The sequence below is a fragment of the Pelecanus crispus genome, chromosome 14 (genome assembly GCF_030463565.1).
Source record: "Pelecanus crispus isolate bPelCri1 chromosome 14, bPelCri1.pri, whole genome shotgun sequence".
In the NCBI taxonomy this organism is placed as follows: Eukaryota; Metazoa; Chordata; class Aves; order Pelecaniformes; family Pelecanidae; genus Pelecanus; species Pelecanus crispus.
In genome coordinates, this window is record NC_134656.1 from 9,747,511 (window position 1) to 9,803,601 (window position 56,091).

Here is a 56,091-nt window from a genome sequence, read left to right on the forward strand (position 1 = left end):
ACGATGGCTTAGGTTGTACGGAACCAGCCTCGGTGGTAACGGCGGCTTAGGCTGTGCGGAACCAGCCTCGGTGGTGACGGCGGCTTAGGTTGTGCGGAACCAGCCTCGGTGGTAACGATGGCTTAGGTTGTGCGTAACCAGCCTCGGTGGTGACAGCGGCTTACTGGCGAGTGCCGCGGAGCCGTCTCGGTGCCCACAGACACGTCGCTCCATGGGGGACAGGAGCGGTGGCGTGTCCGCAGGAAGGACGCACTGCAGCCCCATCGCGTGCTCCGCCGTCTCATGGGTGAGCCCCGGGAGCTCCCCGGGGCTGAGCTCCGCCGTCTCATGGGTGAGCCCCGGGAGCTCTCCGGGGCTGAGCTCCGCCGTCTCATGGGTGAGCCCCGGGAGCTCCCCGGGGCTGAGCTCCGCCGTCTCATGGGTGAGCCCCGGGAGCTCCCCGGGGCTGAGCTCCGCCGTCTCATGGGTGAGCCCCGGGAGCTCTCCGGGGCTGAGCTTCGCCGTCTCATGGGTGAGCCCCGGGAGCTCCCCGGGGCTGAGCTCCGCCGTCTCATGGGTGAGCCCCGGGAGCTCTCCGGGGCTGAGCTCCGCCGTCTCATGGGTGAGCCCCGGGAGCTCTCCGGGGCTGAGCTCCGCCGTCTCATGGGTGAGCCCCGGGAGCTCCCCGGGGCTGAGCTCCGCCGTCTCATGGGTGAGCCCCGGGAGCTCTCCGGGGCTGAGCTCCGCCGTCTCATGGGTGAGCCCCGGGAGCTCCCCGGGGCTGAGCTCCGCCGTCTCATGGGTGAGCCCCGGGAGCTCCCCGGGGCTGAGCTCCGCCGTCTCATGGGTGAGCCCCGGGAGCTCTCCGGGGCTGAGCTTCGCCGTCTCATGGGTGAGCCCCGGGAGCTCCCCGGCGCTGAGCTCCGCCGTCTCATGGGTGAGCCCCGGGAGCTCCCCGGCGCTGAGCTCCGCCGTCTCATGGGTGAGCCCCGGGAGCTCTCCGGGGCTGAGCTTCGCCGTCTCATGGGTGAGCCCCGGGAGCTCCCCGGGGCTGAGCTCCGCCGTCTCATGGGTGAGCCCCGGGAGCTCTCCGGCGCTGAGCTCCGCCGTCTCATGGGTGAGCCCCGGGAGCTCCCCGGGGCTGAGCTCCGGCCGGCGGCCGCGTGGCGGCCCTGCCCGGGGCGGGGGCAGCCAGCTGCTGTCCCGGGCCCGGTGGCACAGCCGTGCTCGGAGCAGCCGTCGCGGTGGGGCATGCGAGGCCGTAGGGCAGCAGGGGCATCCCCTCGCTGCCTGCTTGCCTCCCCGCCTGGCACAGGGATTGCTGTCAGGCCGACCAGGCTGACTGTATTTTTAGTAGCCCCAAGAGTCGAGCAGCTCAGAGGGGACTTGCAAGGCGGATTTTGACCGGTGGGGACAGCGGGGCACGGAGCAGGCACGTGAGCTGGCAGTGGTGGCAAGGCAGAGCGGGGTTGCTGTGCTCTTGAGCAGTGGAGCGAGAGCCGGCAGAAGCCCCGGTTGCCTGGGAAGAGGCTCTGCAGGGTGTCCTGCCTCCTCTCCCACGGCATGGCGGCACCCGCGGGCATCTGCTGGGCGAGGCAGCTGGCCGGGTCCTCTCCTCCCGCTGCAGGGATCGCCGCCTCCCGGCACCGTCTGCCGGAAGGGAAAGGGGGTCTGCTCCCTGCAGCCCCCGCCGTGGACCGGCCGTGTCGCAGCCATTCCCTGGGGACCGTGCCTGGCCACGCGCTAACTGGTGGGAGGAGAGCCACTGCTGAAAGCACCTTTTGCTGGATTTCTGTGAGCAGCTCTGCTGCCTTGAGCAGGGCTGCTGAGCTGGGGAAACGCCTGCTCTGTGCCAGCACTCCAGGCAGCTGGGGACTCCCCTCGCTCCCGGGCCAACACCATGCCGTGCCTGCGTCGCCAGCACAGGAACGGGGAACTGGGGCTGGGCTCAGCCCTGCCTGGCAGCGGGACCTTCTCGTGCCATTGCGGTTCCCCACTGCAGATGATGGGTTTTGCCATCAGCAGCCAAGGCACCTTGCTGTCGGCTAACACAGGGCTGCAGGACGGGCTAGAAGAGGGAAAAGTAATTTCTGGGAGGCTCTGAGCCGCCAAGAGCTGTGCTCTGGGTTCCCCCTGCCTCTCCTTTGCACGGCTCCTTAGTCGTCAAGAGAAACAGCCACTGGGTTTGCAGCCTGGCAGAACTTCAGGACTTCTGTAATTAGTAACATCTGCATTGTACTTCCTGGTGGCTCCATATATAACAGAGCAGAAAAAAAGCCCAAGTTTCCACTTGCACAAATTTGCAGATGACACCAAGTTAGGATGGGGCTGCTAGTGCTTGTGGAAAGAGGACTAGAGTTTAATATTGGCCCGATAAAATAGGAAATGTAAGTAACTGCAAGGCAAGTCAATAAGGAGATAGCTAGTTTTTCTTTTCTAAGCATGTTACTTTAAGTGAAGAAATCCAAACTGTGAAATGACTGTCACAGGAAAGTCAGTGTATTGATAAACGAGTATGAAAATCTGTCACTGAAATAATGGTAAAAACTTCTTCTATTGGTTCCAAAATAAGGAAGTTAGTGCGTATTTTGAGGGAGAACAAAGCCGTCTTAATTCCAAGTTTTGACAAATGTAATTATTTTCTTAACTTTTAGAATGGCTGCTTTTAAATTAAACCATCCAAACTTTCTTCAGTTTAATTGCTTCACAGTGATTTCATTAGCTCTAGCTATATCAGTTAATTGCTTCAATTTAATGTGTACAGCTCTCCCCAGCACATGGCTCTCCCTGGCTGCGGGCGCGCCAGCACTAATTGCCAGCAGAGGGCAGGAAATGATCAAATTACCTCGATGGACGTTCCCAGAGGGCTGATCTATCGGTGCAGACCGCTGTTTCTCAGGTGACCTATTTCACCAGAGTAACAAGAGAAATTAGAGGCCATTTTATATTTCAGCACGACTATGGCATAACACTAAGCCCAGTGTAATAGCATCTAGATGGATGTACACCTGCCCATGACAAGAGAAGCTCCCAGAGACCTTCCAGCCAGCTCCTGGGCTCAAAATGTTCAAAGTGAGTAAGGCGGATGGATGACTAAGATGTAATTAAGGCTACTGCTGTCTCTAGAAGTGTGAAGAAAAAGTCCGATTTTTACACGGATCCTCTCCTAAGGATAAAGCAAGCATGGATTGCTTTCCGGTCAACACCAGAAGCCAAGTTCATGCCCCATTCGCACTCCTACCAGTCCGTGCTTCAGCTCTGGGAGTAGCAGAGAGCAGCTCTTTGAACAGGGAGGGGAAAAAACGGGGAGAAGGGAATCCTGTACCAGGATGTGTTATTTTGGAAAAACTGCTCAGACAACACAAGGTTAGGATTCTAAATACATTCTTGAACCTTTATTCCTCCCAGCAGGTAAGCAGTTGATTAAAAAACTTAGTAGCAAAACCAGACCAAAAATATGTGTCTCACACTTTCAGAAACAAACCTGTGCACTTGCATGTCAGATTTACATGCAGAATTACAATTCACATTTCAACAGTGAATATGCACACGACTAGTGAGGAATTTGGGTTGGCAGTGAGAGCAAACTGCCGCGTGTAACCACAGCGAATGTGTTAACAAACACTGCGCGTCTGTTCAGGTGTATGCAATTTTGAGCAAACGGACTAGGCCATGTAGAAAAAGTTAAATGATACTGCTAATTTTTGAAACAGTGTAAGCAGAAGAGAAAAATGATATTAACAAACAGGAAATGAAAGCTGTTTGGCACTTCCCACAGTGGCCACTTCAGCAATGTGCAATATTAACCTTTCTGTATCTGGATTAGATTTTTGTAGACTCTTCTTCCTCATGTACACATTCAGTTCAGCAAGTGAACGATACGGAAAATGCTGCTTTTGCTTTCACTAGAACTTAAAAATTCCACTAGAGAATTCTGGAGTGTTAGGGACACTTCATGAATTAGGCAAAACAAAAGCTGCTGTTTTCTAAGATTTGAAGCCAAAGTGCCAGCAAGGAGCAACTGCCAATTCCAGAAACCCAACTGCAACTGGCTTTAGCCAAAGAAAAAAAAAAAAAATTAAAACTAGAATTTCAAATGCAGTTCTGTACTGTGTCATACAATCCCTCACTCCCCCAAACCATGCTATAATCAGTACTGTGGATTAGGTACCTCAGTACAAAAAAAACCCAACCAAACAAAAAAACCCCACAAACCATAAAATAGAAATCAACAATTTCTTAAATCACAAAATCACCAGTTTTCAGAGGTGCTTCTTTGTATGTGCAACATCTGCTTTTTCTCAAGGTATGCATCTTCTCCGGATTCATAATGTGTAAATCCCATAAATTATAGATTTATTCCAGTCAGATTCCCTTACTAGTGCTGAAAAATTCACAGTATAAACTGTCAAGACTCTCCACTCTCCATGCTGTGATTGAATATATATATGTATAAAAAAAAAAAAAGTAAAGTGCAACTCATTCTGTTTTGCAGAGTCGTACAATGGCTCTGTACTTCAGCATATGTTTACAGCAGATTTTGTAACAGGAGGAAGACACCCCCCCCCCCCCCAATTAAACAATGTCGTCATTTCATGGCAGGTGTTTCTGCTTTTCAATAGGCTGCATGAAATTTGCTATGCTGTAAAATCTGAACGGAAGGTTCTACATTCACTCCAGTGTCTGACACTTAAGGGTTTCCACCACTGACTAGTAATATGGAGCACAGTAGATCTGCGGTGTTAGACCTAAACATGTAGCACAAGACATGCCCGAAATCAGAAAGTTCGTTCTTGGCTTTCCAGCTTCTGTGCTGTCAGACTCTTGATACTTAAATCCTCTTTCTAATGCTCTAAAGATAAATTCATTGCACTCCTGCTATAGCAGCTCTTGCTCATCATCTTCAGATCCTGAGGGTCCTTGTCGGACCTCTTCATACCATTTGTTTGTGAGGGTTTTCATCTGTATGCGCCCGTGATGCAAGTCCTAAGGCAAAAGCAAACCGGAACAGTTTCTTAGCTACAACACTACTTGTGTGCTAGAGCAAAAGAGAAAGACTAATTTAACATATTCCTTAGAAAATAATCCACTTCTGGTCTCTAAGCATGCAAAGCAATTCTGTTTCCTACGAGAACATATTTATCAACTGTTCAATCACTAATTCTTTCCACGGATGGTATTTCTGATGACAGGTATTTTTTACCTGTGTTTTCCAGACAGTCCTGCTCTGTGGGTTTCAACAATCCTAATGCTGTCTGGATGGCCTGGCTTTGAATCTCACTCCTCTCTATGTGTTCCCAGGGACAGTGGGAAGCTTGTGGCTTGCTTTGGTGATTCACGTACTTATTTTTCTAGCCTTTGGTTGCAATCTGGATGGCAGCCTGTCCTTTTGCCTACGAACTACAAATCAGATACTTACTCTGGCTTCTTGATTCCTTTTTGGTTTTGCAAAAAAATGCCTTTAGCTTTTGCGGGAAAGAGCTGAAAGCATTCTTTTGAAAAGAAAGGTGTCAAAAAACAAGAGGAAAATTTGTACATTTGTGCAGCCTAGGAAGATGGAATGTGCACACTTTACAAAAAATGATCAACTCCACAGCATGCTTAATTCTATGGCAAATTGGAAAAACAGTGAATTATACCGCCAAGAAGTCTCAGGTTTCTGAGGTGTGGAATGAAAATGGCATAGTATTTACACCTCTTGGAGCCACCTGGTGTTAAGTTACATGTTCAGTCAGGTGTCATTTTGCATTTACAGCTTCAAAGTCTTGGTCTCCCAGTGAAGAAGTCTTAAAAGTGAAAGCTGCAATTCTGGTGCATATTTCCAAGACAAAAACTGTACTCTGCAGAAAAATCACAACTCCAGAATTCACAGGACCGTGTACAGTAAAAGGCAGCCACTTTGTGTGATAGCACTTTAAAAACTCTGCATGAGTGGCAGCAACTTTTTCTAGCAACAGTAGTAACTAGTAACTTCTGATACTCTTCATGGTACTCTGCAAGATTAAAGGCAAGTTCAATAAATCCAAACACCTTTTAAAATTTAATTGTGGTAGCCCCGAGAGATGCTCATTTAATCCAACCTGCAATTTTACAGTGCAGCTTTTCATTACAGCTGCTCTCCATATGCACAAGTAATATATTAGATGGCTCACTCTTCCTAATGTAGAAGTTGCATGGCTACACTATGAGCCTTGAATGGTACAGAGTGAAATGACAACCAACTCTACCACAGTTTCTTTTCTTCAAGAAAACAAGAAAGACTTACTTCTTGTGTGAGTCTTCTGGTGAAGAAAGGATTCAAATACTTGGCATCAAACCACATAAACCCTTTGAGGTCCTGGCGTTTTATGTACTGGGCTTCATATTCCTCCTCTGTAAGCTCTGATAAATGTTCGGATTCTATGGTATTTCCCTAGAAAGGTCACAAATACTGGAATCACCTGAGAAATGTGGCAGTCATCCCTCCAGCTTGCTTCAGCCCCCTGCCCTGTGCTCTCCCTTCTCACAACCAATTCCCATATTGGAACAACATGGAAATTATCACCCCAGCCTACCAGGGCTTATGGCTGTATGAATCTGTCCAGCTGTTGATTCCCAGAGCCACTTAGCTTCCCTTTTCATGCTGAAAGGTAAATGACCTCAAACGTTCCATATTTTGTATTGTTACTATTGCTGAGAACAGATTTCTAGTTTGCAGGTTTTCTCTTGTGAGCTGGACAATGATTTTATCCAGCAAGCAACAGTAAGGTCACTGACTCACGGAAAACAAGCCCTGTATCAGAACACACCCTATCCCTGTGCTCTCCCCGTACACAACTCCCTGTGTGGACAGAGTAAGGTAATTCTGAAGACCTGACACCAAGTGGAGCTGTTCTTCAAATCCTACAGAGCGACACCCTGCATGTCTTGTTCGATGGTTTGGGGAAAAACACGCAAATGCTCTGGATACCTGATGTACTCCAGCCTTTTGCACTTGAGGTTTCAGACTGGCTGTTAGTTTTCTTCAGTACTCTTGCTTAGCCGGAAATTGCTTTAAAATAAAACCCAGTCAGAAGGGTGCTGTTGTTATCACCTTCTCATGGCCTTTTCTTTGACTTTTTCAAAATAATTCCCATCTGCCTTTTATGATTAATTCATGACTCACACTGTACTAGCTACTTTCCCTCTGTATATGACTCAATCCTGTATCATCTGCTTTATGCTTTTGCAGGGGTTACTTTAATTTGTATGGATCAATTTATAATTAGATTGAGTTAAGAGACTATTTCTCCTCCCTTTGTCCAAACAGTTATTTTGTGTAAACACTAACCGACCTCTGTCTTTGGGATATTTTAAAATTATATTGCTTGGCTTTTTCCTACCAACTTGGCTTTTCCCCTAGCTTTCATTTTACTTTTTAGTAAAAAATAATATACTAGTCTTGGAAAATGTGAAAATTAAAAAAAGAAAAAAATCAGTGATCCTCTGAATAAAAAATGAAAACAAACCATCTTCTCTGTCTTGCTAAGATTAATGTCCTTCTTGTTCCTCTTGCGTGCTTTGGAGTCCTCAATGTCAATCAGTCTGATGAGGGGCATGGTTCCTCCTCCCAGCAGCAAAATCGTGAACAATACTATGATGATTGTTGTTGTCCCAATGAGCTGCCGCTTCTCTATTGGTTCCAAGCCCAAATGGAGGCTGAGGGCATAGGGAATTGCGCCACGTAAACCTTATCAGAGAGAACAGTGAATCAATGACAAGTGAATCAACAGCTGCATCGGTCCTCAGCAGCCTGGTAACAGGAATTCTTCATCTTTAAAATATTTTTACAATCTTATACCATGTCCATTTATCTATCATTTGATTACCACCCAAAAATGAATCTGAGCTCTTCAGATACTGTTGTTCAAACTGTGAGGTTGCTAGATAGACCTAGAAAGAAAAGTAGACTCTTTGCAGAAAAGCTTTAGTGGGGATCACCACTGCATAGTCCTCTAGCACAAAGGGGGAAGAGAACACATCTATTGCACTTGGGTTTGAGAACAGTGCAGATGTTCAGCTGAGTTTTGCTCCATCATGGAAAAACAGTTCTTCCCAGAGAAGCCCACACAATGAAAAAGATAAAATATTTTTCCAGTTCTTCGTACCTTGAGCTTTAACTTACCACTAAACCACATGATAAACATCATTTTGGGGGTGATTTTATGATCACGGAAAAAGTTGAGTAGGTAGGAAAGTGGGAAAATATTCACTGCTCTACCAAACAGAACAAGTACCTGAAAAACAGAAATAAAAGCAAAAGACCATTTGATGTGTTACATTCATGCAGGCCCCAGTTGCAAGGTGAATACTCTCTTTTCACTCACAAGTCTTGCAAGTAGGTGTGCTGCTAAACTAACATAAAGAAATCTCTCAGCATAGGTCAATGTGGAATTTAACTTTTTAAACATTTTGACTGCTTAACTGAAACTAAACCAGACTTGTCACTGACAGAGACCAGACACTACTTTACTTATAATAAATAAATGAAACCCAAGAGGCATTCCAGGGAGACCAAGAATTACTTGGGGTAAAAGTTCTCCTCGGTTCAGCTCCTTTAATCATTCCCTTGGTGCAGCAGCTAAGAGGCAATAAGACATTTCTGTTGTCTCCCCACGGACCAGTTCCTCAGAGAAAAAGGCCAGAAGCCAAACAAATAGCATGTAATCCGGTTCCTCAACACCTCCCTGGGTATGGGCATAAAATATACCACACACTGAAGCAACATTTTGGGGTGGGGGGGAAGTACTATTAATTTAATGGCAGATAATGAACAAATACAGTGAAAACTTTAACTCAGAAATGCAAAGGTTTTCAGAATGGCATTGCTTTTAAGCTCCTCCACAATCAGAACCTGATAAGGTAAATATCCTAGAATTAGTCAGCAGGATCCTTGAAGGGCTGTGCTGCTTTCCTTTATGAATCACCCCAAAATTACACAATTTGCATTACGCCTGTGAGGGCAATGCTATGTAGAAGGAAGTGTCACACCTTAGATATATATTGGATAAGGAAGTTGGGTGTAATGCAATGAGAGCAGTTCCCTATGCTGATATCGCTGTCTGTAAATTGTAGATAACAATTCTTCCCTTGAACCATGGACTAAGATGTGCTAGTATACGTTGCTGTATGCGACTGGAAACAGATTCACATTTCCCTCTTTTGACTCTGCAAAAGAGAACGTGTCTATATGTCTAGATATAGAACATGTCTTTTTCATGCCTATATTAAACAATTATAATAGCAATACATGTAGGTAACCCCATGTGAAACATAATTCAAAGTTCCACTACATAAAGCTACACTGAAATAGAGAATGAAAGTAAAAGAATTAAGAATGGGTCAAAGAATGAATACACATTGGAGAAGGTTTGAGTAAGGTTTTCCTCTGAAGAAGGTGAGCTCAGAGTGAAGAAGTGACGTATGGACTAAATTGGTTTATGTAAACAAACTGCTACGATATACAGGAGAGAACGACTTGAAAGCTGTAGTCCCGGGAAGATGAACTGGAGCAGAGTTTGATACTAGTTTGCACTGTAGTTTCTACGATCTGCCCATTCACACAAATCATTCATATGAAGCTAAAGATATGTAAAAACTCAGGATTGTTTTCTAGTAAAATATCTTCTGGAATAAAGTGGCATGTATAATAATCTCAAAGTCTTTTGAGATTTCTTTTATTTTATTATAAATCTAAAACAAGCAAGATTCTTTTTCTTGTTTTTACTAATCTTATACAGAAGGGCTTCAAAGTAACAGCAAACTAGAATTCCTTAAAGACTGATGTACTTGTACACCAAAGTGCTGAGAAAAAGAATAGTAATTTCATGCTATTAGTGAGAGTTAACTTCGTGCAATATATAAAAATATTTTCATAAAAACCTATAAAACATAACAACTATTCTAAAATATTTTAACTGTAAGGTTTTTCCCCCCTCCCCAATACCAAAAACGCATCTAAACAAGTATGGAAGAAAGTAAATACCTACTATGCACCAGATGACAAAGGACATTTCAAACTTGTGAGGAAAACTAAAAATTGACAGGCCAAGAAATGCAAAAACACATGTTTCTGAAAAAGAGAAATCACATCTTAAATAAAAAAATCTATAAAACCTTTTCTACTCCTATTATAAGTTACTACATACAGTACATAAAATAGTATTTCCTGACTTTTGAATGCACAAAATAGGACAAATGTCATTATGCAAAAGGCCAGGTTCTTCCACTCTCGCTCTCAGTGGACAGCACCTTAGTCTGTGTGTGTAGGCTTTTTTCAGCTGTAAATTACTGATGAGTATGAACAAAGCTAGCAAAACCTTGTTCTAAAGGCTGAGGAATTTTTTACTTGAGGAATATAGGACAAGCTGCAGAACGCAAGCTACTGGAGCAACTACTAATGACTTCCGTAGCTTCGAATCAGATTCTATATAAAACTGAAATGTCAGGCACAATCTCATATATTGCAAGTTGAACACTATTATAAAGTATTCATTAAATTCTTATAAACGGCAGCAGTTCATGACTTACTTTGTAATAAAATACTGCACTGTATGATCTAACGACCCTCGTATATTCTAATAACCTCTAGAAATGATGTCTGCAAATCTGAAATAGTACCACCACTGCCCAACCACCACAGTAATCCAAACATTTTATTTCCACAGCACCAACCCATTACCATCAGAGAACCACAAGATGTTTCGTCACTTCACTGCTATCCTAGCAAGGTAGGTTCCTTATCATAAAGGCAGTTAAAAACAGGATGCTTTTGAACAGACAATAGCAATACCTGAGTTACGGCAGCATAAGACATTGTTTGGTCATGCTTTGGGTACTGGCTACATATATTTGCATGTTCAAAACCTGCTGCAAACGTGTACGAAATTGCACAGTATCTTAAATAACTCCTTTACAGTGACTTGAATTAATACATGCTGCTTTAGAATTTTTAACAGACTAAGAGCAGATCCTGATGAGCTGCTGGTGCTCAGGTAATGAGTGGTTAAGTTTAGTTTCCAGCAAGGCCACTCCCTGGCCGTGTTCAAATATGCAAACAATAGGAACACATTCATGCCATCCCCTAAAATGGGATGTATTTGTAATACGGAAGCACGTAATTTCTTTGAAAGTTTGGCTTGTAAAAGGAAACGGAAAGCCTACGGGACTCTGAGCTGCTTGTATCACTACTTCCAAAAACTTCTCAAGTTGTGAAGCTATTGTTTTTGCAAGTAGCTTTTTACATCCAAAACCATTTTAAAAAATACTGCTAAAAATCCATCTCCTAAAACTAAAAATATTCCAGAGGAATATAGGAATCAGAGATCTCTATTCAGTTATCAATCTTGTGGCAAATCTTAGCAGGAGCCTGCAGGATGGGAGAGAGAGATTTACTGTATGTTTTATCCAGTATGACAGGAAAGGTGACTTTGACTGCCTCCCAGCCTCCACTATGAGGAATTCTTCTCTTAAAGACAGGTACCCCTGACATATAAATGGCTAGAAGAGAATTCACACCTCTGCTGCTCCCATCAGCATCACCATTTCAGGCACATAAAATTTTAAACTATTAATATTAGATATTAATTGTAGGCAGCACCTACCACACATGAAAGCAACAGTTCTCAGTGTCTGCTGCATTAAAATCTGTGTGACCGGGGACAAGTTATGGTGTGTATAGTGAGACATCACGATGCCAGAGAAGAGGATTGCCATGATACCTGTAGATAAAAATGTGGCAGTCAACAGAAGAAGAATAGTTTGCACTCTGCAAATACTTCTGTTTATAGCCCTTACTAACGCAAAAGCTTATGAAGCACTAAGTGAGGTTTTTACTACCATTGTTATTCATACTGGTCTCATTCCACTGGTCATATTAAATACTAGGAGGTCCAGTATAGGTCACTTGCAAGCTAGAATTAATCCCTGTTATGTGACGTTTTCCCATAAAAGTGAGGGAAATAAAAAGCCAATTTTTGAGTGTCTTTCCTGCTTTTAACTCTCTAACAGGTAGAGAGATGACATCAAAAGAAGAATACAAACAATTTGAGAATAGCCGGGCTAGAGAACTGTACAATTCAGTTCTTCCAGGAAGTGTGTCATTCTCTCCTACCTGCTGATCAGCCAGGCCCAGTCACTCCACCAGAAGTAGAATGAGACCAACAGGGCATGGGTGCGAATCCACTCCAGTATGGTGCACCACATCTAATACCATAAAAAATTAAGAACGAATAGCACGCACAGGTGTACCCCCAATTTTCTATCAATCTGAGAATAAGAAAAGCTATTGAGACTTGAGAATTCAGGGCAAAAATTACTTTTGTAGGAATCATAGAATCATTTAGGTTGGAAAAGACCTTTAAGATCATCAAGTCCAACCGTAAGGTACCGCCTGATATGTAGGGCCTGCAAGGAACGCTACTGTGCAGAATGTCCCTTGCCTCCAGAGAAAGGGTCACTAAACCATCTGCTGTAAGTTACTACAAAGATTAATCTCAGCTATCAACTATGGCAAAAGCCACCAAATTTTCCATTACAGAATTCAGTTGCCCTAATGACACGCACAGCTTGGACAGCGTTACAGCAATGGTATCACAGGGCACAACAGCTACCTCAGATTTCACTGTATTTCACAAATCTTTGCTTTGTGTTAGGGATTTTTTCCATCTACTTTGCTTCCCAGCTCTTGGTTATTTATGGGAAGAATCTGAATTTCAACCTATTTCGCTAACTGCTCAAGACATATCACAGATGCTGTCAGTTGTTCCCTGTTCACAGGGAGCTGGGCATCTTAAAGGGAAGTTTTAAGCATTTCCATGGCTGCTGCATAGACTTACACCTGCAAAGCATGTAATTTGAGATGATGGTTAGGATTGTGGAAAAATTTAGCAGTCCACTTGAACAACTACAGTACACCTTGTGAGGAAATAACTGACCAAAACTGACAATATAACCCAAAAGAATTCAGTTGCGATGCAGAGCTCAAGAGGACAGGATGTCATGTGCGAGCATGCCTGCTCTGCCCAAAACAAGGGAAGTTTAAAAGACGAGAAGTATTTGGCTGGAGCTACGTGCCCAGGAGTGGCCCAGATGAACACAACTGCGAGGATTAGAACAGCTGAGGTACAGTCAAAAGAATCCTTTGTTTGAAACACAGAGGTGACCTGACTAAGGTCATTCAAAGTTTATTATTTCCTGAGAAGTCATTCTTGAAGGCACTTGAGCAAATTAGAGAGGTTGTCTTCACAAATAAAATGACGAAGAACCTCTATCATCCTGAGAGTAACTAACTAGGAATCTTACTGTAAATTCTTTTTCATTGTATACCAACATGTGTTGGTTATATAATGCAATGGCACTGTAATTCTGCAATATTTTATTATAATTTTATATTAATAAGCAATATAAATTAGAAATAGAAAAGGTCACATGCTGAGACCCTCCAGAATAATCTTCTCACAAAGCAAAACTTGTTTTTACAGCAATACAAATATTTTAACATATCAAACTGCTTGCTCAGGTTTCATGTAATTTCATTCCGCTACATATGTGTTGGCCTATACACACATCCAGAGTAGTTCTGGATGCAAGTGGGCAGAATGGAATGTTTGCATTAGGATTCTACATCTTGATTGTGTAACTACCATTACAGGCCACATCTTCACACATATAAAAAAATACAACTCCACTAATACCAGTGAAGGTATACTGATATACACTGCTACAGATCCATTCCAAAATGTTCCCATTAGCTCACATGTACATTTTCAGAAAGTCTGATTTCATACCTGCAGCTCATTTACAAGAATTCTAGTCCTGCTACTACTCCTCACAAACTTGTAACGTTCTTACACAGTCCAAGTTGTAGAGCAAATACATCTTTTAATGCACTTAAAGAAAAAACAACCCAAGAAAAAAGAACCAAGCAGATCCCCTAGCTATTTGAATTATACTAACTGCTGCATTCCTTCCCACTTTCCTTTGAGAAATGAGACGGGAAGCTGATTGCCTTAAAAAGACCACTTAAATTGGCAAAGGTCAGAGACATTGGGCATCCAGCAGGACTGGACCCTCTCTTTGTACTTGATTCTACAGAATGATGGAAGAAGTTCACTGGTAAGCCTCTTCTTGTGGCCTTCTGCAAAACTTCTACCAAGTATTCAGAGATATATACAACACTCAGCTGATTTCCCCAATGGCACGGAAGGACACGCAGAAAAACGGCTACAGGGTAGTAGGGTGGACATTATCTAAGTTAACTGACATGACTGAGATCTACAGTGTGCAGCTGAAATTTTAATTCTGTGTTAGGAAGAGATAACTGGGGAGAATACTAGTATTTACACTGGCTAATGTAATGCTTATGAAAACTGCAGTTACCTTTTCTATACTTTTGTAACATGAAGCAGATAAGAAGTGTTTCTTTAAGTCAAAGTTAAAAGCAAAAGCATAGGCTAAATGAGAAAACACTAAAAAAACCAGGGGCCCTCTTAGACACAAATAATACCTACTCCCTAAATTTATCAAAAAAAAAGGCACATACTCATTTTGCTGCTCACCTGAGAGTGAGATACCTTCTGCAAGTCCATAAGGAAGGTAAGCGAAGATAATCATCATCCCAAACTCTAGGGAGGGTGTCTTCCTTAAATCAATGTGCTTTAGCACGTACACATGAAAATGTTATGGAAAAAGTAAATAAAAAAATTTTCAAAGAAAAATTTAAATGTGTCATTCCATTACAAAACCATGGTTATGCTTAATGTACTCATCCATTGAATAGCTAATAAAGTCTACACATTGGCCTTTGACTCAAGTATGGAAAGATTAATAATTTCTTGTGAGAAGTGTTTCTTATAGAAGCTACTGCTGGTAGAAGTCTATCAGAATGGACAGACCTAGAGACAGGAAACATCTGCTACTGATGTACCTATACAGTACTGATAACAACATGCCAAACTGTTTGTTTGGATCTAGAAGGGCCATTTCCCTACACGTTCAGTCTTTGAAATGTCTGCTCCAAAACTAGTGCAAAAAATCCACAGAGAATCATTACATAGTAAAGGCTTTTCTAAAAATAGGGGAGAGCTATGAAACAGCAAATTGAAAGTATAATAGCTCTCATTTATGTTTGAACAAAAATAATGTCCTTTTGATACTCAAGACATTTAAAACTTTACATTTGTGGTCATAAACATGGACATTTGTCAAGGGCCCCAAGTTCTGCTTTGCATCTTGCGCACAGTTCTGTAGCACAGCTGCCAAGTACAAGTGGATTTTGCCTCAGACATTGTTATTTGCCACACTAAGCACGCAAGCAATCTTCTCTGTTCAGTCCCTAGACTTCTAGTTACTTCCAAATGGATAGGACAGATTTGCAGTAATATTAACAGTGAGGATATTTCTTCAATCACATCCTTGCCTTAACACTTAAAATACTCCACCTACTATCTTTGTTAAAAATTCAGAGGATTAGATGTGACATGGAAGTTCACATTCCTCCTGGGTCATGAACCAGCAACAACCTTCAACTATATTTATCTGCTGGCAACTAATAAGATATGTCCTTTGCTGCACTGAAATTTTGCATGCTTAGGGTAAATCCAATACTTTGAGGCACAAATAACCGTAATAGGGCAAATAAGCTGCTTTTCTCTTTGTCTTAACAACATTTAGCTATCAGTGAAAGAAGTGTTGAACATCTGTCTCCCTCTTTTGTTATGATCTATGGAATAATTTAAAAGTTCATGGAATCAGGCTAACGAACCAAGAGAAGAAATATGTCTATATGCAATCAAACACTCTGTTCTTGTTATTCACAAAGTGCTTAACAGCATGTCCCAGATGACATGAATAACTGTTGTGCAAGCCTAGCACAAAAGATTACCTACAGTGAAGTCAATGTTAACATTAAACAAGCTCTGAAAAGTAACAAAGGTGTCTGACTTACAACAAACACCCTTATATCAGCAGAGAAGCTTCTGGGTTGTTTAGCAACCAATTCATGGAAGTGGAAAAGGCAAAATATAACTCAACACAAATCCAAACACAACAGTATCTGTATTCAGCTGCCTGAATACGATACATAGGGACAAATGAGCTGGTCTGACTCAAAAGCCCTCGGGAAAAGCAGCTTTTTTTTTTTTTCCTTTTTAATTAACTGTTTTATGTATGTAAAAAAGGAGCCATATGCTTGTAAAAATGGATCAGTACTGAAATGGAATGAATGCATTTTGAATTTACAAAACAATTACCATATTTTATAACACTCCAATGCACGTAATATAAGCTACTATACAGCATTTCAGACCTTAATTATGTTCATAAAAATGTGATGCAACTTTTTAATATGTACCCATGCACACTAACGTAAAACCAAAATGAGCATGAGAAAATCCTCAGCCATCAAAATGTCTAATAAGAAATATCCTCTAAGAAATGCTGGAGAAGACGGAAAAAGAAAAATACTATTAGAATGCTGAAGTTCACCAATTTATACATGTATATCACCAATATTAAAAAAGGATATTAATGCAGAAATAAGACCAGTAAGTGTGCCAAGCGCTGCAGAGCCAAAGAACATCTTAAGAAAGTATCCCAGTGCCTGTAGAAAGGTTTGCCATCCACTTACATCTGACATATTTTCTCTTGTCAAACCTTCTGCTGTGCTAGATATAATTAAAAAGTGAATAAAAAGAAACAGTTATAAATTCTAAGCCTGGATCCAAAAATACCAAGCATCTTTTGAGAACAACAACAAAGACAACTTCCATTTCTTTGCTGCTACCACTCTTAAAAGGCTTTTACTGTGATATATATAACAAGAGGAATGTCAAAAGATGTTAAATCAAGTCTTAGTGTAATCCCCAAAGGGAAACCTAATTCTGCTAAAAATCTGGAAATCCAGCATTGCTCTTCTGAAGAATCCCCAGAATGGCGTAAATAGGCTATGATAATGCCCAGTATTACAAAACAATTTTCAAACTTTGAAAAGGAGAAGAAAACACATTTTGCAGTGGTAAAAACTCAGGGCATGAAAAAGAAGAGACGGATCATGTGATGCTCAGAGAAGAACAAATGAACAGGAAGACCTCCCATCAAATATTTAAGTGTGGATGACAGACAGGAAGGTCACTGAAGAAAAACAAAGAAGCTCTTAGGAGGAAAGGGGAGAAGTCTCTCAATTTCAGGAAGGAATCTATTTCATAGAATTCCATGCAAAGACGACATGGATTCTAACTAGCATTCCTTTTGACTGCTGTTAGCCTTTATGGTCTTCCGTAAAAGAACAATGACTGCATTAAAAGCAATTAGTTCACTGAAAAATGAGTGACTTCACTACCTTCTTAGTAGATCTGCTCCTTCTATACATTCATAGTCAGGTCTATTGACTTCAGCAATAACATGAAGATACATCTATTATTTTTTTTACTCTTTCAGCCCCAAAGAATTATCATGGGCAAAGGATAAGGATATTGGATGTTGTTTTTCCCCTGTGATAGCCCTAACATAAATATAAAACTATTGCATGGATGTTGATGTATCTCCCTCACGCCCCCCAAACTGAAGCGTGACTCTCGGTATAAGCCAATGATACAGGAGACACAGTTGCGTATTTGGCAAGGTAAATATTTTTGTGCAAGCCTGAAAGGACACATGTTGGTTTTCTGTTGTCAGGACCCTCAGATGGAAAGAGAGCTGGTAAACGTATGGACTTAGAAAGCAATCAGTTATCTGGGGTCAATGAGATGAGGCACAGAGGTAGTGGTAGTAAGACATCCATTTACTCTCTCTGCCTATGCAGTTTATGTTATGGATTGCTTTTAACAAAGGATCATACAAAATTCAGCTTTACACCAGAAATACATGATTTGTTCCAAATGGAGATGGAAGAATTACTGTATATCTGAATAACTAATTAACAGAAAATAACGTGGTTGCTGTTTCCATAAACGCATGTAGTTCAAATGCACTTACTTGGTCAAGACAATAGAGACCGCATCATTGAGAATGCTTTCTCCAAAAACCAACATGTTAAGTACGGGATCCACATTGAGGGCATTGAAAATGGCAATAGTAGCCACAGGATCAACTGCAGATATTAAAGAGCCAAATGCAAAACTGGGAGAACACAAAACAAAAAAGAAAACTAGATGAAAGAAAAGTATGTACCTAGTAAACTTATATGAACAACTAGTAACAAAGACATTATGTGTTACAGTTTCTACACAGTGAAAAGTTATGCTCTCTTCCCATTCATAAGAACTTGTAGTGACTAAAGGGAAATGTTTTTCTTTTACTGATATATCAAAGAGTAAAGTTATTCCCCAGCTGGAAGACGTGTTGGAGAAATATCTATCTCCCATCTCTCAACAACAGTATCAAAGTCTTAACCCAACTAAATAAGAAAAAATCAGAGGAAACCAAACAACTTTACAGACACAGCCCAAGCCATGTATCATGCATAGTGTCACCTGTTCAGGAGTACTAGAGAGGAACATTTAAAGGGAACTACTAAAACTTCATTACTTTGGAATCCACAGATAGACAATACAGAGGCAATGGAACTGCTCAGCTGCGTAAAGTCAAACACTGGAACCAAGTAAGGAAGATTTTTGCTGTTCCTGCATGTTTTCTTGTTATGTTTCTTGCTTGCCACCCAATTTATTTATGGATTTTAACAGAAAAGTGCTGTATTGGCTATACAATAAACAAACAAACAAAAAACCCAAATAAACCAGGAATGAACTTTATTTAATGGTAGGGTGGGGTACTCCTAAAAACCTGATTAGATCCTTTACCAAGTTCTTGAAAAGTCTACATTATTGATACTGAAAAATTCATTCTGTCTTTTAAGAGAAGATTTGGACAAGGAAGTTATGCCATTATCATATATATTAATAATACCAGCTAATCAAAGGCTACTTATTTTAACTTTAAAGGTTGGTTAGAAAACCCAGCATCTTTCCTGTCTAGAAAAATCACTGAGCACAGAATACTATTTGGAAATAAGGCTGCAATAAATACAGTTTAGAAGTGTTCATACACCATGTTGAATCTAAGCAGTCTAAACAATAACCAGAAGAGCTGGCCAGCTACAGTGCATTTCCCATATATAGTTATCTTGAAGAATGCTTCATTTCATATACTACACCATTCCCCAAGAGCTTACCTGTCTGTCATGTTGAGTTTATAAATTACATCAGCCTGAAAGAATAGGTAAAACACAAAAAAAAAAAAAAAAAAACCACAATCAACTGTGTTTTTCTGCTGTTTTAAAAAAATGAAACTATTAATCAAATCCTAATTTCGTTATAATGAAAAAAATCACAGTAGCGATGCTACCCAATCTAACACTGCCCTCCAACAGTGATCTACTGCTACAATTCTGGTCACTCAAAATCAGGGAAGACCAGATGAAACTGGGACAGACACAGGCACGTAGAGTAACTAAGGCATTCAAAGGAATGGCAATCTGACAGGCAAAGAGGAAATCCATGATTGTTTGCCCTACCAGCATGAAGTCTGAGAGAAAATATAATTATCTATGTCTGTATCTAATCAATGGGAAAACCCCAAAGCAGAGAAGCAAAAAAAGTTATTGACAGAAGAACAAATAAGTTTAATACTAGAAATAGTGATAGCAGAGAACTGGACTTTGTGACCCAGGAATTCACTTGCACTATGTTTGTCCGCCTTGAAAAAATGGACTTTCAAAGAGCAAGCCAGATAAATTTAAGTGCTTCAAAGCAGTTGTTCTTACCTGGCCCAGGAAATAAATTCCTCCACCTACAATGAAAGCTGATATTGCAGTGCCAAATACAGAAAACAGAGTGATGGAACCAATGTTCTGAAAAAAATTACCCTGGAACACAATAATAAAGTAAGTAAATTAGTGAAAGTGATCTGAGGAAAAACACATGTTTGGGTTTGCATCTAAATTAGATTCTGATTCACAACTGGGTTTCCAATAATAAAGCTTCATTAGTTTGGTTCCAAGTACCCCAGGACATACATCCACACCATCTGCCTAAAGAGCCTGCTCTCTTGAGGACAAGAGCAAACCCCTCCGACACCCAGGACAGGATGTCAGTCTGGTACCCTAACAACAAGCCAATCCTCAGACAAACAGCTGGATATTCACCAGCACTTTGACACACTCCCCACCTGACAGAACTGTAAATTAATCCATCTATTGTAGACAGGACATGTGAAAAAGGCTTGTAAACTGCTCAGTTGCTAGTCCATTTCTTGTGATTTTGTATGAAAAAAGCCTTCAGTGTTGGTACCAGTTCATGACATTACCATCACCCGCCGCTCACTCCCTCTCCTGCCGCACAGCTCAAGTAGAAAGGCAGCACACAGGGAGGACCAGGACCACTTCAGCCAGGACGAGCGCTGTGAGAAATGTCCATGAAACACAGGCTCCCAGGCAAAGGGTGAAAACCCTTGTAAACATTTTCCTCCTCTTTAGCCATGGAGTGACCCCACCTTTCCCACTTCTGATCCTACTTCTTCCCATTTTGCCTCCTTCACATCCGCCCTTGCACAACTCCGACGAGGTAAGAAACCTCTCCGACCAAGGCAAACAATCTCTGTGTGGTACCTAACACCTTGCCAACATTCAGTTGACAGTAACAAGGTACATTCCCTGCATTCTGGGTTGAAGAGGCTTGAATTTTGCATTCTCAATTCCCTAATGATTAATATGATGGAATTTAATGCAATTATTCTAAACTTCATGAAGCTGACTAAAAGCAGAATGTGTTCCAAACAAAACCTCAACATGTAAAATGAGTGGCAGGGGCTAACCTTGTGCAATGAATATCCAGATTCAAATATAATAGGTGGAAGCAAAAGCAGAAAAAACATATTTGGGCGAAACATTTCTTCTTCCTGCAAAAAAAAAAAAAAGAACTTTAATTTCAAGGATATCATAATTATTGAAATAACATCAAATCTTCCAAAAAGAGAAATTATTTAAAAAAAAAAAAAAGTTGGAAAATGAAAATGGCATTAATCTTTCTCCCTTCTTATCACAAAATAAAAGACTGAAGAAAGTAAGCTACTCTAGGGCTGCTACTTCTATTGGTTTTTTTTTAATCCAGTGATAAAAATCTAGGCGTTACCTATTTTAAATTACTGTCTCCAAATAAACTGCACAGAAAATAGGTTATTTATGGCAAAGGAGAAGTCTTTCTGTTTCCATAAAAAGTATTCCCATTTTATCTCACAGTCTCAAAATCTGTAAAGACTGTCAAGGAATGGTGACCTCTTGGCCACTGGTTTGAATATAATCTAGGTTAACCATGGTCAAGTTCAGTTTCACTACAAAACTCATCACCTGACAAGAAGAAATCTGATCATCATCTTAGTACACTTGCAAGTGAGAGGCTCAAGGTATACACCACTGTTAAGAGTCTGAGGCTTAACTCTTCTTGGCAAAAGTAATTTATGCCTGTAACTTAATGGTACTATTCTGATGGTTCCTTTTTACCATCAGAGTGATAGAAATGAAACCTACAGCGAAGCAAGATGTTAATTTTTGGTGACCTTACTCTTTGTCGCCTTTCTCATCACTTGGCTAACACTGCTTTATGGAGTTGTACCCTCAAACTGGCACCCTGTTTTTTTCTGCTGGCAGACTAAGCACAGAAGGCAAATTAATCAGGGCTGAATGTGCCTCTCCCTCCGTACCCACCAGGCCCCCTCCTGGTCCCCACAGCTCTGAATACAGCAGAACTTGTCACCTTCGTAAGCAACAACTAATTTGTTTAAATACAGGTTAAAACAGCTGATTGACTGTTCTGTTAAAACACCAGCTTTCGAAAAAGAAGTACTCATCTCTCTAAAGTCTCATTCCTGTCTGTACCAGCAATAATCATCTTAAAGGATTTGGGGGACTTAGAAAATAAAACTCATCCTTTATACTGAAATGCTTTAGTCCATTATTCTGCACGCACAATTCCATGCCTCGATGGCTAATGCTGCCTAGTTTCTGTCAATACAGTAACTGTGCTAGAACAAAAAACCCACAGACCTGATTAATTACACTGTTTAAAAGCCCCTGAAGGCAGAGCTGGACAAGGAGGTGAGAAATAATGAAAAGGAAGGACTGCATTTCTGCTGCATTGAAGCAGAGACCAGGAAAGTAAAACGTGAGGACTGTAGTTATCAGCCACGCTAGCCAGCAAGAATCACCAGCAAGTACAAGGCACACTGAAGACTTAGGAAGGCAGGATTGCAAGAAATTACATTACAAAGTTCTTAGGGCAGGGATATGATCCAAGATACGCTTTGTACATAGATACAGCCTGCAGTTAAATATTCTATTTTTTTTTCCGTATCAGATAAACAAAAATTCTCTAGCAAATTTAAAAACATTTAAAACCATTTTATAAAGTACATAATAATTATTGATTAGAACATTTCACATCTGAAATTTTGACAGTCTATGTTAAAACCTAAGCTTTAATACAGTGAAAGTAACTTAAATAAGCAAATAATAATGTGCTATCTGTGACCCTTCACCTTAGCTGATAACGTGAGCAACCAGATACAGCATCCCCGGTACCGCCCAAGATTTGACCTATGCTTACCACAAATAAACTACAGAATTCACTAGCTACAGTCAGTATTTCCTGTGTTTATAGAATCAGTGCTCAAATCAGAGCATACTTTAAGCTTTCTTTGTTCTTCCTACATACAGGATCTTCTTCAGAGTATTTTATTTCACCAATAAGAAGCTATTTTAAAATGCTGATTTTGTGGCTGTTTAACTGACTCTGAATTTTAAATCAAATCCAGTTGACACAAATCAGGAATGGAAAAACACTACCTAATGCACCACCCCCTGTTTCTAATAAGTAAATATGTAAAAATGAAATATCACACCATTACTCTTGAACTATGTAATTGCTTAAATGAATGTACACAGCATCAGTGTAGTTAGTCGACAAAAGAAGTAGTATAATATGTAATTGTAAAGCTACATCTGATTGAAAATCTATGCATTTTAATGTATTTCAACTAAGGAGAAAAGAAAAAATCTTCCTTTAGGGAAATAACTGCCAAGAAATATTAAGCTGCAAGCTAGGATTAAAATTCACTACTCAGACCAAGACTTTCAGCCTGCTACTATAAATCCTGTTTAAAACTGGTGATTCAAATCACTGTGATTTCAATCAGTTCACTGATCTAATCCTAATAAACTTTGATCCCATGAAACAGAATCACATTTTAAATACTGCAGGATTTTAAATTAAAGCAGGAATAGTGAAGAGTTCATTGCTTTGATGATGTGGATAAACTGTAGGAGACAAAATCCTTGCTTCACTGTAGATTTCACCTCTTGGAGATACTTCTACCAGGATTCTCCCTCCCTGGGAAAGCCTCTGTAACTCCACACATGCACAGACAGCAATGAATCACACACTAATTCAGGTTGGAGGGGACCTCTGGAGGTGTCTGATCCAAGCCCCTGCTTAAAGCAGGGCCAACTCAGGGCAACTCCAGCTGCTCAAGGCTTTATCCAGCCAAGTTTTGAATATCTTTGTGGATGGAGATTCCCACAATCTCTCTGGTCACATGTTCCTATGTCTGTTTGCCATCACTGTTAGCATCTTCTTTATAAGTCCGTAAAGCACCGGGCACCAGGACAAGGACAAGCTTCTGCACAGAAGCTTTGCCTGTATTTTCTGCTGGAAATAAAGCTCAAAACATGTTTCCATTGTCTCAGCCAGCGGGAAAAATGCTGCTGCTTCATGCACCCTGGTTTTGGCAGTCTTTCCACAAGAAGCAATGGAGCACCCAAGAAACATGCCATGCTGAATGGATCGCTTTGTGAACTGTCTGTTCTTAGCACCACAATTTGTTGCAGTTTTAAGTAAATAAAATAAGTAAATAACATGACTTTTAGCACAGCTATTCTGAAGAAGTGCTCCTTTTTACCTCTGCGAAATCTATGTTAACATCTTCAGGTAAAACACGTGACTTTACAACCTATCAAAACACATTTTTTTTCTATAAAACACCTACAAAATTAACTCCAAAAGGAGGAAGAGGACTAAATACAGTCAAAAAGTATACAAGACAAATAATTGAATCGCTATTTTTCTTACTGTAACTGATCCCAAGGATGCCCAGTACCTTCTTCTACCATGTATCTAATAGGAACAGATTTGGTACTGTAAAAAGGATTACTAGAGTAGAAAAATACTGTGTAGAAAATGTTCAGCATGATCAAGACCTCAAATTGGTTGTATTATTAAAAAAAATCCCAAACTTCGGCATCAAGTACAATATACGTAAGTTTTTGGAAATTACATCTAAAGAAACTAATATTACAAACAGTCTTATTTTAAACATTTAAGGATTGTTCTACAATTAGAAATTAATTGCTTCAAATATACCTTCCAGTTGGCCAGCTTTTGAGCCTCTATGATTTTTATAAAAGCTCCCATAAGGATACCTAGGAGAGAAGGAGATAACATTCTGAAACATTCACAAAACACACCGTTTCCATTAACTGTTTATCAACTCTCAGTCAACAAAGTTTTAAAAGTGAAAACAAAGCAAAACATAAAGCAGCAAGTCTTTCATTCCTAAATCACAAAAACACAAAGTGGGTGTGGTCCAATATATGACAGTCTCCATAATTACAGTTACATAATTACACAGCTTCCCTACACAAAGGATTGTCACTTGGGATATCCAAATACTGAACACGCATATTGAGAGTGCTGTGTTCATTGGTTCATAAAGGTTTACTCAAAAAAGCTTCTCCATCTAAGCTGCATTCCAATCAAATTCCACCTTTCTTGCTAAAGAATCAGGAAGTTAAGAGTTAGATATCTGTGTGACAACACAAAACCTTCATGTCACTTCAATGCTATTTTCAGCGTTAACACAGCTTATGCAAAATCAGTCTTCTCCGAAGTGAATTTTGCCTCAATGAATTCATAGTACTTAATGGCAATGAAGTAGGCAACAAATTCTGATCAGGGTGGAGACACTGTCAGAACTATTTCCCAAATTAATTACACATCTAGAAATACTAATTTGAGTATAAAAGATTTTTTTAAGGGTACTGCAAACTCAGTGGTTAAAGATTATCATGCTCTTTCCTCCTATACATCTTCAAACAGATAAGACAGAAAACTCCAAACTAACAAGAAGATTTCTCCTGAAAGTCATGACAATAATTCATGAACTGTCATTAATTGCTTTCAAGGAGTTATGAGGAATTTGTCTTTAGTCAGATTCCAGATCTGTGTTTCTGCATAGTTGTGTTTTATTATTTACAGAATGGAGACTTCATAGTCAAACACTGGGACGTAGAAGTGAAATACACTGAATGAAAGGTAAAAAGTGGCTGAGAAGCTTAAAGTATGCTTTCTGGTAACTCATGTGTTTTTATTCTCTCATGCTCTAGCTATCAAAAGAGTCTTACAAATAGCATCACATGGATTACTGCTGATGGATGTGTCATACACACAAAGCCATGAGGCTTAAGCCTTCTTTCATACAAAAATATGTGAAGGCATTGGTCCCAGAGGACAGATTGTTCCATATTGCTCAACAAATAATTGTTCCATGAAATGGTTTATACGGAAAGGAAGAGCAAAACATTAATGAATGAACATCAAAGGTCTGCTGTTCTTTGAAGGAGGACAGAATGCAGATACAGCCACTCACATGCCATATAAACACAGGTCTCTCCTAACAGTCAGGCTTTCCATTCTGGGATGGAAGCTGTGTCAGAAGAAAAGGACTAGAACATTTCTAATGTTTGCAGCACAGCAACACTGTTTTCAACTGGTACAGGCAGTGCTTGTATCATTTAACAAGAAGTTTATGCAGGGAAAAAATAAACAACAACCAGAGCCTATACATCTGAAGGCACAGACTTCAGGAAGTACGCTTCCTGAACAAACTTCCCAGTATTTTATGAATCAGTATTGACAGCCCTCATATAAAACTATGTTTAGAGGGGATTTATAAGAAAAGAGAGTCCCTTAACTCACTTCTGCTGAAGTGAAAGGGCTCCAGCACGATTTTGTGCAACTGGACCCCTGTGCGTAGGCCAGGCATGGGCTGGGGGCCACAAGCTGGGCATCGCTATCCCATAAGCTCAAGGGGCCTAAGTAAAAGGCTGGTCTCAATCTCTTTTATAGAGGAAGAGCTACTCGCAAACTGACCCTAACAACAGTGTCACGGACAGACAAGGCCCTTTCACGGTATCAAAAGTTAAATGAACGACAATATAAATGTAAGGCAACAGCAGACATTAAGGGAAAAGAATGAGCCTGAATCATACAACTTACACCTTTATACAGCACAAGTTACTTCTAGCTGTATATCACACACAACAGTACTGCTAAACTAAGATTATGCTAAGCAAAGTCATGAAAGAGGGCTGCGCAAAATAATGCATCACCAAGAGGCTTTAACAGCAGCAGAACGAAACTTTGATGCTGTTTTTTAAAACCTCTCCCACACATCTTTACAAAGTACTCATCTTTTATTACCAGATTAAATGAAAGCATGTTTTGTTCAGCTGGTTCCATCTATTAAATCATGTAGATCAGTTTTGTCAAGGGGCTAATTGGAAAGCTAGATCTGTAAGAGTTAATCTAAGCCTCATTCTTTTGAAAATGTTATAGGAATTTTCTTATTAAAACCAACCTCTATTTTTCCTGAGAACATCTTAAAACTCAGTAACAAATCAAAGAGGAAAAGCTTTCCTGGCAACTATTTTTACCAACAACATTCCAGTAACTTTTAAGGACAAAGATCAAAATCCAGCCCTAGAGAATGCACTCCCGCCCTGCCCACCAGGAATGCCCTAGAACTGTGAAAGAGAAGCTTCCGAACAGCTTAGACAGTAGGAGGAAAAACAATTGTGAAAACCATACTTTCGTCTCTGCTGCCATTTTTATTAGCTTTCAATAACTGCTTGAGAACAGTTGCTTAATTTACAATCAAAATAGGACACACCTCACTTCTGGCACTGCTAGCAAAACTGGATACTTGAAACATAAGCTGTGCTCTTGCAGCCGTGTAGATCATTACCCGTAATAGAGGTTCACTGACCAGTAATTAATTGGCAATTCCACTAATTATTACAGATGCCGTGTCCTGTCAACAGAGCTGACAGTAGTTTAAATATGGCTGAGTCAATAAACTAAATAAATAAGGCTTAAGTGAGACAGGACATGTTAGCTGGATTGCTACTGGATATAACACACTCTTGACTCAGTGGAATTGCATCTGCTGGTACCATCTCATCTGGTTTGGGAGGCAGACTACAGCTATGCTGTGATTCACACCGAAAACTGAACTGTGCAAGTTTCCTACATGCCCTCTACATGCACATACAGGAGATGCACTGCTGCTCCTTCTTACCCATCTTGAGAGCAGCAGTGACAGCCCCAGCACAAAAACTTACCATGAACAAACTTTTATTGGGACTGACAGGAGCGCAGAACATACCAGCACAGCTAAAATCCTTGTCCTGCTGCTGAGATGTCAAGAATAAGAAACAGAAGAATGTCTGTGCCTCTGCTGCTCTCTGCAAAGCTCAGCAGGAGCAGCGATGCAAGCTTGCCTAACACCTCAGCTGAGCACTGCCCAGCAGCTGGCTCGGGACAGAATATAAGGAATGATAGTAAAGAAAATCCAAAACTACACAAGCAAGAGCACTCAATATACTGCTACATTTTAATTGAGGATTAGGCTTAAATTTAGATTAGCTATTTAGTAACAATGGTAACTAACCTGATTAGAAGCCAAATTAACACCTTTCACCTGGATTTTTGTGTACAAAGAAGGCAGCTACTGAAGGCATAGTAACGTCCTTTGGGAACCTTTCAAGACACTGGAAGATATACTACATCTCAACCATCCACGACAATAATGTAAGAGGGGAAGGAAAGAAAAGTGTGTCAACAGTGAATCAAACACTGCATGGTTTCTATGGGGATGACAAAGTAAGTCAGGATGATCTGCAGCAGCTCTGATCTTCCTATGTCATACTATGGCAGACAGAAGCGTAAACGCACAATAGTCTGATGGATACTGCTCCTAAAAAGATGAGGTGTGCATGCAATACCCAGGAAATCCATACCAGCACTACAACAGATTTCTTACAGGTCTATTTGTTTTTCAGCTGCACAGTAATATCAAAACTCAAATAGGGCCTTGCAAGTGAGTATCTCTTTAAGCTTCAATGCCTTCTACTACGCTAGTAATGTGATGCGGTCTGCATCATACAGAGTTATCTAAAAATTCAAGGAGTCACGCCTGCAGGAAAATGCATTTTTCGTTCTGCTAAGTAACAGCTCTGAGATCTTCTCAATCTAGCACCCAAGATGCAAGAAGATTCCTGTTTTCCAGAAAGCATAAGGTACTGACAAGCACCAGAAAGCTTATTTCCTCCCACTGAGAAATTGTGTGAAAATACAGTTAAGGAATATGAGAGAAGAAGGTACCAGAGTACAACAGGCAAAGACCAGGAGAAAGACAAAATCTACCTGCTCAACAAGTATTACACTCCTCCACACTACCTTAGAATTACAGCTAAGCATCTTTCTCTTTCTGTTGTATTTTTAGAATGGCTGTCAGTGAAAGTGTCACTAGTAATAGAAGCAAAAATATCACAGATTCTTGTAAACAAGTTACAGAGACAGCTGAAAAACTGTTCCTGGGATTAGTTAGACCAGGTTCTTTAAACACTATGTTAGACAGTATGTAGAGAAAATAGTAAATATATTTGGCCTGATTTCCTCCTCATTTACACGTTATAAATCAGGAGCAACAGCATACAAAGAAATGAAATTATCCTAACATAAAACTACAGGCTTAGGAATACTCCAGATTTAATTCAAATTAAGGTAGCACTTGATCTTCATTAAGGGTGGCATTCTTATAGCTCAAGTCATAGGAAGAGCTCTTGTCATGGTACTACAGGGATAGTTAAGTATCTGGCAGTCCAGGCAAGTTTTTAGGGTACAATTACAGTCACCAGCTAGCTTAAAATCACTTATACAGACATAATTCTACCAAAACTCATACAAACGCATGTACCACTTCAAAGGGAAGGCCAGAGTCTCGCTGCCAGGGAGTGCTGCAGTATCTTGCCCTACAGTGCAGATGCAAAACTAGAGGAAGCTGCCAGAGTACTTAGGTAGCGACATCCCTATAGCGCCTATATGTGTCATTTTACCCAGCCAGTCTCTGCACATATGCTCATCTCTTGATTTCTTCCATTAATTTAATCCTATGAACCGCTTGTTTTCTTCACTGCATCCAGTTTGCTGCATCTTTCTAGTGATGGTTAACACACAACAGAGCATTGTTTCAAGCACAGAGTACTGAGAGTCCCTGAATTAACACGAATTCAATGTAAAAACGTCATGGTTACTCACCTAAAGAAACAACAGCCACACTCTCTGGTAAAAAATGAAGTCGGTATTTTATCAGTAAATGCACCAATATGATGCAGATAGCTGTGAAGGAAAAAAACAAATTGTAGATTTAGAAGTGTTAGAAGAGAATAAAATATACTTTTAAGTAGTATTTCTAAAATACATGCAGCAAAACAACTCCTAATGATTTAGTAGAAATCCACTAATGCAAGAAACCAAATTTTAGTTCAAACCTAATTCTCACTGAAGTATGTAAATGGATCTACAAATGGCAGAAAATAACTAAGGCAAATCTTAGGACTTAAAATTATCTCTAAAAATACCAGTATTACTACTTTTAGAGCCTGATTCAGCTTACAAGAAAACCTTCTCTGAGCAGTAGTTGTAAAAAACGTCAGTTATACAGAACACACTGGTTTAAGAACGTTTTGGTAAACATTTCGTATTTTTTAAAGAAAACATACATGTACGCATGGCCTCAATTAAAATTGCAAAGCTACGTGCTGTCATATCCAAGTCCCTCTAGCAGATGGGCTTCACCCCAACGGATAATCACAGAATCATTTACATCGGAAGGGATCTCTCGGGGTCATCTAGTCCAACTTCCTGCTCAAAGCAGGGCAAACTCCAGAGTCAAAGAAGGTTGCCCAGGGCCTCGTCCAGTCAAGTTTGAAAATCTCTGAAGAGAAAGAAGTCACAACCTCTCTCAACCCCAATTCCAGTGCTTAAGTCTCATGGTGAAGAATTTTCTTCTCTCCAACCCACATTCCCCTTGTTGCAAGTTGTGACTGGTGCTTCTTGCCCTTTTGTGCACCTGAGAAGAGTCTGCCTCCACGGCCTCCGTAACTCCCATTCAGTGGGGCTATGACGTTGCAGAATGGGTAACCGTTTAAATATCCCGGTTCTCGTAACAAGCATCAGCCAAATTCTTATCCAAATCAGCAAGAGACATTTACTGCTGAGCGTTGCTAAAAGTTAAACCAATAAGGGGAAAGGACCAGTGTAGAAAAACACAAAACAGACTTGGCTTGAAGTTAAAAACCAATCAGAATTTAAATCTGATGCAACATTCACTTATGGCTTTTAAAAATTCAATTTTGTACTCTAGTAATGTAGTTCATCCAGCAGGGAGGAAGTCTCTCTCTCACAACAAAAATGAAGGTTACAGTAACGTGAAAATCCCATCACAGCCTCTATGCCAATGGTAAAGGCAAATTACAAAGGATCTATAGCAGATCTGGGTACCATCCATGGATATGGTTGGAAGACAGCACTCGATTCTTTTAGAACTAGCACAGACAGGAAATTTATCTGTAAGAATCAAATAATCCTGGATTATTAAATTCCTAACAATTTTGATTTGAATGTTCCCCACATTGAAAGTACCACAACTCTTCTCCCATTTTAATTTAGCTCAACAAAGGGTCAAACAAAGAAACAACCTCTGGCCTGCGTGTCTGTAATATATGTATTTTGCTCTATTTGCTAATAAATCATTCTGCAGTGGCCTGGGATATAAGCAATATTACTGCTTGCGTTTTTTCAGAAAGCAAATGAAGCTCAAGCAAAGTCAATAGCATTTTATATACTGCAGTCAAATTGTGGCCTGTTAATCACAGCAGAGACTGTTTTAAACTGCGTATTTGGCAAACCTAGTCATAACTGCAACGGGAATCTTTGTTCTCCTTACTCCGTGCCTTGTGTCTGTGACTCTCACCCTATTTCAGTGCAGGCAGCACAGTGCCAGGCCACACTACACCAGCACACGTTTTGAACTCTGGAATGAACTAGCTTCTCGGAACTGCTCTTAGTGATTTGGTTTAACTAAAAAACAAACAGCCACTCGCAGATGGTTCAGAAGAGTGCTTTTGATTTACAGCCCAAAAAGGTGCAAAATGGTGCACAAATAGTTCTGAGCACTGCCATGGTTTGCTGGATCACACTGCCTGTGAACTACTGGGGTCTACAGAATGATCTGTATTTACTATACACTGTCACAAAAAAGAAATACAAACCTCATAAATACAAATATCCCTTTTCACTGTCCTACTCTCCAATACAGTGCTAAGGAATGGGTATCACACTGATGCCTGCATTCTCCCACTGGTTATCTTGTACACCCAGTTCATACAGAATATGGTGAGCATTTCATTGATGTGCATGTGAACAGATGAAAGGGTTTATGAACTGAGCAAGGACTCATGAGAAACAGTAGTATTTGCTCAATTACTGGCAGGTAATTTGTTCAGGGCCAAAGCTCTGGGTTCAGAGCGATGAGCAGGGATGGCTCCATTCATGAAGACTGGCAGGGCTCCCTTCCCCCCACATTTACCCCACTTCCACTCCACCAATCTTTATGCTATCAATCCATCGGTTCTCAACACACCTGAGTTTACAGCACAATAATGCAGACTCAAACTGGTGTTTACTTTAAAATGCTGCACTAGAAACTGCAGCAGTTCAGAAGCTGACTTAACAAGCAACTCAGACATTTGGCTGCCAACTGCCAAACAGACCATGGGAGCAATAGCTTCATCGTGTATCCCAAGCAAAGTTTTTTTTCACCTGTCAATCAGTATTATTGAGTTTTGTATCAATTTCCTGCCTGTTAAACATGAAAAATAAGCATCCAGTAACGACATCTAGGATTACTGTGTTAAAAGCATTCTATACTGCTCTTTGGGACAGACCCATAAAGGCATCTGGACATTACGGAGTTCCAGCAAACTCCAGTGCAAGCACAAACATGCTTTCTGTTTAGCAGATCTAATCACCAGCTCCTTTCAACCAGCTTTCGACTACTTTGCTTTGGCAATAAAACAAAAAGCAACCATAGTCCAAGAAGTAACTCCCACCACCATAAATATATGGCAGCCTGGTATATTCTTTAGCTGTCGGGTCACCCATCCCTTGTGTAGGACTGCTCAGTTTGTATCTGGCAGCACATCATCTGCTCCAGGCACTTGCACGTATCAGGAGTCTAACAATCAGGCAAGAGGCCGGAAAAAGCAGCGTTCTGGACAGGCTAAAAGAACATTTGAGTGTCCCCCTAAGGAAGAGCACAGTAAAAGCATATAACAGAAGGGAATTCATGGATCACATGAACATGGCAGAAGAGAGTTATGACTTTGAAAGTTAAGTGGTGTTTCAACAGATAAACAAGCCATAGAAATCTGGGGTCAGAGACTAACTCAAGCTACTTCAGGCACTTTAAATTTATGGCTTGGCTGTGACACAACACAGCTCAGAACAGATCTGCTTCTGGGTCTATTCCAGTTTAGAACATTCTAAAGGCCATTTTACAGGTTGTGACATACAGATTTAAGAGTATTGTAGATACATTCATTTTCACCCTTCTTATACCCTTAAATCGGAAATTATGAATGGGAGTAACTATGAACAATAAGCTTTTATACCGGCTTTACTTTGTTCAGGGAACTCCCCTGTTCTGACGGTGATGCTTTTAAGATCCATCAAGCTATCAGACTGGCATAGATAGGCTGGAACATAGCCAAAAAAATCATAGCTCTGTTCTTCAGTCCTAAGAATACAATTTTACCATGAACAGCCCTTTTAAAATCCATGAGACATGCACATTCAGAAATTTTATTTTAATCTTAGAAGTCTTCTGATCTACTGCATTTTGCTTTGGTCTTTCTTTTGTTTCTGTTCAAATTCTAATACGCCACTGACCTCTGGGAAAACATTAACCCTCTTTGAAGACAAACAGATACTTCAGAAACAAGCAGAAGCCTTCTACTTTTTGCTGCACTTAATAATAGGTATTTATAAGAGACAATTTTTTTTTTTTTAAAAACCCAAACGATTTGCAGAAGTTTCTGCATTGCTGTCAAGTCCACACCTATTATTTTCTCCATTTGCTACTGGAAAGAATAACCACTTCGAAGACCACATGACCCATCTGTCACAGAAAAGTCTCTCAGTGTAGCTTGCTTTGGAGGAACCAAGCACACAAACACACAAAGGAAAACGGACAAACCCTTAACCCTCCATGAAAGTTTTGTTATTGTTACAGTTTTGACTACAGAATTGCTCTAAGCACATGGTGAGAGATAACTATATTCTATTAAATAAAGATAACAGCCCAGACTTATAGAAAAGTTGGGCATGCATCTGCCATTCAAAATGCCTATATATGTGCAACGTTAATAAAATTATGGCAATTTGCATGTTGTTATCGCACTCTTGTAGAATGTAAAGAAAGTAAGGAGAGACAGAAAAACAGATAATGAACTTTAGTACTTGTGCATGTAAATCTGACTGCCTTCTATTGGCATATATAACAAACTATCTGAGAGCTGTCCAGAAGCGCTACAAGTAGCTAAATTGGCATCTGTTTAGTACACTGTCCTCAAAGACAGCCGCAAGCACCACGGAGTATTCTGACTGTCGTCTTTGTACATGAACACATGCCATGTGCTTGACAGAGAAGGCAAAGACAACTAAAAATGTTGATTGCGCTTTGAGACCATGGTCAGAAGGTCTGCAATGGTCCTCAGCTTTCCACAGGCCTGGGAAGTTCACGCAGTTACATACCCAACTTTCTAAATCCCTGTGCCTGTACAGTATTCCACTTCATAGAGAGACAAGCTGAGGAGAACTAAAATGCTATGATTTTGAAAGCTGGCCTATGTTCTCAGATACAGAGTACGATTAACAGAGATTAAAAGACTTTCAGTTCATCATTCACCTAAAACAAGAAGACTAAAAAAAATCGTCATGCCACTAGATTGCTCCTCTTGCTGTGCTTGGACTCCAGTCTGAACTGGAAGGATAGGTTTAGCAGGTGTAGGTACCACCAGTTTGGTAGTAGCAGCCAGCGTAGTGTGGAGGGTGACATTGATGACTTCATGGGTGGCATTCAAAGACCTGTCAGGATAATATAATATGTGATTATACTGGACCGGCGCAGCGTGATAAAGACTTAGCCTACTAAAGACATGCACACGTGAAACAACCACCAGATCATACTGAATGTGTACTAGCGACCAACGTGTTAAGGTTGCTTTTTAAAAATGGTCTCTGATCACAGAAGTTCACATTCATGGAGCCGATTATTGCTGAGTTCCTTCATGCATGGCAGACACCAAATATTCTGCAGCGCAGCTTGGGATGCAGGTGAAAGCCTGACACGGAGAGAAGGAATTTGCCCACTTAGCCCGTCGAGTGTAACGAGCCCGCTGTGCCAGGCCAACCGCGGGGGCTGCGGGCCCGCGCCTCCCAGCTCCCCAGCCCCCCCGCCGCGCAGGGCCGCTTCAGAGCCGGCCTCCCCCTCCCGCGGGCAGGATGCTCCTGCAGCCCCGCCAGCGGCCCGCGCTGCAGCCCGCGGCCCAGGGGAGGCACAGCCCGCCGGGCCGGGCCGGGCCGGGCCGCGCCGCAGCCCCAGGCGCCGCGCTGAGCAGAGGGGCGGGCGCCGAGGGGCTGGGGACACTGCCCGCCCCCCACGTCGCCGCTGAGGGGGAGGGCGCCCGGCGGGCACGCGGCGGGCACGCGGAGGCCCCCCGGAGGCCGCGCCCCCCCCCCGCCGCCGCCGCCGCCGCCGCACTCACTCCGCCATCTCGCCGGCCGCCGGCTCGACCCTCCCACCGCGCGCCTGCGGGGCCGCCCCGCACGCGGCCACTTCCGGGGCTCCTGGGCGGCGCGGCGGCGGGCGCGTGCGCAACGGCTGCGCCCGGGCTGGGGCGGGGCCGGGGCGCGAGAGCGCGCACGCGCGCGCGGCGGCTGCCTGCCGCCGGCGGCCCGCAGGCGGGCGCGTGATTGGGTGGGGGGACGCGTCACGTGAGAGCGGGGGCGGCTGCGCGCGCGCCGGGCGGCGAGCTGTCCTGCCGTTGCGTGGCGACGCCGCGTCGTCATGCGCTCGTGCTGCCGTGTGACGTCACCCTCCCCGCGCGGCGGCGCCCGTTGGGGACGGGCCTTCCGCCGCCATCGGCCCGCGGCCTCCGCGCCCCGCGCCATCGCTGCCTGGCGCCGCCGCTGCCTGGCGCCGCCACGGCCCCGCCGCTCCCCGCCCTCAGCCGCCATGGCCGCGCGCCTGCTCCTTCCGTGGCGCCGTCTGCCTCAGCCGCCATTGCCCGCAGCTCCGTGCCCGCGGCCGCTGCTACCTGGCAGCTCCATGCCCAGGGCTGGGCCTGGCTCCGTTCCCTCAGCTGCCCTCACCCAGCAGCTCCGTGCCCCTCGGCTGTCTCTGACGGGTGGCTCCCTGTCCCTCAGCTGCCCTCACCCAAGCTCACCAGTAACCCCTTGTGCTTGAACGCAGACTGGGGCCATGGTGGCGCAGGGCTGTTGTTTCAAAGCTGGAAACCTGGGTATAACGGCTGCAAAAGCGTGCCGTAGCATCACGTCAGAATATTCCCGTGGTGCCTAAAGCGAGGAAATGGATCCTGACTTTTTAAATAAGGCATCTTCAGCCTGCAGCTCCCCTAACCCTTTCCCGCTGGGCGAGCAGAGCGGGGTGAGCGCCCAGCTGATCCATGGGCGGCTGTCACTGCCCAGCCGCTGCCCGAGAACCTAGCCAGCCATGGAGACATACATCCAGCCTGTGAGGCGCTGGGATGAGGGGCACTATGGAAACAAATACTCAGCACATGCATTCTGTTCAGTTCTGGTTTGACTTCTTCAGGAAAAAAAAAAAAAAGAAGGGATTGTACAATTGCTGTAAGCAAAAAGGAAGTATATCAGCATTTATCTGGTTACTATCAAGCTGAATCAGAAAGCTGCTGCCTCCAAATCAGTGTCAAAATGCTCTTGAATTAATATATCATCGAATTGCCAGCCTTATCTGGTGTAAGTTTGAAATGCCCTCCTCTGCCCCAGGCTGCTGCGCTGACTGGGGCCTCTAAGCTCTCCCGCACATCAGCTCCTACCTGGCAAACGGGGCTAGTTAGCATCTCCCAGCTTACAAAGCCCGTCATGGATACATATGCATCCAGTCTGTGAAAGTCTGAGACGCTGGGATGATGGGCACTATGGAAACAAATAGTCTAACAGCATCACACGCATTTCTGTTCATTTCTGATTTGACTTCCTCGGGGAAAAAAAAAAGGGATTGTACAAACAGACATACTGGTTGGTATACCTCAGGTTGTTTTGAAGGGCTGCTGTGATATCAAGTGTGCGCTCTAATCAAAATGAAATTGTAGATTCATGGCTCAGACATGCTGACACTCATGTGATCCATTTACAAGAAAGTGAAAGCCATTGAAACAGGCACGAACACGTGTGAGTTTTAAAAACCAGTGAGATTTGGGCAGCAGCTGTTTTTCTCCTTGTGGCGCAGGCAGGGCAGAGCTGGAGAACGTCTGATTTCCTGCAGTGAGACTGAACCCACACCTCCTTCTTCGTTCTCATATTCTGATGTGGTTTTGTGGTGACCTACTTAGTCTTACTACAGTTATAACCATTTATTTTTTTCCACACTGGCTAATTTCTGACAATCTGCAGTTTGCTAATCCCCATCTGCTTTAACTCATTCTCTCCATCCCGGTAGTGTTTGGGAGAGTTTAGAGTGCATGACTTCAGCTTAGGCACACGTGGTGTCGCGCACTTAAAGCTCACTGGTGCCAGTGAAAAATGAGGGTGGCACTTTGCAAGATGGTGCAAGCTGATTTCCGGAGGTGATGTGCACATCTTACTCCATTTGGAAACTGGGGGGACTGTGGGCCTCCAACACGTCAGAAGCTCAGGCGCTTCTGCTCTTTGATCTCAGTCTTCACGATGCTCTGGAGTGGAGATTATGAACAACACTTCATCCATAAATGATGAAGCTTGATCCAGAATGTGTTACACTTAAGCTGATGAAACAGAGGAAATTTCCTGGTGAATTCTGTCTTCCTTTTTTGTGCAAAAATTAAAATTCAGAGTTTGCCAAGCCTTGGCCAATTTCAGTATTTGTGAAGTGCTCCAAATGTGCTGTGTCAAAACACCAGAGGGGTATGGAGTGTTGCTTCAGTACTAACAGAGACTGGTGCAGGTCACCCTAGATGGCTGGAAGTAGCTGCTCGCTAAAAGGTGAATTGTCACTATTTCCCCTGAGAACGTCTCTAAAAAGAAATCGGTCTTCTGCAAATTTGCATGTTTTTAGCTCATAATAACTTTGGGGGTTTTTCTTTTGCTTTTCTGGGAAGCCCAGTGAAAATGCAAGAAGTTAAATTGAAAGGGATTGGGGGAGAATGGGTGGGAATGTGGCAGAGAAGGACAGCGGGGCCACGTGCATCTCACCTCCGCGCAGTACGGCTCGTGCTCTGGGTCACACGACAGGCAGAAGCTCCCCTCCTGTGCAGCCCAGTCCTCCTCGCGCGGTCCTTGTCCTGTCCGCCTAGAAATCAGAGAAAGAATTGTTAAAAGGCACCTCTGGAGAGCTCCGGTCCAACCTCCCGCTCAAAGCAGGGCCAACCTCAAAGTTAGAGGAGGTTGCTCAGGGCCTTGTCCAGAGAAATTTTGAAAATCTTTAAGGATGGAGAGTCCCAGCTGCTCTGGGAGACCTGTCCCCGTGCTGCACCAGTCCCCGGCTGAAGAACGTTTTCTCTGTTGTGCAGCTGGAAGCCCCCTTGTTGCACTTCGTAACTGGTGCCTCTTCTGTTGTGCAGCTCTGACAAGTCTGCTCCTCCTCCCCGTAGCCCCCTTCCTCCATATCTTATAGCTGCTCCGCGTTAAAAGGAGTCACTGCATCCCTCTGCAAGGGCAAAGTTTCTTAAAAGCAAATCAGCAAGTGGTGGAAGAAGTAGAGCCATTGCAGCAGTGTCGGTCAGGGAAAAGGGCATGGCTAGAGTCCCGTGTAATCGTCACCTGTAATCAGTGGGCCCTTGCAGTTGTCACCAGAGCGATGTTCAATTCTGTACCAGGCTAGTGCAGAATAAAGAAAATCTTAAAACTATCTTTCCTAGTCACTCGAGTTTTGCTCGGTGTGAAAGAGCAGGTCATCTGGCCTAAGAACGAAGGCCAGAACTTTTAGCTATTTTGCTTTCTCTTTGCTTTTTTTTTTTGCTTTTGTTTTAGGGTTTTTTGGTTTTGGCCTTGGCCTCATTTTTTTCAGTTGTTTTTGTTCCTTAAATCTTTCAACTGGCATGATCAGGAAACTCCACACTTGTTTTGTTTTACTGGCCTTGTAGCTGTCATGTGCCTTTAATCATGAGAGATTGATGTAGAAAAGGGATGACTGCAGATGTAACTCTTCAGGATGTGAGCTGACCTTCTCCTCACGGTGCCTGCTGGCCCTGGCCAAGGGTGAAGCACAGATGGGTGTTGGGGGCCATGGGAAGGGTTCAGGAAGGGATGTGGAAGGAAGGAGGATTGAGCCAGGAAAGTAGAGGCCTGGGAACCTAGAGAAACACAAACCCAAGACTAAACCTCACAAAAGCCAGGATCTGAAGGGGGAAAGGAAAAAGGTAGAAGGAGGACAAGGATCCCAGGGACCCCTGTAGCAGCGGGGAGCATCAGAGCGGCTGGGGGGGATCAAGGGCTGCTGAGGAAATGGGCTCAAGCTGCGCCAGGGGAGGTTTAGGTTGGAAATTAGGAAAAATTTCTTTACGGAAAGGGTGGTCAAGAATTGGAACAGGCTGCCCAGAGAGGTGGTGGAGTCACCATCCCTGGAAGTGTTCAAAAAACAGGTAGACGTGGCACCCTGGGACATGGTTTAGTCTAGTCTACCCTTGATTGGTTTAGAGTGGACTTGGTAGTGTAGGTTAATGGTTGGACTGGATGATCTTAAAGGTCTTTTCCAACCTAAACGATTCTATGATTCTACAATTCTATGAGTCAAGCGACCATGGGAGAACAGGAAGCCCCAGCTACCAGGAGGTGCAGTTGGTCAGCGACTGTGAGTTGACAACATTTCCACTGAAATGAAATGTCATGTCTCAGAGCAGCGCGCTGTGGGTGAAGTAACCACAAGTGATATCAAATTATAACGTCTAAAATGTTCTGTATGAAGAGACGGTGCTTTTCATGTCTCATGTCTGACTCATCAGCAGGAAATACAACTGCTTGCTTGACCTGTCGTTGCTACTGTGAAGGGGTCAGTCAGACTGACTACCACTGAGATAACTACTGAACCAAACACCGGTCTAATATCGCTGTACAGATGGTTTTTCAAGGACTTGGTTGCAACAGCAAGTGATCATTTTGGTAGGAGGCCTTTCAGCCTGCTTCTCACTTGTGGTTTTCTGAGGCACAGCTACTGAGCATCTGTTGATTAATGCGTGCGCTTAATGTTGCTTTTAATAGATCCCAGGAATTTCACAGTTGTTTAAGCTCATCTAAGATGATGTGGCTGTAGGTAACATAGTGTTTAGTTTTAATTCTTAAATTATACAGAGCAGCCTAAGTAGATAGCTATGTGGAACGCGGAGGGCAGGCCCAGATGAGTAAGTGACCAGCTGTAACCTTGCGCTGGACATGGAGGGAAGGCGCTAATTTACAGGCACAGGACTTTGTTCTCTCTTACAAGTGGAGGCTGGAGGCTCTAAAGAGCAAAGGCATGCCAGATTTGCTCTAGGGAGTGGGTTTAGCAGTTATGGCAGTCTTTGGCCTTGGAGAGATCTGGGTTAGCTTTTTAGATTATCTGTAAACACTGTGATCTCAGGTGGGTTGAACAGTCACCCTTGATTCAAGTCCTTCTCCTGAAATAGAGAGCACTGAGCTTCCTCCTGCAGCGCTGGGTACTTTGACAGCGGGAGGAGGCTGCCAGAGGTTGTAGGGAAGGTGGAAGTGCTTCACCTAGATTTACTGTGGAACCATCCTACAAGTATTTAAATATTCCAACCACCTTCATAGCTTGGCTTTATAGTAAAAATAAAGTATTTCCCAAGGTGCGGAAAGGGGTTCAGCTCTAAGCTCACCTGAAGCCAGATTCTGATTCTGGCATGGAATACGGTATGGGCCAAAAACCAAGATGAGGCTGGGATTTCAAAGACATCAGGCAAAATTAGCAATATCAACCATACCAAAATCAGCAGTGGCCTTAAAATGTCAGTAGCTGTAGGCTGCGTGTGAGGAAATGCCTATGGCTACAGCACTGAAGTGACAACGGGGCACTTACTGCTTACAAAACACCTGGCTTTTGCGGGCTGCTTCATCCCCCAGGACCAGCTCCATCACAGCTCCTGAAGATGTTGGCAGGCTGGGATGTGAATGCCAGGGAGCTGCACTGGCCTGAAAACAACATTGGCCTGTGCAAAAAGATCATCTCCTCCTACTCCCTTCTCTCAATTTTCCTGCACTCCAGTATGAGACTGAGAAGGAGAGAACAGATTGTACTTTAAAAGGAAGGATGAATGATCTTTGTTATCAAACTCAGGACATTTATTTATTATACAGGCAAAGGTTAATCATGCTGCTAAGAAGGTAGGGAGCGAGTCAGCTGTGTAATTTGCTTGCTTTATTGCTTTTGGGCAGATGGGAAGGACTCTTCTAGGCTGACTGATGAAATGCTGAAAATTGTTTTAAACCCTTCACTATATAGATTTGTTTTTATATCTTCTTACTGTGTGTTAGTATATATAGCGTTTTATTCTCTTGTTCTCTCTATATATGCAGTAGGCATATGCCTGTGTGCATACATATACACACACTTATATGTATAAATATAAACAAATATATAGAGAGACAAATTCCAGGCATGAATTCTCAGCAGATAATGTCTTTCCTGTTGCTTTGGTATTTGTTGTTTGAAACTATTGGGTGCTTGATTTGTTTGCTTTTCATTTCATGTTTTGTCTGGTTTTGACATGCTAAATCTGGAGTTTATCCAGGAGGAAGCAGTGACAGAGGGAATCGTGTGGCTGTAGTCAGTGCCCAGCAAGGTGCGCTGCTGTAGCCAGTTGCCAGAGGTTGTGATCCACCTGAAATGCAAACAAATGAGATGAGCCCTTGGGGACGGGGACCCAAAGGGCAGCAGGAGGGAATATTCCCAAGGACACCGTCATGTCAGCTGCTGGCACTGCTAGTCAAGCGGCTGAATACATGGGCTGAGGACGCTGAATGCCTCCCTTGCCCTGGACACGGGGACGGTGTGAGGAGTACCTTGTCAAGAAGTGACAGCTAACTTCTCCAGCCCTGTTTGCCCTTCAGGGAAATGCAGCCCTCCTGACCCCAACCTCATTTCCTCATTTTTGGCAACAGATGCTTGTTCATGCTGGCTCGTGCCCTGCCACGCAGCAACTGCTCTGCTGGGCAGGCAGACGCAGCGGACAGTCCCCGTCCGCAGAGCGTGCCAGCTCTCCCGATGGTTCGGAGCCTGTCAAGTGGGGACCGGAGGTGCTGCCCCAGAGACAGGACATAGAGGAATTGTCCTCCCTCGGTTTTGCTTTTAAAAGTGAATTGTTTTTGCTCTGAGAACTCGGGCTTTTGACGTGTTTCAGAGCTGGTGCTGTGCGCGCCGTGACTCATCTGAGTGTGCGCTCGCAGCAGCGTGTGATGGGCCTTTCGTCTCAAGACGCGACTCTCGCACTGCGAACGGGCCATGCTTAGCGACAGGCTTCGGCAGGAGGCAGTTGCTATTTTACAAATGCCTAACTTGAGGCGCAGAGAGGCTGGAGAAACAGCCCCGAAATGGATAGCAAGCCAGCGGGTGAGCTGGGAAGCACGTCTCGCAGGGTCCCCTGCCCTCTGAGCAGCACTTCATCTTGAGACCCGCAAAGACTGGGGAAGTCTGCTCCCACTTTTCCACCCTAATCTCCCAGTAAACAGGTTTCTGTTTGTTTGCCCGCACAGACAGCTCTCACTAACACCACTTACTTATCTGAATTTTCTGGCCAGCGCAGGCAACCAGCCACACGGGCTGACCGTACCACGAGCTGGAGCCCAGCACGATGCAGCTCCACGGTCGTGTCTTCTGCCAAGCTCAGGGGTGCAGCTGCGCTGCATCAGGCCGGCAGGTCCTGCAGGCCCTGGGTCTTCTTTCCAGCAGTAGCCTCCGAATGCTTCTGCACGCTCAGAAAATGAGGCGAGAGAAGGCAGCGATGACAAAGCACCGCCCTTTTCCATTTCGTCCTGAATGTCTTCCTCAAGTCAATCTGGTTTCTTCTTTAAAGGGCTGTTCAATGCTTAGTTTCAAACAAGCATTGCACGTTCAAGCCTCCCGCACCCCGCCACAGGTGTGATTTCTGGAGTGTATCTATATATTTGGTGCATGTGTATCCATCCCAGAATTTGATGGCACTTTGCATGTGTGCCTGTGTAGAGGGGATGATAGGGAAAGAACATGCCAGCAGTAGAAACCATCATTTGTAAATTAAGAAAAACAAACAAAATAACCAAGAATGGAAAAATCAATTACGGTCCGGCTAGAATTAGAATTTAAAGAAACAGCACCCCTCCCTCCCCTACAAAAAGCCAGCAGAGGCCGTAAGCAGACATCTCGAGAGCCAAAGAGCAGGGCAAGCAGATGCAGTCCTGCTCCCAATAGCCTCTCCAGCTACTCTTCAGTATATTGAAATCATGGAAACATATCTGCAGCTTCCTCTGGCAGCCGGTCCCCTGTTTGCATCGGGCTGTGAGCGGAGCCACTTCCTTTTCTGTTCTGGACCTGGCTGCCACCAGCTCCCCTGGACGCGGGTCCCTGCGCTGGGGGGGACCATGAGTGTTGTGTCCGCCCTTGCCCTCGGTGGCCAGGCGCAGCTGCTTCCCGGACAGAAGCCATTCATCACCCGGGAGGTGAAACCCCAATACCAGCTGCAGGAAGCTTGGCCTTGCCTGTCCCCTGCTTTCCTCCTTCCCACAGCAGTCCTCCACTGCCTGCCCCTGTGCTGGGGGTTGTTTTTAATGCTGAATACCTTTTTCTTCAGGGGAGTGTTTAGGTATTCTCTGGATTACATTTTTGTTGGCATACAAATTAAAAGTTCTTCCTCCTTCCTTATTACAGACTATCCTGAAAGCCCTTCTGTCAGTGAGAATTAGCAAATCTTTGTGACAACTCTGATGAACAGAGTGTTTTGTTAGCTGGATTACGGTTACTGGTACCAGCCCCAAATGAGTCCACGTATCTGTTGTACTGGTGACAAGCATCTGCTGTGACATGTCTACAAACAAATGGCAATGGGAAAAGAGAACAACTGTACAAACAACTGCATTTCTCGCTCACGGTGGTAGCCTGGAGCTGCTGGGCACTCCCAGGACTTGTCGCCTCATGCTTACATGAGCAGCCTGCTCTCGAGCTGCCTCCGAAACCTGCCAGCCCTCGCAGGAGGCAATGCAACACCCTTCCAAGAAGGATGCCAGTCTTCTCTGCCCTTTGCCAGTAAGGGGATGGCACAGCAAAGGCAGCGGGAACACGGGGAGGCACCTGGCGTGGGCACTCCAAAGTGTGATTTAGTGACAGGGTGCACACAGATTTCCCACCAGCTGGGTCTTCCCAGCCTCCAGCCTGCTTCTGCTCAGTAGCCCTGATGCAGCCAGAAAAGTGGAGATCTCAGTGCTGTTTAGCAGATTGTTGGGAACCCAAGCAGTAGGACCTAGATTTTTTAGGTGCGTTCCGTTACCATGCCCGTGGTGCCTCTGCTGGGGGAGAGAAATTTCACAGCTGGAATGATGCAGGTATCCAGTTCAGATGTCCAGATATCCAGCAAAGTGATAGCAGAGAGAAGAATAATAATCTGTATGTGCTGACTGCTCTGGCTAGTAGGCCATGCTTCCTCTCCTTTCCATCAGAGGCAGCTGGTGGTGGTTTTTATGGGCATTCCTCTATAAGTGTCTCCCTAGAAGAATGTTCTGTTGCTTCTGTTATCTCTGTAATCCCTCGTCAGGACAGCAATTGCTTTGTTGATAAAACACAGCTCCTGTTCACACCTACTCCACAAATCACTTTTGACACACAACGCGCGGCCCCGTGTCATAGAGAGGGGTATCCCTTCCCATGGCCTTTCTTGCCCTGGACAGAGCAGCGTTGCTCCTGCAGCCTGGAGCGCAGATAAGGGGAGAAGTACAGATTTAAGAGAGGTAAAGTGAAAAAGCAGCAATAATGAAGATTTAATGCTGGCAAGAGCGGTAACTGTCTCATAGGAGAGAGGGGATATATAACAAAAGAAACAGAAAGGGTGAATGGAAGGAAACCTTTCTAGCTGTGGTGGGCTGGTAAGCCCCCCCCCAGCCGCTCGCTCCCCTCCAATGGGATGGGGGAGGGCACCAGAAGGGCAAAAGGGAGAAAAAGCTTGTGGGTCAAGATAAAGACAGTTTAGTAAGTGAAGCGAAGCTGCACAAGCAAGCAAAGGAACATAAGGAACTCGTTTACCACTTCCCATCAGCAGGCAGGTGTTTGGCCGTTCCTAGGGAAGTGCATAGGGGTTACTTGGGACCACCACAGCCCCAAGCATCCCCCCCTTCCTCCTGTCCCAGAGCTTTTTATTGCTGGGCACGACGTCCTGTGGCATGGAATATCCCTTTGGTTGCTTGGGGTCAGCTGTCCTGGCTGTGGCCCCCCCACAGCTTCTCCCCCCAGCTTCTCCCCCCACAAGCCTCCTTGTTGTGGGGGCAGAGTGGGAAAAGAAAAGGCCTTGATGCTGTGCCAGCCCTGATCCACAGCAGCTAAAACACTGGGTTGTTATCAGCGCTGGTTTACTCACAAATCCAAAACACAGCACCCAACCAGCGCCTCTGAAGAAACTCCAGTCCACCCCAGCCAGACCCAGTTCAGCAGCGAAGTGCCCGGCAGCGCTGGAGGAGAGCCTGGTGAAGAAAGAGCAGGACCTGAGGGCAAGAGAACTGTTTCCTTTCCTTGGAAAGACCATTGATCCTCCTCTCTTTCCAAGAAGAGATCAGCTCTGGCAGCCTCCTTTCACCCCGCAATGACTCTGCCAACAGATCCAGCCGCTCCTTCTCTCCGTCACACCCGCCCGGCCGTGAGTGCCTTGCCCATGGCCATGGTGCCGCTGCCCGTGTCTCTCCCTGGCTGTGGGGCGAGATGAAGCTGTAACCCAGCAGCTCCCCCGTTCTCCGAAAGCCAAGGCAAAGCCCGCGGGTCATGCCTTTGGCTGGTACACACTCCAGTTAATTTCAGGGACACTGGCAGAAAAATGGTTTCATGGTCTCAGGGTTTTGCCTGTGAAGGGTGACATCCCATCCCTCCGTCCCAGCGAAGCGGTACTGGCTCAAAGCGATCAGTGCTATTCTAAACCTAGAAATCTGCAGCGCTAGTGAAAATGTTAACAAAAAGCCGTTTGTTTAGTTTAAAATACCCTTACGAACTAAACAGCTTAAATCCAGGTTGTGTACACTGAACTGCACACTGTAAAATCTTTTTTTCTTGGTTTATCTGAGAAAAATATGCCCACGGCAAAGGCAAGCCTGGTTTGTTGTTGTAACTAGGCACCGTTCTTAGCAAACTCGCCTGCTAGCTGCAGTCAGCTGTTGTGAATAACTAATGGAGGTTGCATAAGATGAGAAACTCTGTGAACCTGGCTGAAACCAGCTGTCATGCTGGTAGTGCAGGGAGTACCTCTCTTCCCTGTGGATCACGAGGTGGTGATTGTCTGGGGACAGAGAGCAGTTAGGGCCAGCAGAGCCATTAGGTCATCGCAGCTGGCCACCTCTGCATCACAGGCCACGTCGTGTCGTCTGTAAAACCCTGCGATGAACCCCATAGCTTGTGTTTCAGCAACATAGGACGTGTGGCTGACACAAATTCCAGAAAATTACACTGCTTTAACTGAGTGACATCAAGAAATAAAGAAACTATCACTTCCACTTTTGCTTTTACAAAATTCAGCCTGATTTCTAGTTGGAATATTTCTGGCTGCAGTTACGTTGTGTAGCCACTCAGGTTTTTCATAGCAAGCAAATACGATCCCTGGTGTCTTGATTAAATTTCCATTTAGATGACTGTACATTGCTACAGTTTCCACTGTTTCTGTACTCGCTGGTGATGCTCTGCCCTTCCTGCCCTGCCCTGCGCTCCGGGGTCATCCTGCACCGGCAGCTGCAGGCCCTGGCGTGGGCTTGGGCTGAGCTCTCGAGCTCGCTGGAGGAGCGATCAGAGCAGGCGCAGCCTGATCGTGGACCGCAGCCCTTGTTCCTGTTGCTCAGGTGAATGCACAGCACGCACGCAGCCACATGTGCAGAACCAAACAAAAACTAAATCTGGCTGGCAGCACAAATAGTGCCACGTCGCAGTGTCCATGTTGGCACAAACAACCCCGTCACATCAGAAACGTGGTCTCCATCAGGAAATGCTCTGCCTCTTTCAAGGTCCACCCTGACAAGACTGTTGTCTTTCCCCGTGGGCGAACAGGGCCACTGCTGTCCTGTGTGGGGGACCGGGGCTGGTGCCTTTCTTTGTGGCCTTCCTGGGCAGATGGTTTGTACACGCTCAGCAAATCCATCGCGCTTGAAAGGTGCTGATCCATCACACACACGTACGCAGCTGCCCAGCACCTCCACAACAAATCTGATGCTTCCAGAAGGTGTTGGTCTTGCAGCACATTCACTGTGTGATGGACAGAAAAACGCTGTACTTTTTCTTCCTGATTTTTGCTGTGTGTGGCAGCACAGCTGGGGCTGCTGTACAGTGCTGCCAACCAGACTGCAAATCCCGGACTGCTGTAAGTAACCCTTCTCTTCTCCCCAGGTGAAACATTTAGGCTGAAAAAGAGCGTGTATCTGGGGAAATGCAGGCAGGCAGCAAGCTCGCATAGGGGGCTGGCTGCAGTTCCAAAATAAGATGCTTCCAGTTGCCTTAGGATCCCTTGCACTGAGGCAATTAAATCAATACCTGTTTCACTCCTATAGACAGGGTCCTGCTTATGTCAACAGCTGATGCTTTGAAGCATTAAGTAATTACAAAAATGAACTGCCCTGTAGTGAGATAAGCAATGGAGTAAAGATCTGTTTAGACCAGATTGTCGTGACTGATGCTGTGTAAACCTCCGAGGCCACTCAAGAGATTCTTTGCCCTTGAATTCTGTGAAGAAGGAAGGACACGGGATTTGTGCGTGGCACCTCCTGGCCTTGCGTGAAGGTCATCAGAGGGATGACTCTGGTGAGCGTTTTCCAGAATCAGTGCTGAGAAGATGGTGTGCGAGCGGTGGTGCGGGTGCTGCGATGAGCAGGCGCGTGCCCTGCCCTTGGTGGCAGCTCAGCTCTGTGACACCGGTGCTATACTCTTGAAATCACTCATTTACTTTCTTCTGCTTAGCAAGTCAAGCCAATACCCTGGGACCAGGCAGTGCCCTTGCCTTGCCTCGCCCTGGACTTCTGCATCAGTGTCGGCCATAGAGCCCTGAATGCGGCAGCCTGGGGTGGTCTGTGTTTATAGTTTGCAACCCTGTATTCAGAGTCCTGCTGTTTTAGCTGTTACAAATAATCCTACATTCAAACCAACTGGCCCTGAGTTTCACTTTCTGCTCCATGCAGAAATGCTCCAAGCGTTTCTGGTTGTTAATCTTTCAGAGGCACCCAGCAAAGCTGAGTAATGCAGGGAAGCGGCCTCAGACTGCCTGAGCGTGGAGGAAGTTACACATTTGGCATTCGAGAAAATGTATGCAAATAGCTTTTCCAAGGCGTTCTCATCACCATCCACATTGAAAGCAATTAAACCTCCCTCAGAGTGACACTTCCATGCAAAAAACATTATACAGCACGTCGCCAAACTCAAGCACAGCCAAATAAATCATTGGAGGCAACAATTCTGGGCTCTGAACTGTTGTTCTCCAGATGAGGTATAAATCAGTTGCAGCAGCAAGAGCAGCAGCTGTTTTTAGAGCTGGTAAAGGTCTCTTTAGCTTGACTTCACCTTTTCTGCTCTCAGTCGCGCTCACTCCTGCAAAGACTTCAGAGTCAGATATTTATAGAGCGACAGCAGGAGTCCCACTGCAAACAGGAACAAAATCAGGCATGAAAGGAAATCATTAGGATTTGCTCAGAACAAAATAAATATAGTAAAGGTGCAAATGCTCCTTCGGGGAAAAATAAAGGCATACGGCACAAATGGTGCCAGTGCCAAAAGCGGGCGGTAATTAAGCCTAGAGGAGAGGGAACCCGAAAGGGCGGCGTTGATGGTTCTGGCAGATCACTCTCATAGGCTGAGCTGCTTCCTAAGCTTGGATTCAGCACATGCCTAAGCCCTGCTGAGGTTGGTGACTTTTAAGCAGGTATTTAAGTGCTCTGTCAAACCGCAGGTTACAGGGAGGGGAAAGGGAACACAGCCGAAATGGGTGCCTCTCAGCTGGCACCATCACCATGTGCAGCCCGACACGCAGTGTGTCTGTGTTACCTGGCTCGTGTCAGCACCACATTAGTGCTCCACACAGGAGGAAAACGTCCAGAGTATGGTCCTGCCTGGTACCCACCAGGCTGCAGCTGGCAGCTCCCGTGGAGCTGTGAGGTGGCCATGACCAAGAGCTCTTCCCGTGGCTCCATTACAGCTCATCACAGCAAACATTTAGCCAGGCAGTCGCTGCTTGGGGATTGCTGCAGGAGCTGGCAGCGTGCAGGCAAGCGTGGGACAGCAGGGCTGGCTTTCCATCCCTATGGTTTTCATGGGGACGTGAGTGACATGGGGACCTGGAAAAAAAATGCCCAAGCTCCTGCTGGCTGTGGAGAGCAAAGCAAGCCTCTCCTCATCAGACCAAGATGAGCAGGAATCACTTTGTGCAATGTTCACCACGCTGCTTCTGAATGACAAACCCCAAAACAGAGCCTGACCTTGCTACGATTTTAAGAGAAATGAAAGGCTGCACATGTTTTGAGAAAGTCCTACAAGCCCTTTCCATGTACATCAAAGGGCAATGACTACAGAGGCAATGCCTGGGTGGTCAAGAGGTTCAGCTCTTTGCCTTTCTAATTAAATTTTTAGTCCAGTTAATCAAAATCCAAGCTGGGAGGAAGGTTAAGATGGCTGGAAGCCTTTATACTTTACTCCAGCAAAATATCCAAATATATTCACAGAATTAGTTAGGATTCAGCTGAGTGGCTGGAAGTGCAAGGAGGCATCCAGAATGGAGCCGTTTTGTAGGGTCACCTGTGTAGTTTGGCACTGGTCAGCGATTGAGTGGAAATGGTTAAAATCCCCTCAGCTGTAGCTATTGAAGGTAACGGGCATTTTTTGCTGCACAGCAGAAGAATTTATATTCTGTATTTGAAACACCATATTTCATGTAGCTGTGGAAGGTTCTTATTCACCATGCAACTGTCTTCCCCGCTTGGGAATCCAATTAAGCTGTTGGCCTTTGTCAGTTAGTTTTGCATTATGTAATTATGAGTTAATAGAAAGCAATTTCCTCTGAAATGTTCTTTTGTTCCTGGTTGTCCTTGTCGCCAGATTTCTGGAGGGCAGTCACATTTCTGCATGGTGTGAAGTCCTGAAGTCTTTTTAGTAGGTGGCTTCAACAGAGGCAGAATTTCATCCCACTTGCTTGCCTCTGCTGTTAGTTTTGAAATGCAGCTGTGTCTCTGAATAGTCCAGATGTTTCTTTTCCATCCCTGTCACCTGGCAGGAGTTAGGCAGGATTTCACTTCTGCCTGCACTGCCCTTTCATCTGGTTTTGCGCGACATCCTTACAGCCTCTTGCAGACCAGGGAAGAGCAGCGCTCTTCCATGCCATCCACAAACAAGGCTGGCCCCAGTGGAGAATTTCCTGGCATCCCCATCTTGACCTCCTGGTGTGCTGAAAATGGCCTGTTTATTTTCTGACTCTCAGACAGTTTGGGCTGTTTGGCAGTATTTTAGCCCAGCCATTGTCATAGCTTTTTGAGAAGGACTTTGTTAAGTGTTGATTCTATGGTATTTTAAAATCTGGATAAATTTGTTATGCTAAATTACACAATAATTTTGTCTCTCATCTGCTGAAGTTTCCTCCCTTGGGAAATTTTGGAAAGTACAGCCCTTGACAGAATATTTAGATCTGAAAGACATTTTATGAGTCTTTGCGCAAGTCCACTTTGACTGGGATAGATCATCAGCCTTCAGAGGTGGGCTGACACGAACAGAGGCAATGAAATCAATTGAATCTCTGCAAAGTGCCGTGCCAAGCTTAATATTTTAGCATATTTTTCTGATGACAGCCACCTTCCAAGTGAACGTGGAGCTCTGCAAAATCATTTCTGTCGATATTGCCTCCTTTTGGGAGGTATGACACATCTGTTGACTGTGGGAGAATAAGCCATCCCTATGATTAGGCACGTGTGCAGGCGCTATTAAGATCAGAGCCTTAACAGCCTTGTTAGAAAGTGTAGTGGGTGGCATAATCTGAGAACTGGTCTACAGCAACCCTGCTTGCAAGGAGCACCTTGCAGCGTTCGGTGGAGTTCTTCCATCTTAATAAACAAATATCTGCCTTTGGTTTCCTTTCTGTTAACGCCAACACATCGATGTGAGATAAAATAGCAGCGCCCGTGGGTGGCAGCTGTCTAATACCTAACCGAAAATGCCAGGGCCACTTAGGTGTGCTCTTATTGCCAAATTAAGTACACACCCTGTTGTGTCTTTCTGAAAACCTGCTGCATCAATAATTATGTCCATGATCTGGCACACAGCAAACAATATGCTGAGTGAATATTTATTGCATACGCTTTGTCTGTGGGTGTACATGTAGAAAATATTTACATTCCTACTATGCATGCATCCTCTGTGTCCTGCTCCTGCTCAAAGCCTGTGATGACACTGCATTGGCTTTAAATGGAGCTGGAGCAAGCCCCACGTTGCAAAGAGACTTTTAATAAAAAATAGAGGGAGCACGTTGCTTTTGCAAAGCCGAGAGCGGGTCAGCATCCAGTCTTCCTCAAGTCTCCATCTCTGTCTGAGCGCCATCGCTCAGGTCTCCACTTTGCTTACAACCCGTCTGGCAGCAGAAACTCCAGGGAAGATGCAAAGCAAACAGCATCGCCGAGCAGCTGGAGGGCTGACACGGTACGATGCTGACTGTCCTCACCTTTATAAACGGAGGCATTTTCCTAATCCCAGGATGGAGTCTGTATTCTGGAAAGTCTCTGCCATTGGGGCTGAAGGTGCCAGAAGCTCCAGAGACCATGACAAAGACTGCAAAACACTAGCGAGGAATGTGACATCCTCGCTACAATCTGTTCCTCGCAGAAGTGGCAGAACAAAGATTATCCTCCCAGATTAGATAGTCCACGTCGGGCCTCTGCGTGAAGTGTCAGTAAGAGATGTGCAGTCAGAGCGGAACAGCCCTTTAATGACCATTTCCAACCCCAAAACTGAGGATTACATCCTCCACAGCCTTTTACCTGGCTGCCTGCCCTGGGATCAGCTCCTGCGTAGGGCTGTGCTGCTATCCCTGCCGGGCAGCGCTCCCCAGCCCTGCCGGCTCCGCGCGGGCTCTCGGGAGCGCGTGGCACCGCCCGACCGTGGGGCACTTCCTCGGCAAGTGGCTTTGCTCCTTGCAGGGTCCGGGCAGCCCCTGGCGCAGGGTCTGGCCTGCCAGATGCCCAGCCTGGCCGTGCCGGCGTTCATCAGGAGCGAGCCATGATAGTTGCCAGGTTGGTCTCCCACACACAGCACTTGAGCAACCTCGTCAGTGCCAGCGTGAATTTGGAGCTCCGACCTCTCCAGACTGCGCGTGGTGCAATAGCGTCCGTATCCTCCCTCTGATCACCTCGCTCGTGCCGGGGCACCCCCAAGCCATCAAAACAGAGCTCTCCCTGCAGTGATGCAGAATGCCTTTTATGTGGAGACGCGCTCTCACGGTGCAGCTACATCTTGTGCGCGGAGACGCACTGGCAGGACCTGTCCCTCCATTCCTGCTCATGGCCACACACCAGCAGACCTTACCTTCCCCTTCAGGCTGCCGGCAAAGCTGCGCATACAAGCCCTCCTTTAAGTGTCTCAGACACCGTCGGTAAGTTAAACTCTGCAGAAAGTGGCTCATCCGCCCCAGGCTGGGAGGGCTGGAGTAGCTGGCGCAGGCTGGAGCGCAGCCGGCGGAGGAAGGTGCCAGGACGCCCCGGGCACGAGCCACCCATGCGCTCCCTGCAACAGCCCTGATTGGAAGTGCTCCCAGCCTGAAGTCCTAACCTGGCCCTATTGAACGATCCCAAACTTTTACACCCCTCTTGCTATTTCATCTTATTTTATTTTATTGGAAGAGGGTGAAGGGAGGGAGCATGGCTTTGGCTGGTGTTTCTAATCCCTTAGCTGGGATGCGGCAGAGAGGCAGGACAGGGAGGAGAGGAGAGGCGAGAGTAAGCAAAAAGAAAAGGGGGAAAGTGAAGTGGATTGACTGGGGCTGAGCTGAGCCCTGGAATCCAAGAGGGAGGGCGGAGGTGAGTCAGAGCCGGGGCAGTGGGGCCTGGCTCCAGGCGTGGCTCCGGGGCTTCCATGAATTCCCTCCTCCGTGACAGTCCTTATTGTGGCAGCCGGGGCCTGGGATTGAGTTTCTGGGTGGCTCCTCCAGCAATGTCATTGCTAATTAAATATGTTTAAGGGGTTAGATGATTGGTTGCGACGATGTCTCACCTTTGACCATGTCTGCATCAAACAAATCATAAACCAAGCAAGAAATCTTCTTGGGTTTCCTCGCCCAAGGCACCCTTTTAGGAGTTGGATAAAAGCTATTTTGCGAACAGCAAATCCGGACACCACTTGGCCATGCAGTTCTGCTGGAGTATTGTGAGATCCCAGAAATTAATAGGGCTCAGGATTTAATTTATTTCAATGAAGGTGGTGGTGGAGTGGCAATCCTAGAAAACAAGAATGAGTACCAGTTTCCTTGTTCCTGATGTTAACACAGCTCATGCAGCCTCTGCAGGGAAATCCCTGCTTTCCTCCCCAGGGATATCCCTGCTTTCCTCCTCAGCCTCCTGGCTCTAGAGGATCCTCTGTCCTCGAGATCCTTCTGCGCCTTGGCACATTAAGAAAATTAATGCCTTACCATTTAAAGAGAGATTTCTGTTTTTCTGCTAATCCCTGCTCTTTTTTACTTTATCTTAATTTTTACCTCCTCCCTCCTCTGAGAATCTCTGTATCTAATAGGAGGGTGTTTGTCTCCCATTTGTCGAATGTGGGAACTGTTTTCTTTATTTGCTCTTACTGCATCCAGGCCAGAAGGGGGGCTGCTCCTTCCCGGGATTGCTGTGATACACAGCTGTACCTGGAGAATCCTTTATCCCAGCGTCTGGCCCTGGGCTGACGTGGGGCCGGCGCTGGGCACCCCGGTCACCGTCTGGCTGGGTTGGAAGTTTGGATTGAGCAATGCTTCGTTCCCTGCCAGGGAGAGGCTCACCGCTGGGGTGCGGAAGCAGTCGGGGACACGCTGGGCACGTCCTGGCAGACGTTCTGTCCCCATCTCCTGCCCATCCTTCCTGGAGGTGCCGCTGCCTTCACTGCCCACCCTGGGCAGAAGCAGCCAGCCCCTGCCTGCATGCCTGGTCCACAGCCCTGCTTCCCACCCTGGGCCTGGAGCCCGGGCTTGGTTTTCCGAGCTCTATCTGTTGGCAAAATAAGGAATTACCTCTCCCTCCAGCCTCCCCCGAACAAAGTGTGAGCTGCACAGATGCTGCAATCATAAATGAGGCAAAAAATGCAGCTCTGTGGGCTGGACTGGGCCCCATCTGCTCTGCAGCTACTTCTACTGGTTTCCCTGATGGGGATGGTGTTTCTTCTCTCCTATTTTTTCATTTCCAGGCATCTCTGTATCTCCTTCCAACTCCTCCTACACACAACAGAGCAACTGCCCACAAACATGTGCAAAACTACTTAATTACTCTTTAACCGACTGGGCCGCTTATTGCGTTGACTGTGATGACTTTGCCCCCTGTTCACTTCTGCCCATCTGTGCCCATCACCTCCCCTCAGGCTGCGCCTCCTCCCGCACAATGTCTGGGGGGCACCCAGCGCTCGTCCAAACAGACCCCCGCTGCCTGGCGGGCTGGGGGGGGTCGGTCCTTGCTCTCCTGGTGCTGGGTGTCCCAGGTTCATTACCGGGTGTCCCAGGACCACGGTTGGGTGCCCTGAGCCATTGCTGAGTGTCTCGAGGCCAACTGCAGGGTGTCCTAGGGCCATTGCTGGGTGCCCTGAGCCATTGGTGAGCATCCTGGGGCCATTACTGGGTGTTCCAGGAGCATGGCCAAGTGACCTTGGACCATGGAGTGTCCCAGGACCATTGCTGGGTGCCCTGACCCATTGCTGAGCGTCCTGGGGCCATTGCTGGGTGTTCCAGGAGCATGGCTAAGTGACCCTGGACCATGGAGTGTCCCAGGACCATTGCTGGGTGCCCTGGGCCATTGCTGAGTGTCTCAAGGCCACTGCAGGGTGTCCTAGGGCCATTGCTGAGCGTCCTGGGGCCATTGCTGGGTGTTCCAGGAGCATGGCCAAGTGACCTTGGATCACTGAGTGTCCCAGGACCATTGCAGGGTGCCCTGGGCCATTGCTGAGTGTCTTGGGGGCATTGTTGGGTGTCCCAGGACCACCAGTGGTGCCCCAGGACCATGGCCAGGTGTCCTGAGGCCATTGCCCGGTGTCCCAGGACCATCAGTGGTGCCCCAGGACCATGGCCAGGTGTCCCGAGGCTATTGTCCAGTGTCCCAAGGCCATCAGTGGTGCCTGAGGTCCATAGCCAGGTGTCCCGAGGCCACTGCCCGGTGTCCCAGGCCCATTGGTTGTGCCCCAGGTCCATAGCCACGTATGCCAAGGCCACTGCCTGGTGTCCCAGGCCCACCGGTTGTGCCCCAGGTCCACGGCCGGGTGTCCCGAGGCCACTGCCTGGTGTCCCAGGCCCTTCGATCATCTCCCAGGTCCACGGCTGGGTGTCCTGAGGCCACTGCCCGGTGTCCCAGGCCCACCGGTCGTGTCCCAGGTCCATAGCCACGTATGCCAAGGCCACTGCCCGGTGTCCCAGGCCCAGCGGTGGTGCCCCAGGTCCATAGCCACGTATGACAAGGCCACTGCCTGGTGTCCCAGGCCCTTCGGCCATCTCCCAGGTCCATGGCCGGGTGTCCCGAGGCCACTGCCTGGTGTCCCGGGCCCACCGGTCGTGCCCCAGATCCATGGCTGGGTGTCCCGAGGCCACTGCCCGGTGTCCCAGGCCCATTGGTTGTGCCCCAGATCCATGGCCGGGTGTCCCGAGGCCACTGCCCGGTGTCCCAGGCCCACCGGTCGTGTCCCAGGTCCATAGCCACGTATGCCAAGGCCACTGCCTGGTGTCCCAGGCCCTTCGGCCATCTCCCAGGTCCATGGCCGGGTGTCCCGAGGCCACTGCCCGGTGTCCCAGGCCCACCGGTCGTGCCCCAGATCCATGGCTGGGTGTCCCGAGGCCACTGCCCGGTGTCCCAGGCCCATTGGTTGTGCCCCAGGTCCATAGCCACGTATGCCAAGGCCACTGCCTGGTGTCCCAGGCCCTTCGGCGATCTCCCAGGTCCATGGCTGGGAGTCCCGAGGCCACTGCCCGGTGTCCCGGGCCCACCGGTCGTGCCCCAGATCCATGGCTGGGTGTCCCGAGGCCACTGCCCGGTGTCCCAGGCCCTTCGGTTGTACCCCAGATCCATGGCCGGGTGTCCCGAGGCCACTGCCCGGTGTCCCGGGCCCAGCGGTGGTGCCCCAGATCCATAGCCACGTATGCCAAGGCCACTGCCCGGTGTCCCAGGCCCACCGGTCATCTCCCAGCTCCACGGCTGGGTGTCCCGAGGCCACTGCCCGGTGTCCCAGGCCCAGTGGTGGTGCCCCAGATCCATAGCCACGTATGCCAAGGCCACTGCCCGGTGTCCCGGGCCC

At 45.4% G+C, this 56,091-nt stretch overlaps 1 protein-coding gene across 3 annotated transcripts; it reads right to left on the reverse strand.

The window, feature by feature from the left end:
• Nucleotides 1–3,346: 3,346 nt before the first annotated feature.
• Nucleotides 3,347–35,020, reverse strand: SLC9A8 (solute carrier family 9 member A8). 3 transcript variants are annotated; one of them, XM_075721288.1, is made up of 16 exons: nucleotides 34,991–35,020; nucleotides 34,132–34,310; nucleotides 29,421–29,501; nucleotides 24,405–24,463; nucleotides 20,806–20,889; nucleotides 19,757–19,858; nucleotides 19,166–19,200; nucleotides 17,971–18,114; nucleotides 16,523–16,661; nucleotides 14,556–14,661; nucleotides 11,601–11,717; nucleotides 9,987–10,069; nucleotides 8,123–8,234; nucleotides 7,467–7,687; nucleotides 6,245–6,391; nucleotides 3,347–4,965 (listed from the first exon to the last, which is right to left on the reverse strand). In XM_075721288.1, exons 1-16 carry the CDS (start codon nucleotides 34,996–34,998, stop codon nucleotides 4,858–4,860), a joined length of 1,725 nt encoding a protein of 574 aa, XP_075577403.1. In that variant the 5' UTR covers nucleotides 34,999–35,020; the 3' UTR covers nucleotides 3,347–4,857. The 3 variants fall into 3 exon arrangements, with proteins under 3 accessions (XP_075577403.1, XP_075577405.1, XP_075577404.1); XM_075721290.1 differs by lacking the exon at nucleotides 17,971–18,114; XM_075721289.1 differs by lacking the exons at nucleotides 34,132–34,310; nucleotides 34,991–35,020 and adding an exon at nucleotides 29,885–30,797.
• Nucleotides 35,021–56,091: the final 21,071 nt, after the last annotated feature.

Excerpts from the sequence above, each read along its gene's own strand:
- SLC9A8 (XM_075721288.1), bottom strand. Across the intron at positions 19,859-20,805 it reads CTGGATATTCATTGCACAAG|GGTAATTTTTTTCAGAACAT; the intron begins GTTAGCCCCTGC and ends ATTGTGTTCCAG. Across the intron at positions 4,966-6,244 it reads CCAGAAGACTCACACAAGAA|GACTTGCATCACGGGCGCAT; the intron begins GTAAGTCTTTCT and ends CTTTTGCCTTAG.